The sequence below is a fragment of the Ochotona princeps genome, chromosome 16 (assembly GCF_030435755.1).
Source record: "Ochotona princeps isolate mOchPri1 chromosome 16, mOchPri1.hap1, whole genome shotgun sequence".
Taxonomy (NCBI): Eukaryota; Metazoa; Chordata; class Mammalia; order Lagomorpha; family Ochotonidae; genus Ochotona; species Ochotona princeps.
This window is the reverse complement of record NC_080847.1, coordinates 28,907,764-28,979,852: the sequence shown is the minus strand read 5'-3', so window position 1 is coordinate 28,979,852 and position 72,089 is coordinate 28,907,764. Positions and strand designations below refer to the sequence as shown.

Below are 72,089 nucleotides of genomic sequence, written 5' to 3'. Positions count from 1 at the left end.
TTAAATTTTTATTTATTGAAAAACAGGAACATAGATGAACAGAGAGATCGGCATCATGTCTCATTCTTTTGGCTGAGATCAAGTGCAAAGAGAGATCTTCCATCTGTTGGGTCATTCCTCAAAAGCCTGAAACAGCCAAAGATAGGGCAGGTCACAACCTTGAACCAGAACGCAACCCAGTTCTTCTATGTAAGTGGCAGGGACCCACATGATTGTTTTGTCACCTGTTGCTTCCCATGGTGAGCATGAACAGGAAACTAGAGTCTGAATAAAAGCTAGGACTCAAACTTGGGCACTGTAATAGGGCAGCACTTTCCTTTACAAAAGATTTATTTAGTCATTTGAAAGAGTTTCAGAAAGAAAGCGTGGCATGTGCACACAAAGAAAGAGAGAGAGAAAATCTTCCATCTGTTGCTTCACTATCAAATGGCTGCAACAGTCATGGAGGGCCCAGGCTGAAACCAGGAGCAAGGAGCTTCCTGCGGGTCTCTCAAGGGGATTCAGGAGCCCAAGCACTTGTACCATCCTCTGTCGCCTTCCAGATGCCTAAACAGACAGCTGGAGCCAGCACTCACGTGGGTGCTGGAATTACAGATGAGGTTTCATCTACTATTACACAACATCATTTCCAAGAATGTTGACATGTTAAGTGGTGGCTTAACTGCTGTATCAACTGTCCGCCCCCAAATTTTCTTAATCCCCTACCATAGTAGCTACTTTGTGCCATGCTTTGAGCTGGATTCTGGTGATGGAATGAGGTGCAAAACAGAGACTTCTTTGATGCTCAGGCCCAGACACTTCCTGCAGAGGATAGCGCCTACTTGTTAGGACACTCCTTGTCAACCCAGTCCTTACTGTTGATGGGGAAAGTTTGCCTTCCTGTGACGTCATTCAATGTGCCTGATTGGTGGCCCACACGGGTGAGATGGAGATGACTCTTCTGAGGGCTGGAATACTTGTCCCTTGCATCTTCGTTCGACCCAGTCTTCTTCCTTCTCTCTGGGCTCTGTTCAGTTGACTTTTCCTTAGAGAGACTTTGTATCGAATCTCTGTTTTATTTTCTTCATAGAATTTGTTAATATTTGGGGTAGTGCTATGGCATAACAGACTAATCCTGTACTGCCAGTGCCAGCCCCCCATATGGGTGTTGGTTTACTTCCTGGCTGCTCCATTTCTGATCCAGATCTCTGCTTATGGCCTGGGAAAGCAATAGAGGATGACTCAGGTCCTTGGGCCTCTACACCCTCATGGGAGACCTGGATGAAGCTCCTGCTTCCTGGCTTTGGATCATCTCAGCTCCAGCTGTTGTGGCTATTTGGAGAGTGAACCACCAAATGGAATACTTCTCTCTCTCTCTCTCTCTCTCTCTCTCTCTCGGCTCTCTATGAAAAATCTGCCTTTCAAATAAAAAATAAAATATTTTTTTTTAAAAATGAATTTTTTAGTATTCAGTGATTTTATTCATTTAATTCTTTATGTGTTTATTGTTCATCCACTTTTCTAAAATATGGAAGGACCATAGTCCTTCTTGAGATCAGGGACCATAGGTTTATCTATCTGTCTATCTATCTATCTATCTATCTATCTATCTATCTATCTATCTATCTATCATTCATTCATCAATCTTTATATATTTACCTATATCTATACTGATCATTTGTTTATATTAATGTATCATTTTTTTCATATCTACCCCTTATCTCTTTATCTCTCTCCATCCGGCATCTAGGTATAGATGCCATTTTCATAGCTACCACCCTTCATGCCCAGAACACCACTGGCAATATTGTGGTCAGTCCATATTTGCTTATGGTTGAAAGTCTTTGTAATCTGCTTCTGGACTTGCAGATACTGCTTCAGGCATCACACAGAATTTCCAGGAGGTGGGCTTTTCTGTTACAGGTTGATAAGGTATTCATCTGATGATGGTCAAAGAAATCAACCATAACCAAGGAACTGACAGTGTCCTTTTAAGAGCTGGCATGAAACATTTGATAAAAATACAGTGAGAGATCAGAGCACAATGAATCATATTTGGGAGAAAATCTCTTTTGAAAAGCCCAGGGTAGGTCATGTTTTTTTCATGCTTGTCAACTTGCCTGAATAATTTGCTTAAAATAAATGGACGAGAATGGTAAGTTGCTATGTAAGGGGAGTGAAACAGACTTCCGGCTCCGGGTGCGACATGTCTCAGCCACTTCAGGGTCTGGCTTGGGTGCTGGTGAGTTTTGTGGGTGGGGGAATGGTTGATGCATTTCAATAGGTTCAGTGACTTCCTAGCTTCCACACAAGATTTCTGGGGCATCAGCACATTAGCTAATTTCCAATGCAAACAGATTTGATCCATCGCTAACACTGACAAAAACCCCTGAATCTAAGATGTGTCAGGTTCTCAAACACAAGCCAAATGAGTTAATATCTTCTCATTGCCGTCTTTATTAAGCCTTTGTTAAGCCAATCTTGGATAATGATGTGTCTCTGTCAGAGGTCTTTTAATAAAGTGAGAGTTCCTTTACACAGCCTCTCTGGGGAGAACTCGATCGCTGTGGAAGTGCAGGGAATAACAACGTCCAAAATCTGAGTGATGAGGTTAATCCCCACAGGACTGGGCCCAGGGACTACTTGATACCTGTGGGGTAGGCTTTACTCAGGCAACCCTAGTTGGATGTCCTTGAGGTTACAGAGGGAGAGTATGTTTTGGTGACTGGGACAAGGCAGGTTAGTGCCAAATCGCCACCATGAGGGGATTCAGTTCTCTGCCTAGTGCCAACACCATGGCACAACAGCAAATGGAGAAAAAAACATTTGGACCAGCCACATTCCCTCAGCTTCCACATGTTCACAAATAGGGATAGGAGACTCAGGGAAAGCCATGTTTAGTTTATTGGCAATTCAGGCCTACCCCTACCCCAAAGCAGACCTCAATTCCAAAATTCTACCTCCTTTCTGCTGTTGCTAAAATTCCTGCTACTGTCCTGTTACAGAAAAACTAACTTGCATTAATGTATCAACGGTAGTTCTTAAGGTGGTCTGCATTGATGCCTGCCTCTTGGTTTTCATAACTTTATGTAGTTTTATGCTCTGGAGTAACTTGGTTTTAGACAATAAAATATCTCTATGTCTATCCATGAAAGGTTATAAAACATGACTTCTTTAAATGCTGTCTCACTAGCTGTGCACGCTTTGAATGAAACAAGAGTTTATGACAGAGAAGCCAACTTTACAAGGAGCTGAATTTGGCCTCCATGTAACATGGCTATAAGCAAAAAGTTTCTATCCAGTAACCCACAAGGAACTAAACTAGACTAGCAACCATGAATTTGGAAGTTCACCATTCCCAGATGAGTTTCAGATGAGATCCCAGCTCTGACTGATACCCAAATTACCGCCTTGTGACCTTGAGGAGTTAAGCTGTACCCCAGACTCCAATGCACAAGAACCATGAGACACTGAGTGGTCATTGTCTTAAGCCATCAAAGAAATGATAATCTCTTGCACAGTGATAGATAACTTTTCTACCTGGCAGAGGTTTAGTGGGTCACTTATTTCAGGCATAGACAGTTCATGCCAACAAGTGTCAGCACCTTGACCAAAGAGTGCCTCTCTGGTGCTAAGACATAGCGGAAAGTAGGTTGGGAAACAGATATGTGCAATATCATTGGGAGAGATTGTGATTTTAAAAAGTTTATTCATGAGATTTGTCCAAAGGATACTATTAGCCTTGCCTGTATAGATTTTTGTTTCTTGGTTGCTCCCCTCTGAAGGTCTCCCAGAATGAAATTGACTTGTCACCTTAGGTCTACCATCTTGTCCTGCCTTTTGGCATTTCTCGCTGGCTGCATGAACAGCATCTCTTCTGTTGGTTTGGCAGTTGCTAAACTATGAGATCTTTCTATCTTCCTTGTAAAACTATATTCCTCCTTTAAAATGGGAAGGCACAGCCTGACCAAACCTCCTGCCATGGACATCTAGAGCTTCGTCCCTTGATGTCATCTCTCTGTGTCAGTAATGTCTTTCTCTTCACAGCAGTGTGAGAAACTCTCTGTGTCTCAGTTTCCTACTGCAAAATAAGGTTGAAATCGTATAATTTTCCATGTGATTATTATAAAGATAAAATGTAAATCTTTTAGAATCCAGGTTTGAGTACTCAGTAAACACTGAGTAATGAGTAAGGATTCAGTAATTAGGGGTTAAAGTGGCACTAATTCTCTCCTGAAATGCTTGGCAGTCCTAGAGAGTCTGATAACGGAATTCAGTTCCCCCCTGCACATTGTCTAAAGGACATGTCTTTTCCACATAGATGAGTCTGTCCCTGTGTTCCAAGGTTGATGTCAGAGCCTTTTAGAGCTTTGCAAAGCACCCCATTTTCCTTATTCTCAGAAGGAATTGGGACCTTGTTACAGCTCCACCTCTCACCTTTGCAACTGAAGTGCATCTTTGCTGCTTTGCAGACTTCAGTTTTCTGTGAGATGGGATCAAAGGAAACCCACTAGTTTTGATGGGGCTGTGGTAGTTAAAGCATGGAGAACTTGCCTTGGGAAAGGAAGCCAGAGGTCAGGGAAGCCTCATGGATGAGATGGAAGGAAGCATAAAAGAAAGTCCACAAGCCTTGGTCTTCTTTCACTGGACCCAAAAGATTAGTGATGGCTGCCATGGGTGTTTGATACAGAGCTGGGTACTGTTCATTTCCAGGCCCAGGACACAGAAGTGTTTGGTATATTCTCATGGAATGAGTGTCTGAATCAGAGGGTTCATAAATGAGGGCCCGTGGCAAATGCATGACAGGGTCCCTGTCAACATAACCCTGCCAGTGAGTTTCAGTTCTAGCCTGGGCTCAATCCAGCTTCCTGTTGTACCGAGGTCATGCTGTGATTTTCATTCCAGCTTCAGCTTGTGACTGTCAGGCACCTGAGCCGCTAAAGCAATTGGTGAGTTGGGAAGATTTCCCAGGTTTTCTCCTGAAGTCCCTAGGCCAATCAGCAGGCTTTGGGGTAGGTTCACAAGTGGACATCTTGATGATGACCTTGGTTTGTACTGATCATTCAGCATCCAGGGTATAAAATCTTGGCATTTCCAGGAGTAAGCCAAGCTCAGAAGGAAGTGCGCCTTGGAAAGCCGTGGATTAGGTTCTGAAAGGGTGTATCCTTGGTGCCTGTGGGGATTCCAGTCAGACATAGCTTATGTCACTGTGAATGGCATTGTGTGACTTCTCAGACACTGATCAGGGGTCCTGAGAAGGTAGAGACCTTGACTACTACAATTGTATCCTTGGTGCTTAGGCTGAATGGGCAAACTGGTGAATGAACAAATGCATGACAGGATGTATACAAAGGCATCACAATTTTTCTGGAAAGATCCTAGTCCCATAACTAGAGGTTCTATCTTCTATGTGAACCTGAACCAAATAACCTCCTCCATGAATCCTTGATTTCATTCCCTGTAAGGAAGCCAATTTGCCTGGGTCTTACGCTGGAAGCCCATGCATTGTATCAGATCTTAAATGTGCTGTTTGGCCAACACTAAGTATTTGCAACACAAAATAAGAATGTACTTTGGCAAAGCATGCATACCATCCATTTGTCCACAGTAGCAGCTCTAGCTAGGACTGAATGCCCTGTTCACTTCTCATGCTTACATGACCATCTTGGCCTCCTGGGGTAACAGGGTTTACTGGCATCAGAAGCCTTTATGTATTTATTTGACTCTGAAATGCTAGAATTGTATAAACAGAAGGGTATATCATGCAACAGATCAAGAAATAATGCAAAGGGATAGAAGGGCAAGGAGAAAGTGGAGATGAAGGAAAGAAGTGTGGGACAATGTCAGGATGAAGCCAAGTTTCGTCCCAAAAGCTTACCTAATTTTCCCTTGGCTGAAAAGAAAACCCATGGACTCCAGAGAAGGAAGCAACATGAAAGAGAGAGCGAGAAAGGCAGAATAAGTAAGCAGGGGCAGGAATACAGCACAGAGTTCAAGACGTTGTTTGAGAAACATCCACATCCCATATCTTAACTCTCCAGTTTGAGTCTATACTCTGTTCTGGATAGTCGGCTTTCTGCTATTGTACACCATGGTAGTTAGCAAGTGATAACTCAGTCTGGGTTCCTAGCACCCACACTGGAGACCCAGATGGAGCTCTAAGCCCCTAGCTTCAGTGTGACCCAGCCCCAGCTATTGTGAACATTAGAAGAATGAACCAGAGGATGGAAGGAAGGTTTGTCTCATATTCTCTCTCTCTCCCTCTCTCTCTCTCTCTCTCTCTCTCTCTCTCTCTCTCTCTCTCTCTCTCTCTCTCTCTCTCTCCCTGTCTCCCTTTCTCCTTCTCTTTCTCTCTCTGCTTCTCAGGTGAAGTAAACCATGGTCTGGGAGGGACCCTCATTCCCTGAATTCAAACAAGCTTGACCATGGCTGGGTCAAATAATGGACCTATCATTGTTTTACCAGGACTTGACCATCTTTGGGAGCAAACCTTTCAGATGCCTACCACTTTGGGGAATGGCACAAATCTTTCCTGTTAGGAAGATTCTTCATGGTCCCAGGGGACCAGGCTGTTTCCACCTCCGTATCAAGGAGGAACCCAAGGTTAAGCTGGGCAGGACCCAGCGGTTCTGCAGTGCTGGCCATGGTGGTGAATTATTAATGTGCATTTCGGTTATCCTTTGGTTCAGCAGAAATATGACAAAGCAATCTCAGATAATGAAATCACCCACACTTTCTGCTGTTCACAGCAGCTTTTCAGGGGCGGATTTTGCCCCCACCTCTACAGCACTGATTAAGTTACATGTTTATGGGCAGAGGTGTGACTTGCAGTGTTATTGATCTCTATGTAGTACATAGATTAGAGTGACCTGAAGACCTGTCTTCCAGGGGGTCACTGACTGTTCATGGCAACCTCAAGGGAGAGGAGCCTTTGCAGAACAAACAGCAGTCATTTCTAAGAGGATCTCTGGGGTGTCAGGAGGCCACACAGCCCTGGTCTTGTTTGACAAATCTTCCTTTCTCTCCTTGCTTCCCTATCTAAGTCTACCCATAACTGAACCTTCCTACTTTGGGTGACATTTAAGAAATCATCTAAGTACTTTGTGAAAGGGATTGTTATGGTTAGGTTGTTTACTTTTCAAACCTCCCATTTCCTCTCTGTAATCATTTAACTTTAAAATAATCATAATCTAAGCAACCAGGAGACTAAAACTGTCAATTAGCAAACCACTCCTCTGAAGCTAAAGCAGATAGAGTAGACTCACCAATGGCCTGAATCCCACACCATCATGCTGTCTTTACTCATGGTAATCAAGTAATCTCCATGGTGATTTAAAACATTGACTTTGGTTGCCTACACTTAAAAATTGAAGACATCACATTAAAATACAGAGATATGGCTTTCCTGAAACATCGAATGCTCTGGTTAACCTGAGTTCACAAAGTAACAATTGTCTGATGGTGAAATATGGGTGTCAATATATTTGTTTTTAATTTTTTCCTAACCCTCCGAATATCGGTAGTGAAGGCAACTTTATGAAAAGTGAAAATTTGGTTAACTAGTGCATACCATTTCTGGTTCCAAAAGGAAAGCAGAAGAGGAACTGTGATGGATTTTGCCGTAAATACAAGTAGAACTCACATGACAATGTTTCTTAAGTTATTATCTCATTTTGAAATTTGATATCTGGTTAACCATTGTTCTTTAATATTCAGTTACTTTGGTCTAAAATGCCCTTTATAGGAGATGAAGACATTCCTACTCTAGGAATAAAAATTCTTTTCCAGGTCACAATAGAAAGGCCAGTGCTGCCCTAGGGTGGGGGTGAATACATTCTATGTGACAGTTGTGACATGAAGCAGCCAAGTGTCCTCCACAGAGCTTTTGCAGGCCAGTGTGTGCCTTGGCTCTCATGGTGACACTGGGTAACATTGGAAATTGTCAGTATTGGGTAAAGCTGTTGGATGTTACCTGGAGATTGTGTGTCATGCCATTTGTATGGAGTTTGGGGACATTCTCAATGCTCCCCCCTTAGCTAATCCTGATGACTTAGTCGTGGGACTCTTTCATCCCTAGGCTGTATGGGGCCCCCTGTGCTGCTGCTATTTCTCTGTACTTTATTTGAACTCCATTATGTCTTGAGTTGGAGTTAGAGCTGTGCAATTGCTTATATTGAGACCAGCTTAGGGTTTACTATGTCTTCCCCTATCTCGCAGGATGTGAAGATCAAATACCAATGAACGCATGAGAAACATATAAAATCCAGACTGCATCCTGGGCTCCCCAACATTTAATGACCTAAAAATTACTCTAGCAAGCAATCGGACATACACAAAAGGAAAGAGACAACCATACCAAAAAATTAATAGGCAAATCAGCACTTTCCTGGGGTGACCCCATTAGAGGTCATCTTGTCTAGCCCTCTGCCTCCAGGCAAACTGATGCTGGCTCCAACTTGGAATGATGGAAACCTGCTTTCGTTGCCAGGCCTTGTCCCCTGTCTCCTTCATTGGTGCCCCCACAGGCATGGCAGAGGCTAACAGGTAGTCCTGACAGCACAGCCCTTTGGTTTGCCTTTGGCTTGTGTGCTTCCAGCTGATCCCTCAGAAGCCCCTTGTTTCACACTTCCCTCCCTGACAAATGTCTCTTTAGCACATGTCCACCATGATCGGCTTCCTAGAGTACCCAGGGCTTTTATTTTCTCCCCATGCACATTACCTATTTGTCCAATTCATCCCGAAATAGCCAGGCCCAGCCATCCCATAATACCCAGGTCCTGTGTCACTCAACACTGGCCCAGCAGGAGCTCTGAGCTTTTCTTCCTGTCCCTTTCTCTTCTTTAATAAGCGCACCCAGGCTTCCGTCAATGCCTTTCCTCCGGATTCATGAGTTTGCCGCTTCTGCAGCAGCGGCAGATCCTGGCTGATAAATCTCCCCTGGCGCTGTCAGCACCGACAGAAGGGAGCGACTAAACCATCCTGGGAGAGGTGACTGTGGAGAAGCCAGATTTATCACCACCTAGTCCCACAGGGTGTACACTCCTTGACCTTCAGGGTGGCCCAGAGTCCAGAGAATGGTTTGGCTGGGAGGGATCCAGATGCCAAAGGTGCCGCTTGGCAAGCTCCCCTCCTCCACCCCTTTTCTTGTTGACAAATGAAGTGCCCCAGCCCGGAGCATGGGTGGGATGAGGGCACTTTGGCTTCTCAAGGAAGAGGTGACTGTGCTGCTGGCCCTGCAGATGCCACACCACCATGGAGGAAAGCACACTGATTTCCAGCTGCCCTCCAGGGTCACTCTAGGTTAATTTTAGCTGCTTCCATGGCCCTTCATGGGACACACATTTTTCCTTCTTAGCCACATCCAAGGCTCTTCTCCCGAGCAGCCTCAGCACCTCCCCTAGCGCAATTGAGACATGTGCATATGACAGTGTTTCCATGAAGACAGATCGCTCTCCCTCCAAGGTCAAAGCTCCCGCTGGCCTGCCTCTTTGGCAAACAATTCGTCAACCGGGGCAGCAGGCAGCAAGCAGGCAGCTCTCAGGCCCCTGGCCGGTGGCTGAGTCAAAACCCTTCAGAGGATTTTTGTGCCCCGTAGAACTCTTCCCCTTTCACTGCTTGTTGGAGCATCCTCCGCCACCCCCTTCTATCCTCCCAGCACAGGGATTTGAGTTGGCACCATCTCAGAAATGAGGACAGGGTCCCAGAAGGCAAAACAAATCTTCCTACGGAAATTGGGAAATTTCTCCGTCAGTGTACATGGCAAGAATCACGATCCCTCGTGAGGTTTAAAATCTGGAGGCGTGCACAGCACCTGCTATGCCTGTCCTTTTGTCTGTCCATCTCATCGTGTACCAGCAAGAAGGGCCTGGACCCTGGCACAGTGGCTGGCACACAATGGCATATCTTTAATGCCTCTATCAATTTGTTAGTTGACTGCTTACTAAGGTTTTATTATTACTCTGGCATATGGGCCCTACCCTGCTGAAGCCTATGGTTTCAAGGAATGTGGCAGGCTACAGGAAGTAAAAGAAGTGAAGGGAAGATAACGGATTCAAGGAACTGTTACCGAGGTTACTCCAGTGAGTCTGCTTTCTTGTAGCTAGTCATGCCTGTCTGAAATGTTCTACCTATAGTGCGGAATGGGGTCAGTGATCATTTCTACTAAGGCACAGGACAGGTAAAATAAGCCAGACACAATAGAACAAATATCATGTTTGCTTTCATGTACGGAAATCATAGGTATGGCTGCAAGACAATGACTACTGGAGCCTGGGAAGGATTGGGGGAGGTGGGGCTGGGGAGATCTGCCAATGAACTCCAAATGCAGGTGAGTGATGGTATTGGGTTTGGGGTTCCACAGAACAATAGGACAACTGTAGTCTGCGATGAAGAAAATTCAAGGGCTAGTAGACTGCTGCTATTGGCTTAAGTCTGTTGAAATTTGACACTTCACCCCTTACAGTGTCCAAGTATTTCATGTTGATCCAAGCATTGATTTAAAAACCAGTAAGACAATGAAAATAAAGAACAGGATGTGCCTAAAGTGGTGGGATACCATTTCCAAAGGAGAGGATGAAAAGTGTGACTTCTCTCTGACTTGTCTCCAACGTCTCCTGTCTGTCTCTCTCCCCCTCACTCTGTGGAAACTATGCTGTGTGCACGAGCCCTACCAGAAACCCACGTGGTGAAGAACCAGCTGATGCCTGTGAGGACCTGGGGTCTGACAGCAACCTCGTGGATGAGCTTGAAGGTGAGTCCTCCCCCAACTCGAGCTTAAAACTGACCCCAGCCTTAGTAAACACTCTGAGAGCCCCTGAGCAGAGGACTAGGCTAAGCGAATGCAGATCCCTGATCCCAGGGAGACTGCAAAATAATGAATGCTGGTTTTCAAGCAACTCAATTTGGGGATTCTTTTTTTTAAGTGCATGGATTAGGTAATTGGCAGGAGTTTCAAATGTAAGTTTCTGATCAGAGATTTCCAGAGGAGACTACTTAATTAAGTGTGGTAGGCAGGAAGGGCCTCCCTGAGTGTCTAATATTTATGATAAGTATTGAAGTGTAAGGAACACCTTTACCCATAAAGCTGGAAGATCAGCATTCCAGGCACATGGAACAGAATGTGTGAGCACCTTCCCCTGGAAAAGAGCTCAGGTTATTTTAAGAATTGTGGCTAAGGGTCAATGCCCTGGTTAAACCTCTGACTCTAGCGTTGACACCCCACGTGGGCATTGGTTCTAGTCCTGGCTTCCAATCTAGCTCCCTGGGAAAGCAGCAGAGGATGGCTCAAGTCCTTGGGCCCATGCACCCACACGGGGCAACCAGAAGAGGCTCCTAGCTCCTGGCTTTGGATTGGCTCACCTCCAGCCACTGTGGCCATCTGGGGAGTGAATTAGCAGATTGAAGATTCTTTGTCTCTCTTTCTTTCTATAACTCTATCTTTCAAATAAGAATAGGTCCTTAGGAAAAAAAAAAAGAGTTTTGAATGCAGAGTTATACCTGGGCCCCATGCTGGCCCTTTCGTTTTTACTGTCCTTCGTCTTCAGGGCTTCATGGTAAAGCATTATCGTCATCCTCTTGTCACTGGAGGTACTGAAGTACAGAGATGTCAGTCACCAACCTGGAACGGCAAAGCTGGAAAGGGCTGGGACTTGCATTCAAGTCTGTGTTTTTCTGATTCTGGAACATGCGTGACTGTTTGACCATTTAGTATTCCCAGACTCCATTCCGCCATTTCCAGACATGTCTGCTCTCCTGTTGTGGTCCCCGTGTGGAAGGTCCCTGCGCTGAACCTGGCAACTCATGCTGCTCCCTGGTCCTGGGGCTTCACTTCTACATTCCTCATTAACCCTCTGTGAGGCAGATTTGCCACTGCACCCGTTCAAAGACAGCAAAGTGAAGGCCAGAGAGTTCAAGGGTGCAAGGGATAAAGTGATATCTGTACCTCAGGACCTCCAACGCTGAGTTTCACTTGAAAACTTTGTTTTTATTGAAAACACAGATTTACAGAGAGAAGGGGAGACAGAGAGAAAGATCTTCCATCTGCTGGTTCACTCCCCAAATGACTGTAATGGCCAGAGCTGAGTCAATCCAAAGGCAAGAGTCAGGAGCTTCTTCTGTGTCTTTCACGTCGGTACACAGTCCCAAGGCTTTGGGCTGTCCTCTGCTGCTCTCCCAGGCCATACGTAGTGAGCTGCATGAGATGTGGAGCAGCTGGGACATGAACTGATGGTTATATGGGATCCTGGCTCTGACGGAGGATTAGCCAGTTGAGCCATTACACCTGGCCCCTGAGTCTTACATTTGATCCGATCTGCTACAGAGCCCTGTGGCCCTAAGTACACAGAGTACTGCTGAGGAAAGCTGGACATCTTTCTGCATCCAAGAGAACCCCCTATGTGACAGGGCTCTTGTAGGAAGCTGTGTTTTATGGGAGCTGGCACTGGTGCAGAGGCTAACTCTCTACCTGAGATGCCTACACCCCCTACTGAAATACTCGATTCAAGTTCTCATTACTCTTTTGTCATTCACGGATCCTGCTGCTGTGCATCCTGTGTGGTAGCGGATGGTGGCTCAGGATTTGGGTCCCCAACATCCACCTGGGAGACATGGATGGAGTTCCTGATTCCTGGCATTCGCCTGGCCCTCTTCTGATTGCTGTGAACATTTGGGGAAATCCCCCAGTGCACAGGAGAAAGGCAAGTTCTCTGCCTGCCCAATAGAATGAAAATAAAGAAATAATTGCTGTTGATGTTATATTGGGACTCTTATTTGACTGTGATGATATTATACCAGCTCTGACTTCGGACCAGAAATGGTCTCCCCAAGAAACTGTTCAACCCATCTGGACAACAAGTAGCTGGACTCCATGCTTAATATATGTTTGCAAGGAAAGAATCTTGATTGAATTTGAACTGTAATGCTGCATCAAGGTGGAGGAATCCACCAGGGGGGAGGGGAGAGGGAGGCCTATGAAACTGTCATATAATGCTAAATATTAATTAAAAATAAAATTTAAAAAAAATTACATGTAAAAAAAAAAAAAAAAAAAAAAAACTAAATTTTTAGGATCACTATTGCTCTCACTAGTGAGAAACATCTGAATCTGGGCTCCTTGTTGGTGCTGAGTCTGTAACTCCAGGACTTTTACCACTGGTTTCATTTCAGGGAATAGATACTCTGTTTCATTCCTCTGAAGAACTTGAGAAATACTGTAGCAATGCAGCTTACATCTCTCAATTTGAACAATTTACCTTTTGTCAGCTACCTAACTCACCACTCTTTTGTTTTTTATTTGAATGTATCTTCCAAAGGCTCACCTTAACTGACTTCTTAATCTTGGTTGGATTTTGCCTGTATGGTTTCACACGGCACCCCGTTAGCTCTTTGTAAAAAGATTAAAATACAATTTTTTAAATTAATTTATTTTTTCTTTTTAAAAAGATTTATTTAGAGGCTGGCACAATGACTCAATTGACTAATCCTCAGCTTGCAAATGCTCGCATCACATTTGGGCCCCAGTTCATGACCTGGCCGCTCCACTTCCCATCCAACTCCCTGCTTGTGACCTGAAACCAGTGGAGGATGGCCCACAGCCTTGGGATCTTGCATCTGCATGGGAGTCATAAAAGAGACCCTGGCTTCTGGCTCCTGGCTTCAAATGGGCTCAGCTCTAGTCAGGGTGGAAATTTGGGGAGTGAACCAGCAGATGGAAGCTTTTCTGTCTCTTCTTCTCTTTGTAAATCTGTACTTTAAAAGATGTATTTGTTTATGTGAATGGAAGAGTTATAGAAAGAAAGAGGAAGAGACACACAGAGAAAGATCTACCTGCTGGTTCATTGCTCAGATGGTCTGAAGCTAGATACCAGGAGTTTCATCTAGCTTACCCATGTAGGGCAGGGGACCAAGTACTTGGAACACCTTCACTGCTTTCCCAGGTGTATTAGCAGGGAGATAGGTCACAAGCAGAGCAGCCAGGACGTGGAACAGCTGCTACTCTTATCGCATGTTAACATTGTCCCCCTTTATCTAAGAAGGGGATGGATTTCAGGATTCCTGTACATACCAGTAGCTATGCATGTAGAGTAGCATTTCTTGTAACCTATACACAAACCACCCATATACTTATATCATTTCTACATGACTTGTAATACTCAGTACACTGTGAATGCCATAGTAATAGTTGCACTGTTTTTTAGGGCACATGTTCAGTACAGACACAATTTATAGAAATATTTTAAAAATCACATTTGTCAGGTCCGGCACAGTGGCCTAGCAGCTAAAGTTCTCACCTTGAAAGTGCTGGGATACCATATGGGCACCGGTTCTAATCCAGGCAGCCCTGCTTCCCATCCAGTTCCCTGCTTGTGGCCAGGGAATGAAGTCAAGGACGGCCCAAAGCCTTGAGATCCTACACTCTTGTGGGAGATCAAGAGAAAGCATTGGGCTCCTGGCTTTGGATAGGTTGCAGCACGAGTCATTGCGCTCACCTGGGGAGTGAATCGTCGAACGGAAGATGCTTCTCTCTGTCTCACCTCCTCTCTATGTATCTGACTTTGCAATAAAAATAAATAAATCTTTTTTTAAAAAATCATATTTGTCTGATTCTGAATGTGAGACTCACAGATAGAGAAGGGCAAGTGTGTCAGCTTGGAGTGCTTCTTATTAGCAACCATCTTCCATACTAAACCGCAAACCCTCTGTAGGAAAGCAAGTTTGCTTGGACTTGACTGTTAAATCTCTGTCTACTACAGTTCTTAGGAACCACAGGGACCCTCTGTTGTATGAAAGGAGAGAAGGTTAGGAACCACAGGGACCCAGCAGATGCTGTTAGATGAAAATCAAGCAATGTGACCCAGCACAAAAGTCTGTGGGGAACACCTGCTAGACTAGGGACCTGGGGTGGCTAGGAGGGGTGGGAGTGGCATCCATCGGAACAACAAAACAACAATCACAAGGGTAGTTAATCTATACGGGACACTTTGTTCTCAAGTTTTAAGGATGTCACCTGTTAATTAGTTTCAAGCAATGGTTTAGAGGCACTTATTTTCTTTTCTTTTTTTTTTTTTTTTTCACATGTGGGTGATGAGGTAACTTGTCCTAGTTTGCTTAAAATTTTCTACTTTTTTTGGCAGGGGGAGACAGAGGGAACCAGAGAGTGAGAGACAGAGAGAGATCTCCTGCTAGTTCATTTCCCCCAATGCCTGCAATAGTCAGGTCTGAGCCAGACTGAACCGCCCAGCATGTAACTCCATCTGCATCTCTCACATTGAGGAACAGGGACTCGAGTACTTGAGCCATCAGTTACTGCCTCCCAGAGAGTACTTTAGCAGAAAACTGCAATTGGAATTGGATCCGGGACTTGAATCAGATATTCTGGTGGGATGTGGATGTCCCAATAGTATCCTAACCATTGCTCTGAATACCTACCTTGGGAATGTCTATTTTTTTGTTTAATTTTTTAATGATTTGTTTTATTTTTATTTGAAAGGAAGAGTTACAGTGAGAAAGAAAGAGGAGAAAGAAAGAGATCTTTCCTCTTATTCTCTCCCCACATGGGGGCAACAGCTAGAGCAGAGTCAATTCAAAGCCAGAAGCCAGCAGCTTCTTTCAGGTCTCCCATGTGGGTGCAGGGGCCCAAGGACCAGAGTCATCCTCCTATGCTTTCCCAGACTGTGCAGAGAACTGGATCAGAGGTAGAGCAGCCAAGACATGAAAAGGCAGCCATATGAGATGTTGGCACCTTAGACAGAGGCTTAGTGTGCTATACCACAGACCTGGCCCTGGTCCTGAAATGTCTAGTTTTAAAATGGAAAATTTGGGCCCAGCATGGTGGCCTAGCTGCTAGAGTCCTCACCTTGAACACGCCAGGATCCCATGTGGTCACCGGTTCTGGTCCCAGCAGCCCTGCTTCCCATCCAGTTCCCTCCTTGTGGCCTGGGAAAGCACTCAAGGTCCGCCCAAGGCCCTGGGACCGTGTACCTGCATAAGAGTCCCGGAGAAGCTCCTGGCTCCCAACTTTGGATCAGCGCAGTGCCAGCCGTTGCACTCACTTGGGGGGTGAGTCATTGGATGGAAGATCTTCCTCTCTGTCTCTCTTTCTCTCTGTATGTCTGATTTTGCAATGGAAATGAATGAATCTTTAAAGAAAATGGAAAATTGAACCTTCTATTTTAACTCAGGGCTCCAGTCAACAGCATGGTAGGTCCTATTCGTGAGACAAAATAGTCTGGGCACTGTAGCAAAAAGATGGCATTTATAGGAGCAAGAGAGAACTAGAAATCAGCAGCAATCTGGGAACAGTGAATCTGCCAGCATCTGGCAAACGTTGGTGGGTTGAGGGCAGTGGGGGCCGCTAAACCAGTGAGTTAATAGCCAGCAGAGACCAGGACATGCACCACATTCTCCAGCAGGACAGTAGAGTTTGTAAAAGGAAGCCATTTTAATCTGTTATGGCATCTCGAGAAAGCCCTGGCTCTGGGTGTGCCCTGGATGTGTCGTGGGGGTTGGAACCTTGAGCCAACCTCTCCATCTTAGTGGACTGTGCTCAGTGCTGCATAATTTGGGAACAGTGGTAGGGTGACTTCAGTTTCAAGGGAGGAGAGAGGACTTGTCAGCTGGGGAAGGGAGTTGATTTTCCCTGGGTACCTGGAAAAAAGTTTCAGTCCACATCTGCCCCCAGATAAATATCACTTTGGGTCATGAAGTGCCAGTGAAGGCACTTAATAATTGTTTCTGGAACCTGTCATCCCTTGAGGACATTTTGTTCAACCCAACAGTGCTGATGTAAGAGGCCTGCATGGTTCTGAAAGATTCTAGACACAGGAACCCTTGCTATAAAAACATTGTGTTTTCAGAAGTGTGCAAACTGATGTCTCAATGGCTGGAAAAATACATTCTGTGCCTTAAGGACAAGAGATTATCCTGGTTGTCACATCACAGTCTCCTTTGCTGCTTCCCAAAGTTCTGGCTTTTCTAAGAATATTCTTTTGGGAGCAAGGAGGCATCAGGAAGGCTAGGTTCTTCATTCTCAGTTGCGATCATTTGAATCCATACCTTTTTTGATGACAATACACTATTGTAACAAAAGGGGAAAAATCTGATGGGGGTGGGAATTTGGGGGGGGGGAAATCCCAGCCTATAAAAAATTGTACCACATAATTCAAAATTCAAAATAAAAATATATTTAAAAAATTAAGTTGTACATTTTTATGGATACAAGTGGTATTATAATCGTTTGAATGCAAAGCAAAATGATTAAGCCAAGCTAAGCATGTTTATCTCCCCCAATACTTAACTTTGTTAAGTATTGTTAAGTGGTCATGATCAGAACACTTGAAATATATCCTCTTAGAAAAGCTTAAATATACAACATTCAATTGCTCACTGTATTCACCATGCCTGCCACTGACTTCAGAAAGAACAAAAGGAAAAGAGATAGAGAGAGAGAGTAAAGCAAAACTAAAACAACTCCTCCTGCTTGAGACTTTGCCCCACTCTACTCCATCCTCTGGGAATCACTGTTTCTCTGCTTCTATGAGATCGATTGTTTTAGATTTTGCATAAGAGCAAGCTGTGTTTCTCTTTCTGTGTTTGGCATATTGCACTTAGTATAAAGATTTATCCATGTTGTTGCAAAAGACAGAGTTTCTTCATTGTCAAGACTGCATGGTATTTCACTGCGTAAACGTTTGTATTACGCTTTCTTTATCCACCCATCTTGATGGACACTCAGGCTGGTGATGACTTGGCCATGGTGAACAGGGCTGCAGTGGACCTGGAAGGTCAGACATGCTTCCAGACACTGATTTCAGACCTTCGCTCCCTCACCCACTTTCTCTTCACTGTTTGCCCCAAAGTATGTATCAATTCCTCTATTCTCACATACTCAAAGGTTCAAGGATTCTTTTGCTCGTGTGCATTTCCCCTGTCCCCCATTTTTGTCAGTTGCTCTGAGTTGCACTGAATGCCCTGGACCAGAAGGGTCTCTATCTTGGGGAACCTCCCTTCCTCCTGGGGTGATGGATTCCCTCTTCCATAACCTGAATCCACAACAGCAGCAGCAGAGTTCTAGTGGTTAGTCTTGGGTGATGTCCAGTTTGGAATACTGACCACATGTTCCACAGGATGTGCTGAATGCACCTTAGAATCATCGGGAGTTCCAGTGGAGTGTCCCAATTAGGCTGTGCCTCTGAGAACTGGAACCCTGTGCAAGGCCCATAGGATGGTCTGGCCTCACAGTGGCGCTTCTCCTGAATAAGTCATGTGGGCAAGGGTAAATCTTCATTTCTCATTTTTTGTTGACTGTTTGAAAGGTAATGCAGAAGTAGCTAGGATCTTTATACACACACATATATGTGTGTATATATATGTATATATACACATACATACACTTTATATATACATAAAGTGGAGCACCTGGAACTTGAGCCAGCACCCATATGGAATGCCAACATTGCAGCCAAAGGCTTAACTCACTATGCACTATAACACTGCTTTCAGAAGCAGGTGGAATCTCTGTGGGAAGTCATTCACCTGCTCCCAAAACTCTAGAGACTCCATGGACTTTTTCACATCTCATGTTTTTTCCAAATTAGTTAGAGGAAATCAAATCAAAAGGGGGTTCAGAGACACATAGCAAAATTCCAAGGAGATGTACCCCATTTCCTATGATCTTCTGAGTACTTGTCTGGACTTCAGACCAGTCCTGAGCTAGGTTGTCATGGGAAACCAGAGGAAAGAAGTGACAGTTCCGTCCCTGTTCTGGAAAGGTGAGGGAAAAAAAAATCACGCGACACAAAAGCAACCAGTTCTCAGACCCCAGCCACAGGAGTCCTTGTGGTTCACTGGTGCTGTTACAATGCTATTCCCATTCTTACGTAGGCTGAAGGAGAAGAAAGCTGAGTCAGGATACAATCCGAGGATGCTACATTCTATAGTGCCAGGGTCAAGAACCTGCACTCCCCTGCAGGCTGGGCTCCTGCCCCTTTCAGTAGGGGGTATTTAGGGAACAAAAGGAAGTCAGCATGGCATGGAGTTGGGGCTCCTGGGATCTCCTAGGGTGGTGGAGCCAGGACTTGTAACAGATTGACCCTCTCCAAAGCAGGGTGTGTGTCCTACCTGCCAGCGTTCACCCCTGCCCAGGGAGAAAGAGAAACAGCTTTTATTCCTCTGTAATATGGAGACCCAGGCAGGAGACTTAAAAGGCTCCAAGAATTTAATCATTCAACAGGCAGCTTTGCCTAAGAGGAGAAATAAGAACTGACACGGAGTCCTCTCTATGAGTAAATATAATTAGCCTGGCTATTATGTGCCAAATCCTCCCTAAGCCCCTACGCTGGGGCAGCTAAAGGAACCTGCTGGCTTTGGGTGACTCGTGAAACGGAGAACCATTGCTGGAGCTATTGTAATTTGATTTATCTCAGATACAAACCAACATTACAAGGCTGGGTTTGCAATTACAATATGCAGAGATTAATTTACATGAGGAGTTAATTAGGCAACTGAAACACCCACTAATTGATTATTACATGATAAAGAACACATCAATTTGGAGAAATACACTCTATAAGGTTGTACAATATTTGCAAACTTAATTGCCAAGTGGAAATTCCTCTTCTAGTGGCTAACACATTTAACCAATTAACCTTTTGCTGGGAAGGTCTTCAGCACCCAGAGTCCAACAGCTCTGAGAAGGGAAACCCTGGACCTTGCCTTTTTGAACTAAGCTCGGAAAGACAACAGCTTAGCGCCTGTTCCGACACCTAGCACAGGTTTAGTTCAAGCTGGAGTGCACAACAAACACTTGCAAGCAAAATTTTCAAGAATCTACTCAGCTATTTTGCAGTTTTCCATTTATTTTGTGTGGTAAGGATTTTGATGGCTAACACATTGCTATCCTGCTATATGCCAAGTGTGAGCTGTTGGGAAAGTTGAGCACTCAGTTTCCTCATATGTAGACTGTGGAGCAAAGATTCTGGCACCTCTGGCTACACATGGGGCTTACATGGACCAGCAGGAAAAATCTCTCAGTGTGCTGCCAGGCTTTCCAGGGCCAGCCAGTATCTGTGGCTCTGTCTGCACTCTTCTGGGTAGCTTTGCCCCCAGTATTACATAGAGTCAGGAGGTCCACATCTCAGCCCAAGGTTAGCCGAAAACTCACTGAGACTTTCATCAGCTGCCTCCTCTTTGGCCTTCAGTCTTCTACTGTGCAAGAAGAAGGAGTAGGTCTAGGTGATTTCTAGAGGACTCTTTCTTCCTTTGGATATGGTTCCCCACTCCAGGGAGTAGAAACAAACATCATGGGTTACCCTGTCTCCAGGGAGAAGTATTTTTATTTTTTCAGTCACAATCCTAGATTCTCTGAGCAGATTCTGATTGGCTCACCTTGGGTCAATTGTCTACTCTAGAACAATCAGTTGAGCACACTGTTTTGCCTTCCGTAAGTGAAGTTGCTGTATCCATGTGGAGCAACACAGGAGGACAAGCTTCAGGAAATCAAGATGGGAACACCCAAGCCAAGTATTAGCTACTATGCAGGTGAACAAGATGGGAAGACATCTGATTAACTTTGGGGTTTGAAGTGACTTATCAAAGAAAAGACAGTGATGGAGCAAGCTGGAAGGTTATTCTGCAAATGGAATCTCAAGGCTTGAGTTTTGGTTTAATTCTACCACTATCTTTAGATGGGTCAACTACCCTTTTAAAATCTCTGTTTCTTCTTTGAAAAGTGGGGTAATAACATTATAGCTATTCTAAGTTTCAAATAAAGCAAGAATGAGAAGGGATTTCAAAAATCCCATAGTAAGATACAATATTTTATGCTCTCAGAGAAGGGTAACAGGAGGAAAGGGATCTCACTATAGAGAATTTGGCAGAATTTCTTTTCTGCACAGCTTCCTTGGCTTGGGGCATGGCATGGAGTGATTAGGAGACGTGGACCTCCCTTTCAGGTAGGAAGCCTTGGAGTATCTTCTCCAGGATTCTCTTGCCCTGTTAGCCAGAGCCCCAAGAGCTGGTCCTTACACACTTGTATTAAATGTGAGGATGGGTAGTTGGGGCAGCTGGAACTCTTACATTGTTGGTGAGACTGTGAAACCATATGGCTGTCCTGGGATAACATTAGAAAGAAATGGCTTCTATAGGAAAATAAACATCCATATGTTGTGGAGTACTTCACAGCTGCAATAAAGAGGACTAGCCCCTCATACAAGCTACTACTTGAATGAATCTTCAAGGTTTTACACTGATCACAAGAAGTAGATTCACTTGCTTTCCCATTTCTTCTTATCTTGGGATTGACTTTGGAAGCAATGCTACCTAACACAGCTTCTTTGCTGGGAAGGCCTAGGTAGGGGTAGATATGGAGTGACCTGCAAGAGAAATTGCTCTCTGTTCTCAAACTTAGGGGATCACAGCTCAGTCCCTGATTATTCTGGAGACTTTGAAAAATCCTGCCCCTGAGTCTTACTTCCCCCACTCAGGTTTGCCTGGATTGGTCACTTTGTAAGTGGGTTGCCTCTCAGCTCACAGAATCAGTCCTTGTCCCAGTTCCTTGTTGCAGATTGGGTTGATTATAGGATGGATTGGAGTCTGAGATATTCATCAGAGATCAATTCCCGTGAATACAAGGGGTAAAATGCTGGGCTGAGCAGGTGAAGAATTTGAATGACATTAAAAGGCTGAGAAGATATTTGTCAACCCAATGTAAGAGGCATATGTTGTTTCTTTTGTTTCTTATTCAGAAATGGCTGGGCATTTATGTTCCTGCCTCATTTAGCCCACATGAGCAGATAAAGCCTGTCCTCATGAGGACATGGTTCCAGGTGAGGCCACACTCACTGAGCAGATTCCAAAGGAGCAGCAGGTGAAAGCTGTCTGCGTTCACCTGCCCTGTGCCAGTTGAGCAGCGAGGTCTCTGTGCAGGTCTACCTCACTGGTGCATCTCAGATCAACCACAAGACCTGACCAAAACATCTTACAGCTCCAGGCAGATAATGTCAACAAGCAAGGAGTGCTGAGTGCAAAATGAAGTTGGGAAAAGGGAGCTGTGTTGGCTTGGAGTACTATACTCAACTCCAATGATGAAAGCTAGCAGGCATAGCGTTGCCCAAACTCGAATGCTGGGAATGTTACATTTCATTTGGCATATCTGGAATGTTGAATTTCAGTTAAACCACTGTGATGTAACCTTGATCTAGAAGGCAAGGCTCCATTGTGAGTAGTGGTGAGGACAGAATGGAAGCTTCCCTAGGAGAGTGCAGAGCTGGCGAGCTTTTGGGGGAATAGGCTCAGTGGGGTGGGCTTCTGGGTGGGGTCTAAGTTCCCCTTGACCCAGATATCCATCACCTCCTGACATTTCCCATGCAATGCACTAAATGAAAGTCTGGGCTTTGGGATCTTGGTTTAGAAGGGAACGCAGTCTTGGAAGGGAGCAGTCAGTTCTGTCAGAACCCCATTTCCAACCCCAATGCTTGGCTTCAAAGGCTTGGGGACCATTGGCCTGTGCAAAATGAGGCCACATCTGATCCTGTGTGCCTTAATTACACCTTCCCCAGTGTTGAGAAACCCAGGATTGCAGGTGTTTGAGGAAGCCTCACAGGTCCTGTCCAGTCACCCTTGCTAACATAGCAGGCCAGGTTTTTAATTCCATGGGGTCAGGATGCTATAAGATGATTTCCCCAGTGAGTGTTACCACACAGATTTCTGCATGGTGGGAGGGAGTCCCAGATGCCTGGGGGATGAAAGGAGAAAGTTACATGACATATCTCAAAAAAATCCTAGCAGTGACTAGCGGTGAGAGTTTCTAACTCTCACTGAGGGGACATGAGTTGGGGAGTCAGAGTACTCCAGCCACTGACTCATGCCATAAAATAGTCCTCCTTGCTTCTTTCACTCCCTCTTACTAAAGACTTTCAAATTTCCTGGCCAAGGGCTCCCAAGACAGTCCTAGAGAATTCCTCTGTCTCATTTCTGTGCATAGGCAGGAATGAGCACTCCAGCAGCCCAGGAAGATCAGCTTGGGCAATGCATGTGGTTTTGGGGAACTAATTTGCATCAGCCACCACAGAGACTGCTGCGATTGTGGAACATAAAGAAGCATGAGAATTTTGTGAATTCTTTAGACTCCCAAATTTGAACTACTGAGAAGAGGAGGGATGATGATTGAGAATCCACTATACAGGGTGTGTTGTGCCTGCAGAATGGAGAGAGACATGTCAGGTGCCGTACCAGTTATCCGTTACTGTATAACCAGCTACCTTGCAGCTCAGTGATTTGCAACAGTTGTCCATTTATTGGATGATATTTCCAGGGGTCAACAGTTTGCTTTGAGATCTGTGGTTTCAGTCATCTGGGGACTTGGCTGCAGCTGGAGGCCTAAAATGGCTTAGTCATCGTCTGGTGGTTGGTGCAGGCTATCAGCTGGGCCACTGTCCTTTTGAGCTCTAGCCTGGACTATTTAACATGGTGACTGCCATCTCAAAAGCATCAAGAAAAATGACATACCTCAATGCACAAACCTTTGAGGAGGCCATTCTTGCTAATATATCTGGGTCACTTGATTAACCCCAGGTTCCACGTAGTAGTAGCCTATAAGAAGTTGAGAACACAGGGAGTAGTGATTCAGTGGAGCCATTACTAAACTGATTAATCACAATGTGTTCAGAAAAGAAGTTGACTGCAATTCCTACTTCATTTATTGATCCATGTATTCATTCATATTCAATAAGTACTTACTGAGCTTAGGTAGGTGCTAGGCATCCATTTGCAAAGATTTCACAGTGAACCAGACAGGCAAACATCAAGCAGCACACAATCAGATGGTGCCTAGGACTATGGAGAAAAACAAAGTAGGAAGGGGAACATGGGATTCCTTGGCTCTGGGAATTGTAGAGCACAATGCCAGCAAAATAGGAAATTACAGAAAGGAAAGAACTCTGGGCCAAGTGATACAATCAATGCCTGAGCCAGAGAAGGGGTTGAGACTGGTCCCACCAGTTGGGTCAAAAGCAACTGCTTTTGAGAGAGCTCCTCAGTCATCCAGAAGCCAGGGTGAAGTTGGAGCTGGCTTTTTATACAAGATAGAATTATCCTGACCCAGAATCCTCCCCACCATCACCAGATCTGTAAGTAAAAATATATATCGGGTCCGGCATGATAGCCTAGAGGCTAAAGTCCTCACCTTGAACGTGCCAGGATCCCATATGGGCACCAGTTCTAGTCCCAGCAGCCCCACTTCCCATCCAGCTCCCTGTTTGTGGCCTGGGAAAGCAGTTGAGGATGGCCCAAAAGCCTTGAGACCCTGCACCTTGTATGGGAGACCCGGAAGAGCTCCTGGCTCCTGGCTTCGGATCAGCGCAGCACCGGCCATTGCCAGGAGTGAATCATCAGATGGAAGATCTTCCTCTCTGTCTCTCCTCCTCTTTGTATATCTGACTTTGCAATAAGAACAAATAAATCTTTAAAAAACTATCTCTACCTTAACCCTTCTTCCTTGTCTTCAAACTAGAATTATCATCCAGAAGAGGTTATGTCTCAGATTGTACCTGGTTCTCCTTTCTCTTCTCTGTGGAACTTAAGGCTGCTCATGGGAATGAGCAAGAGGAACTTGGAACCAAGTTTGAGGTTGGAAGAATTAGTGATTAATGGAAGTGAGCCTGCACTGTTAATTGATTCGCTAGAAGTAGGTAAAAAGAGAAAGAGAGAGAAAGAGAGACAGAGAGAGAGAGAGAGAGAGAGAGAGATTGGAGCAAGACATCCTTGGTGACTGAATTTAGAAAGGGAAAAAAAAATATCAATGCCTGTGTGCTCTGCCATTCTCTCAATTACCAGGAGAAATTGTGAGGGTTCTGGATGAAGCCAGTTTCTTCAATTGTGAACCAAGTCTTTGCTGCTTCATCATGGATGGCTCTCCACCTATTCTGCTCTTTCTTCTATTGCATCAAATTATTTTTCTTCCTCATCTTACCCTCAAGCATGCCACAACACTGCTCTTCTCCCCACAGAAGCTGATATGTTGAGTCTGCTCCCTGTATCAGCTACAGCATCCTTTCTCTGTTCGTTTCTGTGGCATAAGCCTTTGTGTGGAGTTGTTTGCATTTGCAACCTCCAGTTCCTTTCTTGCCCTTTTCTCAAGCCCAGCCCTGCTTCTGTCCCCACCAAGTCCACCACATGGTTATTGACCGGTAATCAGTGATTTCTATGTTGAGCAATCTATTTTAGTCTTTGTCTAGAACAGGCCACACTTATCCAACCCTTGTCTTTGGAACAAATGGAGGCCTTTGGTTCCCAGAAGACCACACTCTTTTGTCTTGCCTCCTCACCTGTGCCACTCCTCCTCAACTGCTTTGCTCACTCTATCTTCTTACTATTTTAGAATGTTGGAGACTTGAGATATCAGCCCTATTTTCTTCTGCCTCTCCTCTTCTTAGTTTTACCCAATGACTTTTAATACTATCTGTATGCCAATGACTTCCTAATTTGTATCTGCTGCTTGAACCCCTCTCAGACTCAAGACAGGCATGCTCAGCTGCCTACCTGGCATTCCCTCTAGGACACTGCACCAGACAGGAGAGCCTGGGTTCCGCTTGGCTAACGATAACTTCAAATCTCAGCAGCACATCACAGAAAGGTTCACTTCTCATTCATGCTGCGTGTCCCGTGTGCTATGCATGTTATCATCATTTCTCCAGGATTCAGCTGGAGAAGATTGCTGATCCCCATGCAAAGGAAAAAGAGAAACCAGGACAAACCGTAGGTGTTCTTAGAATTTCTACTTACTTTTCATTAGTCAAATAAACTCCCTTGGTCATTCTTGACATCCATTAAGTGGAAAGCAGTTGTGATTATTCCTTAATGGTACTGTCTATCAGAGACACCCAAGAGATGCTTTAAACACCCATATTTTCTTTTTTTATTAATTATTTTGCATTATGTGACAGTTTCATAGGCTCTGGGAATCCCCCTCCCCCTCCCCTCCCCCCTGGTGGATTCCTCCACCTTGATGCAGTATTACAGTTCAAATTCAATCAAGACTCTTTGCTTGCAAACATATACCAAGCATAAAGTCCAGCTACTTATTGTCCAGATGAAACACCCATATTTTCTAAAACCACACTCCTTTCCAAGCTCCACAGTCTTCTCTATTTCAGTTGATGTCAAGTCAACATTAATTATTCAATCCAAAAATTTTAGGTTCATCTTTTTTAAGTTGATTTACTTGAAATGCAGAGCAATAAAGAGAAGAGGGGAAAAGAGGGGAGATAGAGACAAACAGATCTCTTCCATCTTTTAGTTCACTTCCCAATGGCTGCAACAACCAGACCAAGGCCAGGCTGAAGTCAGGAACTTGGAATTCTACCCAGGTCTCCCACATGGGTGGCAGGAGCCTTCCTAGGTGCATTACAAATGACTCGATTGGGAGTGGAGCAGTCTGGATTAGAACCAATACTCAATATGGATTGTTGTTATTCCCAAACCTCATCTTAACTCACTATGACTTACCATTCACATTCTTGGCTTCTGCTTCATTTCTCATGTCCAGCTGTGGTTTCACACTGTCTTGTACCACTTTGCACTGTCTCCTTGACAACTGCTTTATGCACTGACCAACATCTCATGGCTAGACTGTTTCAAGTCTCTTAGTAACAGGTCTCCTTGCTTCACTTCTGAACTACCGGCCCCCAAGTCCAAGTAGTCTGCTATTAACATAGCAGCCACAGTGATTCTCTTAGATTTTAAGTTAGGTCAAGTCTTGCATCTGACGGAAACTCCAATGGCTCTCCATTTTGTGCCAAGTGAAGCATGAGTTCTCCCACTGACCTACAAAGTCCTCACAATCTGCTCACGACCACCCCTCTTGCCTCTTTCCCACAGTCACTCAGGTCTCCCACTGTAGGCTCCTTGCTCTTCTTTCCCTTGAAGCCTTTGCAAGTCTAACTCCCCTTGCCTGGGCTCCTCCTACCCCAGACAGCCACAAGGAACTTCCCCTGCTTCCTTCCCATTCTGCCTTCTCAGTGAGACCTGCTCTCACCCTCCATTTAAAGTTACAATCCTTTGTTCCTAACCTGACAATACTTATTATTATCTCATTCCCATAACACTTCTTTGCTACATTTATTGTCTATTTCCCCCTCAGAAATTAAGTTTAAAGAAGGCACAAGATTTTTGAATCATTTTACTCACTGTTGTATACATCAAATCTCTAAAGCAATGCCTAGAACATAGTAGGTGCTCAATATTTTTCCTGCACAATCAATGAATGTGCAGTTAATACTAGAGCATGACTCGATATTCACAGGGAAGCCCTTAATCCCAAAAGGATGTCAGATCTTGAAAATCATAATGTGGTGAATCCAGGGTTGATTTTCAACACCAACTCTCTGACTATGGTTGGGGATCGCAGTCAATGTACAAGATTTCAGATGGCACACAGAAGGAAGAGTTTTACAGTGAAAATCTTAGGCTTATGGGTGTTCATTATGACCCATGGCCTATTTTTTTCTTGGAGGGTAAACAGGAAAGTTTTCTAATGTATGTAAGTAAACGAAACAAGTCAAATGGAGGGGGAAATTTGTAAATCGTAAATACAGACAGTGGGCAGACATGGCAAAATTGAAATGACAGTGTGGACATGAATGGGAAACTGGGACCACCCAGAGTGAAGAGATAAGGTGTGGGGGAAGGAAATGATGTTGGAAACTGCAGAGTCAGCAGGTCTTGGGCCCATGGAGGAATTTGGATCCCCTTCCTGCGGGGTTACCTGCTTGCTGCCTGATTCTAGTCATCAGTGGACTGATGACCCATGGAGAAAGATCAGGCCTGGGTGCAGCACTGTTAAGGATGCATCAAAGGCAGAGATGCCTTCCATCAGTCACTGTCAAGTCATGATTGTCATCCTCCTGGAAGTGTGACTTGATGTACATCTTTATTTCAACTCTTGTGCTTAAGCTGTCTCTTCTGACTCCTTCTCTGCCTGTTCCCCAAAGATGTCTGCTATTTATTTATTATTATTATTTTTAGTTATAATAATTTCTTTTTTAAAAAAAGATTTATTTCATTTTTATTACAAAGTCAGATATACTGAGAGGAGGAGAGATAGAGAGGAAGTGGAGCTGCCAGGATTAGAACCAGCAGCCATATGGGATCAAGGCGAGGACCTTAGCCACTAGGCCACGCTGCCGAGCCCAGTTATAATATTTTCTATGATACAGTCATGTAGGTATAAGGATTCCCCCCCTCCACCTCTCTTTCCTCTCTCTTCATTCCCCCCACCAACTTTTTCACTCATATTATTACAATAGTTAGTCCTTCAGCAACAGTCAGAAGTCCAAAATTCTGCTATTTAAATGTATTATTACGCCTGAATTGTAGGTATAGACAATGGCATTTAACTTCAAGTCATATTGAAGTTTCATCGGGAATCCTCCTTCTATTTGGGAGTAGAGATGATACTTGCTGTTTGTATGGAGACTCAATTCAAAAGTCCATGCTAGAACAATGCTTGACTTAAACCCACAGTGGGTGGGGGGTGTCCACTGGAGAGGGAGAGATAGGAGGAGAAGGAGAATGAGTCATGATACTGCAGTCTCCACACCTCACCAAAGACTTTGGAAACCTTCACTATGCAGCAACCTTCTTACAGGAAACACGTTTTTGCTTTATTTTCACAATGGTGTACTCGTCCATCAAAGGCTCTACCCCATCAGTCCAGTGTCCCTTTCATGTGGGAACGGTGACATGAAGAAATGGTTCTCCAATCCAAGCTGTAGGCAACTGCCTAGATTGCCTTGTACCTAGGCCAAGTAATACACTATTGGGAAAAAAGCAGCCAGTAGTTGGCAGGCAATCTAGGCCTGGTTAATGCCAAATTTGTGTTAACCATACCAGTGTGCCAGCAAAACTGCCTATTCTATTTTTTTTTTCTGAAGTTATGTGGTAAGACAGAGAGCACTGAGCTGGAACACTCCAGCCCAGCCCCAAAGCAGAGGTGCTGCAGATTCCCCAGGGAAAAGGGTCAGGGGATATATTGGGGTGGGAGTTGCTAAGGGCATGTTTGACAGGGAAGGAATGACTTTGGGGATCTTCTATAAATGGGGCCACTGCACTTACACCTAGGCAAGGAAGCTGTGACAAAGTGGTTTAGAAAGGGAGAAACTGGCGTGTGTGTGTACATCAGGTCAAAGCACCACCCATATGGGAGACTTAGGCTGGGCTAAATAGCATCACCCTCTGCCTGCTAGTGCGCATGAAAGACGACGGTACTGGAGGGCATGCCCGGCTGAGCTAAGTGGCAGCACCTGTCCTTGAGTATTGGAGAAAGGAGTGGGCTATATTAGGCTGGGCCTCAGCACACACCAGAAGGCAAGAGAACCCAATCTGGGTAATACATTTTGTAGGGGATTTGTGGGATTACCTTTGTGGGACTGCAGCACCCACTGGTTTGTGTGGAGAGCTGGAGATGATGATGGAATAAGCCAGGCTGGACCAGGGAGCATCCTGACACATGTGAGAACTGGGGCTGGGAGGGGTCTGGTCTAAGTCAGAATGCAGCATCTACTGGAACCTGCAAAGGCCAGGACTAAGGGTAGACCATGCTAAGCAGGGCTGCTGCACCTGCCAGCATGGTTGAGACACAGGGCTATGAGCAGCTCTGGTAGGGGAACATAGGGAATTCTCTGCTAGGATGCACTGCTCACTAAGGAGCACAAAAATAAGGGTTTTGAGCTGGCCAAAGCAGGAAAGGCTATAGCAATTATCAGCATTTGTGTGAGTTGGTTCTGGGGTCAGGCCAAGCTGAGCTAGTCTGTCGCTCTTATTGGCACTCAAAAGAGCCAGAATGGATATAGGCCAGCTGTGCTAGGCTGTATCACTCACTGGCGCTGGGATGGGGTGCAAGTCATATCACACTGGACCACAGTACCCCCTGGCAGGCACAAGATCTAAAGCTAGGAGCACGCCTGGTAGGGAAATCGAGCACCCTTCTGCTGGGCTGCAGCTCTTGCTAGTGAACATGAGAACCAGGACTAGAGGCTGGCCAGGCTGGTCAAGTTTGCAGCACCCATTAGCATATGTGTGGCCAGATCTGGAGTCAGGTTGGGCTAAGCTAAGCTGTAGAACCCATAGGTGTGCACAAAAGTCAGACAGGATGTGGGAAGGACCAGACTAGTTTGCAGGATGTGTCAGCATAGACAAAAAAACTTATCTGGGGGCAGACCTGGTGGGGATTATTGGGGGATGCCCCAGCTAGGCCATGACACTCATTAATATGCATGAGAATTGGACCTATGGTGAGCTATGCATCCATCAGTTTACTTGAGAGATGAGACTGGGGTGGGACAGAATTGAACAGGCAGCTGCCTCCACCAGTATGTATACTGGCTTGTGCAGGTGACAAATCAGAGCCGCACTGATTGGAGCACACAAGATTCAAGTCTGAAGTTAACCCAGTCAAGGTCTCTTAGGAAACTCCTCAACTCAATGGCTAGACTCCAACCCCAGCCATTATGAAAGTCATAGTATATGTGGTCCAGTTTTGGAGTGGTGGAACTGAGTTTCCTCAGTTGCTGCTTCCTGTGCAGTGGACAGCATATCCAGATGTGAATGGCAGACATGACAGCCAGTTCATCCAGGCCAGGAGAGGATTCTGAGTACCTTGTCAGAGGATGGAAGACAGAACAGTTTGTACAACAGTCCTGGTCAAACTTTGCAACATGTTCCTGGACCTGTGGATGCACTAAGGTGGACTTTGTCAGTCAATAGATCTGGTACAATTTTTCTCAACCCTGGGGCAACAAAGCTGAGTAAATTTCAGAACTGTCAATACCACTCAAGTAATAAGCTGGAACACTTCTCCACACTGGGTTCTCTAAGAAGTCATCAAATGACTGTCCCCTATTCCTGAATACTGATGTAGCTCAACAGCAAAGAGAGGCCTCCTCCCTTCTCCCCAGAGAAAGAGAAAATGAGAGGAAGGAAGGAAGGGAAGAAGAAAGGAAGGAAGGAAGGAAGGAAGGAAGGAAGGAAGGAAGGAAGGAAGGAAGGAAGGAAGGAAGAGAAAGAAAGAAAGAAAGAAAGAAAGAAAGAAAGAAAGAAAGAAAGAAAGAAAGAAAGAAAGAAAGAAAGAAAGAAAGAAAGAAAAAGCAAGCAAGCAAAGATGGTCAGGCATGATGGTTCAGTGACTAAATCCTCACTTTGAAAGCGCCGGAATCCTATATGGGCACCTGCTTGTGTCCCAGTTTGTGTCCCATTCAGCTCCCTTCTTATGACCTGAGAAAGCAGTAGAGGTTGGTACAAATCTTTGGTTCACTGCACAGCATGGAAGATTCAAAAGCAGCTCCTGGGTCCTGGCTTCATATTGGCTCAGCATCAGCCATTGCGGTCATCTGGAGAGTGAACCAGCAGATGGAAGATCTTTCTCTCTGTCTCTCATCTCTGTAAATTTGATCTGCCTTTTCAATAAAAATAAACAATCCTTGAAAGAACTGAATCATGTGTTCCTCCCACTTCCTCCACACCTTAATCTGCCTCACCTTAATAAGAGACCCACATAGGTGTGCATCCCCCTCAACTCTGTAAATATTAAAAATAAATTAAAATAGCATGGCTCTCCAGCCTATGCCTAAGCTGGTCATCCTTGTGGCTTCTTGTCACTGTTAAGGCCCCTTGCCTTCCTCTTATGTGTCTTCAAGAAGCCACCCTGAGGCATTTTTGAAGTGATTGGAAATCATTTGATGAAAGAAAGTTAAAGCCCCTTTTCTCCTTCTAAATGCATAAAAAAGGAGGCCAAGGGAGGAGGAATACACGGCAAGGCCTCAAGGAAAGCGTAGGTTGGAGCACACTTAGGTCTCTAGTGCTCCACTCTCTGCTTCTGGATTGGTGGGTGTAGGCAGGGGAAAGGGTGGGAGCAGAGAGCTGGACTTCCCTTCCAGGAGACCCTTTGGTTTCCCTACCTTCCTGTTGCTCTTCCTCAGACTATATTGCAATGGCAATCCAATTCAGTGAGCTTTCACCATGGCTGATTACATGGCCACATCACCATGCATTTTTCATGTCTCTATAGTTCATTTGCTTCTAATGCCAACTGAAAATGTACAATTATAATTTTATCAACTAATTACTCTTTGTCAAAATTTCTTGCATAAGCATTACAAAATGTAAATAATAAAACACTTGAGTATTTTATCAATGCATTCTTTACTTTTACTTGGAAAAACTGATCTACAGAGAAAGAAGGCAAAACAGAAAGATCTTCCATCTACTGGTTCACTCCCCTGCTGCAATGGTTGGAGCTGAGCTGATCCAAAGCAAAGAGCCTGGAGCTAGGAGTTCCTTCCTGGTCACCTACATGGGTGTAAGGGCCATCTTCTACCCTGGGCCATCTTCTGCTGCTTTCCCAGGTCATAAGCAGGGAGCTGGGTCAAAAATGGAAACCCAGGATTTGAACCAGCAACCAAATGGGAGGCTGACGTTGAAGATGGAGGCTTACCATACTACACCACATCACTATCCCCTTGATGATGCATTTTAAGCCTCTTCGATTCTTATTTGTTAAAAGAGGGAGGTGGCTTTAATGCAGAACTTTGGAGTTACTCATGTATGATCTGAGAGTCATCTTTCTGGGTTTGATCCTACATAGGTGTGTCAGCCACTCTTGGAATTCACACCACGCATGATGGACACAAGGTCTGACTGTGAGCTTTGGCCAGGCCCCGCAGGTATCTCATTTTCTCTTCCTGCTCCTTGCTATGATGGAGCCAGAATCTCATCGAGTTGGATGATTAATGTGACTAATCAGCAAAGGCAAGGAGGCGCCTAAAAAGCTGTGTGCCTGTGTAGATAGGAGATGCTTTTGAGGTTTTCTGGCTTCATGGACAGAGGAATGAGGGGCATACACCTTATCAGAAGAGGCTCTTCCCTGCCTCCCAGTCCCTGCCACATCACTCGTTTGCATTGTCTTTGTAGCCTTACTTTTGCTGTGACATCCTTAGGTTGTGTTTTCTGACTTGTTAACACCTATCTCCTCACTAGAACGACAAGCCAGAATTTTTTCTCCCTTAGCTGGGTCTTCTACACTCTCTCTGACCTGGAGGTGTTCCACGTGTAGTCATGGAGACCCACCAGGAAGTGAGTTCATAAAAGGGTTGCTCAGGTCATCATCTGGGAGTTTGGTTGTGGCTGACTCTTTCAGGAATCAAAGGAACCCAGAGAACAGCAGCAGCAGCAGATGCCACTTAAGTGTCAAGTCAGCTCCGCACCCTGATTCCTCACCTGTAAGATGGTTTGAGAGTATTTATTGAACAGCATTGTTTATCTGTTCTGGAGAGACATGGGTGACTAAGACTAGTCGCCAGCAGACCTGAGACAGGTGTCCCTGCTCTGAGGCTCACCAATGAGCCTTCAAGACCACAGTTTGGGGCTGCTCCCTGGCAAGTGAGACCTGACAGGACACGGGAAGTGCTGGAGGTTGCCGGGAAGGGGTGCCAAGGAGCTAAGAGGAGCGAATCTTATGTGGGGAGGCCAGGTGCATCTATGCTGGAGCGTCTGTGACAGGGTGGGATGTGTGGAACATGCCAGGGCGCCAGAGCCAAGGGTTGGATATCTAAGGCTCATTCATGACTTTCACTGTTTCAATAACTATTTGTCAATGGCTTCTGATATATAAAGAATGACTCTCAGCACTGGAGACACAGTGACAAAAAAACCAGATGGATTCCCTGCCCCGGAGAAAATCTATCTAGATAGAAACATCAATGAGCAGAAAGGGTAGATTATTGTGTTGCAAATTGATGAAAAAAACTATGAAAATAGTTACCCACAGAATAGGATGAGGAGGTGTCTCACAGTGTATGTATTGTGGGGGCAACCAGGCCTCTATAAGACTTGAAAGAAAGGGAGGAGATTTGAGCATAGTGCTCATATACACTGAAGCCTTGATAGACCAATTAATCAACTAGTGGTGATGATGGTGGTGGTGGTAGTGATGTACTACTGCTGTTGATGCTGGTGGTGGTAGGGCGGCCATGGTAAGTTTGCAGTTGTGGTGATGATGGTGGTGATGAGGATGGTGATGGTGATGGTGTTGGTGATGAAGGTCGTAATGGAGGGCAGCTTTCTTCCCCTTTTCCCACCCATGCCTCCTCCAACCATTGGCCAGGCTGGATGAAACACAGCCATTTCTGGCTCCCCCAAAAAGGTGCACAAGCGGTGGCCAACTCTTTTGGAAATTCATCTTCCAAAAATTGCTTTCCATCCATTTTCCTCCAATTCTGTTTTATTTATTACCTCGCAGGGAGCAGATGGAGCCATTTTTCCTCAGAGCTGCTTGAAAGAGACGCATTGCAATTGTGCAGCCGGCTCAGGGGCTGATTTACGGGCTGTGTGCCACAGGAGCCAGGCCCAATGCCCTCACTCGTGGCTGCAGCTGGCAGAGTGTGAAACTGTCGGGGCTGTGTCTCTGTGGACTGCCTTTCTGGGATGGATGGCACGGGCGCTGACTTCTCACCTGGTCAAAAATGCCTCTTCCTCTCCCATCTGATATTGGTGTTAGTCTCTACCCCAAGGCCTCTTACTATGGGCTCACTCCAGGGAACTGGAGGAAGAGAAGATGTTTCTCAAGACAGAGGCAATTTCCTACTGCCAAAGGAAGCACTCAGCCACATCTTTAATCATCTGAGTATTGCAAGAGCTGCTCAGTTGGGTCATTTAGGAGTTATTACAGAAGCTAATTTGTTCTTTGACATTTTCTATTGAATTTTCCATTCTCTCATTCAAACTTGAAAAGATTATGACCCCATAATGTGGCCTACTAATTCACATTATAAGTACAAATTGGACCAAAATTCTTTATCTTTTCTGCTTGCTTACAGAGTGACTAGGGGCTGGTTTTTGAAATTCTTTTTGCTGTACTGTCCACATCTGTAAAAGGGGTGATTCATAGCGTCTGTCTCACAGGACCACAGTGAGGAATAAATGAAGCAAGGCATGTGGCATGCTTAGCTCTGTATTGAGTATATAGTGATTATTCAAGAAATACTGCATATTCATGGTCTTATTAAAGATATTTGTGGGGTGATCATTTAGCCTAGTGGTTAACAAACCAGTTCAGATGCCTGCTCCCCATATTGGAATAGTTGGGTTGGATTTTCAGTTCTGGCTCTAGACTCCAGCAGCAGTGATGACTCAAATAGTTGGGATTCTGCCTCTCACAGCTTGAGTCCCTAGTTTCTAGCTTTGGTCAACGTCGGGACCTTTGCAAGTATTCAGAGGAGTGAGTCAGCAGATAAGAGAATACTCATCTTTCTCTCTGTCTCTCCAACAAATAAATTTTTAAAATACGATGTGTGTCTTTCCTTTTCAAAGTGTTTTCCTTTGTTAATTTTGCTGTGATTTGAAATCTGAAGTCCAGCTGAGTTTCTACCCAGGAGACTTAGAGAAGTTATTTTGCACAGTTTGGATCTCATGCTTGCTAACTGCAGCATGTGGATAACCGCTACCTCCAAGGGCTCTTGAAAGAAATAAAACATTATCTATAGATATTTCTCATGGAAGTCAAAACTCTGCATAAAGAGGTTGGCCCTTGTCTTCTGTGTATAAACAAGACTTGTATTTTCTTGCTACTTGAATCTGTTGCAGAACAGAGACACATACTACCAACTTACAATTCTTTATCCTAAGTCTTAGAGGCCCAGGAGCTTTGGATGGCAGGGGCAGAGTTGAGCCTCCTGTCATGCCTAGACACCTCCCCAGAATAGGTTCTAAGGGAGTTCAGTCTGGGGCTCAACTAGGTTTAAATCATTTCCTTATATTTGGGGCACATACAGGGATTCAGCACTTAGAGTCCAAAATCTAGAGTCTTGGCTCCTCCAAGATTGAACATCTTTGCCTTCCTGGTTTATTTCCCTGGTAGAGCCTCCTGGATTCTCCTAGATTTCTCCCCACTTTATTCTCCAGAATTTTTTTTTTTCTTTTGGTATGTGCGAGCTGACTGATGCCAGACCCAAGAGAAACCTACAGAGGACTTAATTCTACATCTTCAATGATCTGGGCAAGGTGGAGAACAGTATTATGCCAAGAGAACACAATGCACTTGTTTGGGCATCCCCAATGCTGCTTCAATATTCCGTCTCTTCTGCTGTCTTCTCACAGTAATACTCTCATGGGGTTGGGGATGCAGGAGTTAGAATCTGGAGGTTTAGGAGGTTCCTTTCATGACATCTTTGTGAAAAAGCTTCACTGTGACTTTAGGCAACAACTAAGACACAGAAGACATTCTAGGTGAATATACTGTTGTGCAGTGATGGCCAAACTTTATTGCCTTCCCATGATACTTCAGGCAAATGATGATCTGGCTACAGTCTACGGTAGATCTGCCTTCTTCCTGACTTAACCATAAGTACTGAGAAAATATTGAGGACTGGTGGTTAGCTGGTTTCTGTGCTGGATGGCAGGTCTGGGTCCCTCTGTCCAAGTAGTTCCCTGAAGTCATATAGAGCCCCAATTCTCACCAGTAGCTATGTCTATACCCTATCCCCATCACCTTTGAGTTGGCTTCCTCCCTAAGCACACTTGGCTTGCTCCCATGGGTCTCAGAGTAAAATGTGGGAGGGTATACAGGTATTTGAGGATTGTTCTCTAACTGGTGCTGGAAGCAAATGGTTCCAAGGCGTATTTAATAAACACACATATAGGGCATTCTACATTGAAAGCACTATTCTTACACTTCTCAAAGAGAACCACACTGAGGAATCAGGACACTGTTTGATAGCTCTGTTGCTCACATCATTTTGGAGACTGAGGAAACCATGGTACAAGTGGAAGTGCAGGGAATTGTTCCTCTCTGCCTCTGCCTCCTACCCCCATGCCTGAAGCCTCTGACATGTTCAGTGGAGCAATTTTTTCATCCTGAATCCCAAGAGCTGGCCCTTGAGAGCCCCTTGCTTTTGACACCTGATGGGCAGTTTCTTTGGCGCTGAAACCACTCAGGGTTCTAGAGTGGGTGCCCACCAACAGTCATTGGAGAGGTCAGGCTTCAGCTGGACATAGGCAGCCATCCTACTACCCTTGACCTCAGTGGCATGAGGTACATCTGGCTTCTCCACCAGGATCCACTTGATTTTTCCTGGCTAGTTCCTCCTTAGGATTTCTGTTGACTTTTCTTTTAAACAATTTCTTGAATTTCATTCAAGGTCAAGGAGGATGCTGATATAAATACATCACTCGGGGAGGGGGAGTAGCCCCACCCTAATCAGATTTGAGCAGAGACAGGATCAAAATTAACCTTCATTTGAATATGTAAACAAACAGGGCACTGGGTAATTTCCAGCTGCCCTTGGCTTGAGTCGTCAAAGAGCAGCAGAAAGTGATTCATCTGCCAGGTCTTTTTACAGCCAGGAAAACTTTATTCTTAAAGGCTTTTTACACTTGAATAAGTGCTAAATAATCATAATGGACCCTGACTGAAAGCAACTATTGCAACGGTAAGGGTGTCAGCCCAGGCTGGATGAAGAACTGGGAAGTTCTTCAGGGAGTGAGGGGAAGACAAAATCTGGGTTGATGAATGCTGGCATTCTGAATAAAATCACTCCATGCCTTCACCTAGGTCAAGAAACGACATTGTTTTCCTGAGCTGCGGTGACAGCGAGGTGACAAAGATTAATAGCTTGGTATTGACTGAGCAACTTGGAGTTCCTTATCTCTGTCAAGTCAAGGCTGTGTCCAAGGGCTGAAAGTGTTATTAGACTTATAATTGCAAAGACATTTAAAGGGTTTCCCCTTAAGGGACTATGAAATCCAATAAACCTTTCACAGAACCTCAAGCGCTCGCCTGCCAAGCCCCGTCTGGGAGAGCCGCATGCTCCCAGCCCTTCGCCGGAAAACCTTGGAGCCGCCAACATTGAATAATGTTTGATTTATGAAGTTGGTTTTGAATTTGTATCAGTTGTTTTATTAAAAATATATGAAAGGAAGTTTTAAATATGAGCAAACCCTGTAGGTGCTTGTCTGCACCACACCACCCGCCTGCCTGCCCGTCCATCTGCCTGAGTCCAGCCATCTTCCTGGCTTTGGAGCTGGGACCTTGGTGGGGGTGGGCAGGGGAGGGAGGGAGGGAGGTGGAGAGAGGGCAGCTGCATGGCAAGTGGGTGGAGTTAATCTGCTTTGTCAGGCAGCATGAAGCCTCAACTTCTCACCTGGGATTTACCCAAGAAGGCAGAGGGCCATAGCAACCCGGGGACAAATGTGCAAGGAGTCAGTGGGTTAGCTTTGTCCTCTGTACAGTGGCCTGAGAACACTCATCAGCATGCAGGATTTACTTGTCAGTTAGCCACCTAACCAGTATGTCCCCCTCCAGAAAAGACACTCCTGCTTCCTTCCAGGAAGGTCCCAGCACTGGAGTGGGAGGCAGGGCTGGGGCTAATTAGTAAGAAGTCACTTTTGGGTTCTGGATAGGGGGCTAGAGGAGTACAGAACAGTGAATGGGTCTTGGTTTCTACTCTTGTTGGATGAAGGGTTGGGCTAGCTCCCCCTACAGTCATCTTTCATTTCTGAGACCTGTGGGAAGAACCTACCCACAGGGCAAGACCCCCAGGCCTGGAGATGGTTGCTCCCTGTGGGCAGAGAGAAGCACCCTCATGAGAAAGTCGGGGCCCAGAGAGTAGAATGGTGGGAGATAAACTGAAGCCAAGGCTTGCTGGTATGCTTGACAGAGGACAGAGACTTTGGACCTGGGGCACAACCGTGGGACAGTCCCAAACTAGGTATCCCAACATGTCAATCCTCCTCAAGGTGCAGAAGCACCTGCCCTCTGCTGCTCCACGCCCATGCTGTCATGAGGAGCCTGCAGATGTGCTCACTGCTTCTCCCTGAGACCTCCATGCAGTGAGGAGGGGCAGCATCTCAGGGGCACCCCTGTCCCTTTGTGCCTTGACTGCTTGTGTCCATCTCCCCACTGTCCTCACCAGCCACACAGTTAGTGCTTAGTAAATGGTCATTCAGTGAGTGCCTGACTGAATGCCACCCAGCCATCTTCACTTGCCTCCAGGGTGATCAGCCAGCCTGGGACTCTGTCAGAGGGCTGTGGTTGCTTGCCAACATTGATGGGGGCTTATTTCAAGTGTGGTCTGGAGCTTCCCTATGTGTAGAAGCTTTTGGAGATCCTAGAGTGATCTCCTATGTGCTGGAGAGCTTGGTGAGGAGGCTGGAGGGGGGTGGGGGATGACAGGCTGTGCTGGGGTAATCTTTCCCTTGATCTCTCTCTGTCCTTGCAGTGAGAACCTTTAGGACACCTTAGGGCTCCCATCACACTCTAGCTCCTGCTCCTGCACACCTTTGATACTTTCATGAAGAATGTTCTTACAGTGAATGAAAGCTATTTATCAACCGTACTCCCTCCCATCCTATTACCACCATCCATGGGATCTTGGGGGCACAGCCTTCCAGGAAGCTGCAAGCATTTTCAGCTAGTATCCTGCTTAGAACCACAGTGTGGTATTGTACCATCTTCCTCTTCTAGCTCTGTTCTCAAGTTATAAACCCATCACCACCAGTCTCCTGACACCGTGACCTCACATGACCTTGTGCTTACCCTCAAGACAGTTAAGCGACCTCCACTAGACTCTTTTTGTACAGTTACATAGCCTGGTAGACTTGGCATCACATTATAGCTCTGCCACTTAATAGCTTGATTAAGCTATCTCGATCTTCTTGTCTATAGAATGGGACTACATGGTAAGCTCTGCCATAGGGGGTTGTCTTGGGAATGCTGGGTGCTAAAATATCCAACATCAACTAAATGCTTGCAACATATCAATTAATGTGAAATCCTCTGAAGTCATGCTATTGTCATCCCCAGGATACTTTCAGAGTGAGAAGACTCCAAGCCACTGTGTGCTTGTGGCCATGGCCGTGGCAAGGCTTGGGCTAGGTCTGATGCAACCTTCGTCTTCTTTCAAAGTGCATGATGGCCACCTCTTGGTCCAAACCCAAATGCTCAACTCAGGGGGTTGGGTTGAGTGCTTGGCTTTGAGAGCAGTAAGTAAACCTTCCCAGTGTCCAGCAGGGATCTCTGACTTAGTTGACATGTACTTCCTAAGGCTTCTCACCTGGGAGGCCCCTCTGCAGGGTTGAGGCTCAGAGTTTAATCCAGACAGTGGCATAGAAGGAAACACAGCTGCTCCTACCTTTGGGGGACTGACCTGGTGGACGAGTGTCTCAGACAGTGGAGGGCTGTCCTGGGTGGCTGGTATGGGATTTCACAGCGTGAAGGACTGCTCCAGATAGCAGAGTAGCACCCTGGAGGTGGAGGCCTTTCTGAGCGGTAGACCAGAGCTGAGTGTCATGGCAGAGGGTACAGAATGCTAAGCCAGTTAACACCCAGGTTTGGAACTCAAGGTTTGAGTGTTTCTTCCAAGAATGCCCCTATGGAATCTACCTCTGGGTCTCTATGCCTTTCCCAACATAGGGAGAAGAATGTGTCTTCCTAGAAGCAAAACCAGGCCAAAGCTATAGACACAATGCATCCGAGCAGGGCCACACAGCAGGCAGCTGTGTGCAGGGAAGGGACTGCACATACACCTGAATTCTGAGGCGAAGACAGAACCCTTGAGCTGAACAGACCTCCAGGAGACAGGAGGATGAACAAGAGTTGCCCCCTAGCCCCTCCTCTCAGTGTGGACTTTGTATCCTCCACCTTGGCTGGCAAAGGTGGGCAGCCATGTTCATCATAAAATGAAAAGCATGACAAGTATGTGACAAGGACCTCCCTCCTCTGAATGAGTCTCTGTCCTCACTCCACAAAACCTGTCTGTTTCTAAAACAGTTCTCAAGGCATCCTCCAATTCACCCTTCCCAATCTTTCAGCCCTTCCTGTACACACCACTGATCTGGGCACCCAGCTTCCTGGCCTCCTCATTAACTCCTCTGCATGTACAGGATCAAAGTGTTCCTTCCTGTACCACACACGCCCTGGCACACATCAGGTGCTCATGCTCTTGGCAGGAATTAGCTGGGCATGGCATTTCATCTCAGCACCAGGATCCTGCCAATCTTCATCCCACCTGCCTAAATACACATTAATTTAAGGCAGGCCCTGAGTGTCCATGGGTGTCTGGTTACTGTAAGTTGCTATCTTGCTCTTGCTTGCCCACTAGCTGTTTCACACTGACTCAGTCTTTTGTAGAGTTGAGCAAGGGTGGCACAGAATTCATGGGACATAGGCTGTTGGCAAGTTTGTTTTGAAGGCAGGTTTTTAACTGGCTCTAACCACACCTACTGAAATGCTGTCTCTACACTTGAGTGGAAGTTTTCATTCTGGTGCCGGCACAGTGGCTCAACAGTGGCATCCCATATGGGTTCCAATTCATGTCCCAACTACTTCACATCTAGCTCCTTGATTATGGCCTGGGAAAGTAGCGAAGAATGGCTCAAGTCCTTGGGACCCTGCACCCATGTGGGATATCCAGAAGAACCTCTTGACTCCTGGTTTTGGATCAGCTCAGCTCCAGCCAATGTAGCCATTTGCAGAGTGAACCCTAAGATGGAAGATCTTTCTCTCTTTCTCTCTTTCCCTCTGTAAATTTGTCTTTCCAATAAAAAAAAAATCTGTCTTTTTAAGGGAAAAAAGAATGACATTTCAATTCTGCTGGAGAGAGCTGTACCTGGAGAGGGTAAAGGACAGAGAGATAGATCACCCAGCTCCACCAAGTGACTCACAAGTTGGTGGCATGTTCAGGTCACCTAGCCTCCTTTGTCTCAAGTAAACTCAAAGCAGGTGTCAACAAGATACACAGCACTCACACTCCACCAGGCCAAGTAGAGAATGAAGCATGCCTTGTGGAGGTTTCACTGTCCTCTGTGTGTTTCCCTGGTGATTTTCTAGACATCGATAAACTTCTCTGCTCAACTAGCCCAAGATGCTATACCAGTGGTGAAGTTAACTGTAACTGGAGTGAAATGATTGGGAGTTGCTGAAGCAATTGATAGGAACCCAAACCAAACAGATCTGAGCCAACAGGCAGACTGAGTGACCCATGAAACACCTAACTTCTAACCTAGGAGGTGTGTTAGACACAACAAAATGTGAAGCTTCAAACAACTTCAGAGCCTCATGTCCCCTCACCTCTCCCAATTCCCTTGCCTCTGGGTCCACTCTTTCCAAGCAAGCGGATTCCAAGGAGTACCACTGGCAACCCCTGCTTTGCTTAGTTGTTCTGGTAAAATTCCGATGGTTGAGTTTCACTGGACTCATTCAGGCCACATGACCAGCCCTGGACCAATTAACAAGCATGGCAGGACAAGCATACTGATTGGTCAAAATTTGCTCATGTGGCCAACCCTGCAGCTGAGTGAATGCCCAGTAACTTAGCATTAGACCCAGGCAGGTAGCAAAGTTAATGTCCTAAACAAGTGTATACTTGTAATCTCATGAAAAAAAGATGTAATGGAGACCAGAGTACCAGGGATCAGGGAAAAAGCTGCAGTGTGCATCTCTACTCCCAAATGAAAGTAGACCCCCAATGAAACTGTTAACATACCGTGACAACAACATACTGGACACTCTACAATTGCTTACAGCCATAATATCATGACACATGTAGAAAGAAGAATGCTAGGGTCGAAACTACACCTGAAGGAATATATTACTGTAAAATACAGAGCTTAATAGGAAGGGGAGTAAGGGGATAGGGAAAAGGGAGGGAAAGGGGGTAAGCCTTACACCTACAAAGCTATAAAATGGAAAATATATGTGTACATATATTTACTTATATAATACATTTACATAAATACATAATACATATATTATATGTAATACATATTATATGTGTGTTTATATGTATGTATTCATGTATACATTTATATATACACACATACATACATATATATATACATATGTGTATATATGCGTATATATATAAGAGCAGACATAGGAACTTTTTACCTGCCCTTGGTTTTATCATTTTTTTTGCTACTTGGAGACCTTGTGTCTCTTCTCTGCTTTCCTTCCCTTCACTCCTTACCTCCTCAGGCCTACTTTTAAAGTTGTTGTCTGTGGGTCTTAAAGTTTCTATTAAAGTTATTGTCTGTGGGTCTTAAAGTTTCTATTAAAGTTGTTGTCTGTGGGTCTTAAAGTTTCTATTAAAGTTGTTGTCTGTGGGTCTTAAGGTTTCTATTATGTCAGCAGCTCCCCTCCTCTCCCTGGTTTTTTTTTAAGATTTTGTTTCTATTTGAAAGACATAATGCATATGAAAAGACAAAAGGAGAGACACGGGGGGGGGGGATCGTCTATCTGCTGGCTCACTTCCCAAATGACCACAACTACAGAGTTAAGCTGAACTAAAACCAGGAGCCAGGAGCTTCTTCCAGGTCTCCCATGTGCTTGCAGCATCCCAAGGACTTGAACCATCCTCTGCTTCTTTCCCAGGCCATAAACAGAAAGCTGGATTGGACGTGGAGCAGCCAGGACATAAACTGGCACCCATATGGGATGCTGACACTTGCAGATGGAGGATTAGCTTGTTGAACCACTGTACCATGCAACCTCTTCCTCTTTTTGTGCCTGGGTGTGCACTACAGAAGGGGTTAGAAGTGATGGGCCCCATGGTTCCTTTCAGATCCTGATTGCTACATTTAGTTTTCCTCTCGGTGAATACTCAGTCAAAGCACTGTCTCTCTAGGATCTGCCCAAGTTCTGAGTCTGGCTGTTCATACCTGTGTTGGTCTCTCTCTCACTGCAGGGGATCTGCATGTGCAGGATTCATCCTGGTTCTCTGGGAACATTTTACCAACAGTAGATACATAACAGGCTCCCGTGTGAATGAAGAGAGACCTAAATTAACCTTCCTGTGTCAAAGGATAAAGAAATGCCCAAACACAATAATCAAATTGCAGGCTACTATAATTTTTTTTTCTCTGAACACAGGGATACCTTAATCATAGGCTGCCTGACAACGGAGTGTCAGCACAGCAATGGCCAAACCATGAGCCGTCACAAATTTGACTAAATCCGTGTTGCACCAATTACAATTTGAACACTAGCTACTTGTATCTCCTGGCTTCATTCTGCTGCCAGCATTCCACCACAGGTGGCAAAGTCCTATGAGGCAATTTGCTCATCACAGAGTGATTACAAAATTTATGTTTCAACCTTTAACTCACCACACGTGGCCTGCCATGGGTAAGATGAGGGTCTCCTTTCGGGTCTCTGGCATATTGCTGTGGCTTCATGTACGGCCTCAGAAAATAGCAGGGTTAATTTGGATGGTTGAGACCTTCTGCGCTTGCACTTCTGGCCAAGGCACTCCTCCGGCCCACCCCCTTCTCCCGCCCACACCAACCCTGATGCGGCCTTGCGTGGGCCTGCGGAATCTGTATGAGTGCCCATGCACTCAGAGTCCTGACAGTGGTGATCTAGGGACTGACAGGGAGGGAGGGCACTACTGAGGCTGGCTGACATGGGCACATTTGGCGACAGGCTGTGATCACACTGCAGGTGGCCGGACAGCCTTCTTGGCTCATGCATATGCATTATGCCAGCTCTGGGGAGAAGGGAGCTGGCTGGCTTCCAGGAAGGACACCATATGGAAGGTGTGTGGGGGTTTTAATTTTTGTCCTAGACTTTACCAAAACAAAAGAAGTAAAAAAAGTTAAAAAAAAAAAAAAGGGAGAAAGGAAATGAAGAAAACTTAGAGACAGGATTAGATAAGGTTAACAATGAAAGGAGGCAGGAAGCTCGGTGTATGGCCCCAGCCTTTGCATCGATACAGAAACCAAGACACAAGACGCCAAGGAGGACAGCACAAGTCTCAAAGGGGAAGGGGCAGTCAAGGATCCCACCCTCACCCCACTCTTAAAGAACCTCAGTCTTTCATATGGGTGGCAAGGACCCACATACTTGAGCCATCATGGCTAGTTTTCGGGGTGGGCATCAGCAATAAGTTGGAGTTGGACATGGAGCCAGAACTTGAGCCCAAGACTCTGATACAGGTTATGGTCATCCATGTGCCCTCCTATCCACTGTGCCAAACCCACAGCTGTGTTTAGCTTCTTGAGGAGCTGTCTTCATGTTTTGCAATGTGATCGGGCCGTTTCACATACTCCCCAATAGTGTGCCATGGTTCCAATTTTCCCACATCCTTTGGCCATGTTTAAGTGGACAGTTCAATGGTGGCAGGTACAGTAGCATTACTGTCCAACCATTCTCTGACACTGTTACATCTTCCAAAGTCTTCAGCCACTTGGTTTGAATTTCTATTGTGACACTCCCAGTAATGTGCAGCCCAGGTTCCTGGAGACAGAAAAAGTATGATGACTTAGGGCTCTCTCAGTGACGTAGCAATGCAGAATTTTCATAGTTGACATTAGCCAGATGAAACTGGGCTGGGGAGGAAAATTCATGACCTCAGGTTCATGATAACAGTTGCTAATGCTCTGGAGTAGTCAGAGAAAACGTCCGAAAGTTGTGTGTGGGGAGAGGACGATAATCCAGGGTGTTCAAGAGGGTGAAAGAGACACACACAGTCTTATTGACATGTTGAACTGTTGCTTGAGTCTTGAAAAGATAAATGCCCATTCTCTTAGCCAAGTGATTCCAAACCTAGCACCCTATGGAACACTTATTAAATACAAAGATGCCCCGTGGATAACTTTGCCATTAGACATGCCTCGGGTCCCTAAATACTGATTCTGAGGCAACTGCTTTCCTTTTAGGAGCCTTAGCACCTGCCACAGGCTTCCTGAGCCAGAGGAGGCCCGCGCTAGAGAACACTGATGTACTCTTTCTGTTGCATTTTCTTGCTTTCTTTTTTTGTTCCTTTAGCGGACCTGATGAAGGTCATGTCATAAAGTGGATGTGTGTCATAATTGATAGAATCCTTCCCAGATGGAGGAGGCAATTGGGGAAACAAGTGCTTGGTTTAGTAATTTCAAAAGTCCTGATTTGTCAAAGCCAAGAACAACCTTGTAATAATAAAGGAGAAAAATTGCTTGAAATTCCAAAGGGAGCCATGATTTAGTGATCGTCCCAAAGGAAAATTAGGGTCTGTGTATGATGGCTTCTCTTCTTCCTGCTGCCTCCTGAGAGACGATTATTCATTTGTAATTTATTAGCTAATTATGCATCGGTAAAGGATCATGAATCACTTCATTTAGATGATAACAATTAGCAAGGGCTTTTCTTGCTGTTGGGTTTCTGGGTGTGTTTAGATAACATAGATACTACCAGGGCCAGCATTCCTCAAGGAGGAGTTAGGCCTTTTGCCCTGCCCCTGCCCAGCTAGCATTTTCTGATCTTGGTTCTCTCCTTCCAGGCTCTGAAAATCTTACATTCCTGGACCCCACCTACTTGCATGCAGGTAGAGAAATTTCAGACCATGAACTTGGAGCCACCGGCTGCTTTGTTTGCTCTTGACTCCCCAGAGGACTGGGGAAATGCCAACCAGCCTTTAGAGCCTGGCGACTTGACTGCTCCCAGTTTAAGCACTGAATGCATGCACATAGATACAGGCTCCAGGATTCTCTATGCACCATAGTATTTCCTAGCAAAGAACAGAAGACAGCCTTCATGTCCAAGAAGAGGAGAACAGATAAATAAAATGTGATTTATTCCCCAGTTGAAAGAGATGCAAATGACCTAGATCTCTGTATGTCAACATGGATAGTAGCAGGTGATGGAGTAATATATAGAGTAAGATTCCACTTACACCATCACATTAATATAAAGTAGTGGAATGTATTGCATGTGAAACTCTGATTCTGGTACAACATGAAAGAGGTCCAGGGTCATGCAAGAAATTTTTGGCTCACAAACATCAGAGCAGTGTAAAAATCCTTTGGTCTCTTACTTTGCAATACTGACTTCTTAACAGAGTGGGAGATGGAGTTAGGAGGATGACCAAGGAGATTGCATCTGTGTCTAGATGTTCTAATGTTAAGAAATGCTTTTGAGGGTCTGCATGGCACCTAGTGGCTAAAGTCCTCACCTTGCATGTGCCAGGATCCCATATGGGCACCAACTTGTATCCTGGCTGCTTCACTTCCCTTCCAGCTCCCTTTTTGTGGCCTGGGAAAGCAGTCAAGGAGAGCCCGAAGCCTTGGGACCCTGCACCCACATGGGAGACCTAGAAGAAGCTTTTGGCTCCTGGCTTCAAATCACCATTGTGAGCCCTGTGTCTCTCTGTCTCTCCTTCTCTCTGTAAATCTGACCTTTGGACCTGGCACAATGGCTCAATTTGCTAATCCTCCCCATCAAGTATGGGGATCCCATATAGACACTGGTTCATGTCCCAGCTACTCTACTTTAGATCTAGCTTTCCACTTAGGACCTGAGAAAGCAGTGAAAGATGACTCAAAGCCTTGGGAATGTGCACCTGCAAGGAAGACCTGGAAGACTGGCTCAACTCCAGCTATTGCAGACATTCGGGGAGTGAACCAGCAGGTGGAAGACCTTTCTCTGTCTCTCCTCTCTGTAAAAAACATCAACATTTCCAACAAAAAATAAGTGATTTGAAAAAAAAGAGTTGATATAAAAAAAATTAGTGTTTTGGGAGGCAATTGTTAACACTGATGCCCTTACCTGTATCCGGTGCTCCGTTCTATACCCTGGAACCTCCTCCAGTCCACTGCTCCCTCTGCCTCTCCCCTTTGCCCCCTCACCTCTGCTCCTTCCTGTATTCTGAGACAGATTTTAATAAAGTTGCTGCATGTGGAAGAGGATTACAGATTCATCTGATTTCTGCTATTTGAAGTCCTGGGGGAACAAAAGCCTTGTTTAACTCAATTCATAACACTATTAATCCAACCATAAACCTTTCGATGACTTGAAAGGACGAAGGAGAATTCATTACAACCCTTCTCTAAGCGGAAAGTCCTGCCTCTCACATGCCAGCAGGTGAGACTCTCCAGGGCCCAGCTGTCTCTTCGAAGGTCGTTCTCAGATGCCAAGAGTTGCAATGCTGAGCAGCCTTAAAGATCTCGTGGTGGATCTCTCGCTCCTCTCCTCTTCCAGTTCACTCCTGCCAGGCGAGGCAACTGGGACCCAAGCAGCTTGTGTGAGTTGTTTGAGATCACCAAGCAAAGCAACAGGAACCTGAACTGACCCGGCTCTCCTGGCTCTATGTCAAGGGATCTATCTTTTGTCACAGCCATTTTAAGTGTTCTAGATTTATATTTAGTCATTCTACATCTGGAGGTCTAGTCCAAGGAAATAGTTATACATATGCAAAGAGCTATATGTTTGTCACAGCATAATTTACAATTTACTGCCTTGAAACATTCCAGATATGTACTATTGGGAAGAAAGCACTAATAATCACACAATGCATTGTTATGCAACTATTGAAAATATTTCAAAAGACTCAAAATCTACAACAACTGTAAATGTAACAGCAAATGTAACAACAACTGTAAATGTAACAGCAATGGGATAGAAATGGTAAATACCTGCATACAGCTATTCGACTACAACTTTATGAAAAACATATATACACAGGAAAAAAGACCAAGGGGGTTAAGTACGTTCTGCTGTAAGGCTTCATATTTAACAACATTTGGTCAAATATGCTGTGCATGATGATAATGGAATTAAGGTATATGGCTGTTTTCTGTTTCTGTCTTCCTAAATTTTATAATGCGCTGATATTTTTTAATGAACAGTTTTTGTTTTTTTCAAGAGTGGTTTCAGCTGTCAGTATGTATTCCGTCTGAATCAAACTCCCAGAGAGATTCACCTGGAAAGTGCTGGGAGGAGCCTTCTGGCTCCACAGCTGTAAGGAAAGGGACCCAGGCTTGGGTAGAGGGAGATGCTGGGCTGCAAGGGAGCCTTCAAGGCATCCAGGTGGGGGCTGAGGTTTAACAGAGTGTTTTATGAAGACCATACATCATCCAGTTGCTGGACTGCACAGTCAAGCTTGAGGGTCACAGAGCCTGGGGTTAGATCCTGTTTCCCTCACTTCAGCAAGCTGTGAGGACCGGGTTGTAGCTCTCTCCGACCCTGTCATATTTGCCTTATCTGTAACAATGTGATGATTCCTTTTCAATCTGCCAGGTGAACAGGTCAGGACTGGATTCCCTGTGCAGATCTTTATGGTGATGAACCCCAACATGAGGTCACGCTAACTCCAGCGCTTGCCAACCACCATCTCACTGAACCCAGATCTTCTTCAGCCAGTGTTTCCTTAATCTTTGCCTGGGGAAGAGCCATTCAGCCTCACCACTCAACTGAAGTCCAGGGCTTTGGGAAAAGACAGGCTCCTGAGTTCCTACCCATAGGCAGTATGCGCCTCATCCCTGGGCTTAGCTTCCCCAGGGTGAAGCCAGCCGTGGGTCGCCCCATTCCCTGACTGCAGCAAAAGTTCCTAAACTCTACAAAGAGATTCAGTACCACTCCAGCAGGCTGCAGTAGTCACCATTTCTTAAATTTTAGAGCTTCTAGCAGCCAGTCTACCTATGTATATGTATAGATTCTTTACATGTAGCTAAATGAGTTCTAGCATACGTACAACTGTGCCCTGTGCATCTGCTAGATACCCACCTGTTAATAGTGCATATAGAGATACTTGGTTTATTGGAGACACTGTAAATTTAAATTCTTTTAGATGCTACCATTAGTTCTTCCATCTCCTGGAGTTTTCTGTTCCGCTCTAATTCTTCATGTATTCATCATGCCTTGCATAGCCTCATAGCTCTTGATTAGCCTTCCCAGCTTCTTGCTGATGTATCAGTGCTATGAGGAACATCAGAAAATGCATCCTAGAGAAGATATCATCAGGATTAACCCCTAGAAAGAATCTTATGTGAAATCTCCAAATGCAATGTTTGCAGTCACTTGTGCCAGCGAGTTACAGGTGTGAGTTTTTATATTAGATTTCCACCATGGTCTCCATAGCCCCCGCTCCTGGCTCACCAGTCTCCACCTGCTGTGATACCATGCTAAGGCTGCACCATTGTCTGTACAACCTTTCTTCCACTTCTGGGTGGAGCAGGTTCTAGGATTAGGGAGACACCAGGTGTGCCATATAGCTAGGTTGTTGGTTGTGTGCTGATCTTGCTGGAACCTGCTGGCTGTTAGGTCTGAGGGTCACTCAGACCTATTTTTACCCGTACAATGCTGTAGTCAGTATTATTTTCCTGTGGGATCAATGCAATGCCATGAGTTCGGTCAGTCCCCACCAAGCTCAGCGCATGTGCAGCTCACTGTGGCACTTGGGAAAGTGGTGGATTTCACAACCCAGTCTGCCTCCTAGGGCCAAATTAGGCGCCAATTTGTTTAAACAGGCAAGGGCTATGGACAGGACTGTGCATGCACTGAACTGGGAGTGAACTCATTTCTGGCTCAGTGAACTGCAGCAATGTGGCATCCTGTAGGCTCCATCCAAGACAGGTCCAGGTAGCCCTCAGACCTGATGGCCAGCAGATTAAGAACTCTAGTAATGGCTCATTAGCAGAGAGCTGGATCAGAAGTGGAACAATGAAGACACAAAGCAGCACCTATATGAGAGGACAGGATTGTAGGCAGCTGCTTAATGTGCTACACCATGACCCTGGCCTCCATCACCCAAACATCTTCCTCCTATCTCACTTAATTCAGTAACCATTTATCAATCTTTCCCCCATGAAGTTAAGTGCAATGGTACTGATGCACACCTACCCCATTGTTATAATCAAGGCATGACTGGTCTTGTGTCTGGGAGTCAGATGTGACGTGATATATCCACTCCCCAGTGTGCTGGCGGGCAGGTTCCTGGACAGCAGCAGGGCCAGCCTCCTGTCACACATAGTGTGTGAGTGAAAGATGTGAGACCCTGGGTGGGAATCAGGACATATGGTGGTAACTAGAGTTCACATATTCTAGGTGCCTGCTGCGTACCAGACTTTGATTCCAGGACTTTGGGTGAATTAATTCTTTTCATTCTCATAGCAACCCTAGATTGTAGATACAACCATTAGACACATGTACCACAGAATGATGTGCTGAGAAACTGTTTATACAGTGGAGATTCCATGAGATTCTCTTGCCTGTTAACAGTGTAGCCATCTCGGTTTGTGTATGCACCTTCCAAGATATTCACACGGTGATGCTTGCCTCTGTTACAAAGTAGTCATGAGTACATGACAAGTGGGAACTGGGGAATGGGGTGGTTCTATTCAGCAGCCTGCCTCTTCTGATCTTACTTTCAAACTTACAGTGGGCTTACAGTTCCTTGCCCAGTTTGAACTTAGGTATGACCATGTGACTTGTTTCAACCAATGTCATGTGAGCACAGAGATTGGCAAAGCTCTGTGGGTCAGAAATTCCATCAATCAGGATCCAAAATTGAGGGTGATGAACCAAAAAGAATCCCCAGATCACCCATAATGGAAGTGGAGTGTGTGTGGGCAATGTATTTTATTATTTTATATCATTAGTACCACATAGCCATGACACTGGAAGTGAAATCAGAGAGGTGAAGTTAATGTTCAAGATCACATTGCTAATGAGCAGAGAAAACAGGATTTTAACACAGATATGCTGACCTACAATGCATTTAGTTAATGGTTGCCAAATGGGACTTAAAGGGAAGAATCAAAAGCTCTTCCAAAAATTCTGTCTTTGGGAGTGTGATCTGATAAAACTAGATTGTCAGGGACTTCATTATCTGGACTTCCTAAGTTGAAAATGACATAAACTTGATGCAGTATATATATATATATATATATATATATATATATATATATATATATACATATATATATATATATATATATATATATATATATATGAGTGATGAATATATTCAAGTGCATGCATGCTTGGACTTTGTATGTCTGAGGAATCTGCAGGTAGAGGAGCCAGGGACACACTCCCCAGGACACTGTCTGCCCATCACATTACTCTGCTTTCACTTCTGCTGGCTTCAATCTCAGGCAGCTCTCCACTGTGGGGAACCAAAATTCCATCCTTCAGCTTTAGCATCCCAGTGGGGATACATTTTTGCCTGCTTGGTTCACAGGGGGGTTTAAAGGCTGGCTGAAATGATGATTGTGAATGTGACTGTGAGGGAAATGGAAGCATAAACACCCAGTGTTTAGCTGATCAGAGCTGGTGGTGAGAGTCTCAACGATTCACATTCTCTTTCATCAGAGATGGGGCGATCAAAGCTACTGAGCAGAGAACCAGATGCTCAGTAGCTTTGAGGTCACAGTTGAGGTTCCAAGACACAGGGCCCAAAGAAACCACTACATTCCAGCTGAAAGGCAGGAACCAGTACCTGTGCAACGAGGCAGGTGCCAAGAATGGACCGCACCTGTGACTCTGGCCACACTTCCGTGTATTCTGAACATCAGTTTAGAGACTGTTGTAGTAGACTCTTCTTTCTTTTCTTCTCTCTCTCTTTAAAGGTTCATATATTTATTTGAACGACAATGTGTGTATGAGAAAGAGACAGAGAAAGACTTTTTTTCTGCTTGTTTACTCCCCAAATGACCACAACAGCTAGAGCTGCACCAGGCAGAGACCACAAGCTTCATCAGAGTCTCCCATGTAGGTTCAGGTGCCCAAGCACTTGAGGTATATACTGCTGCTTTTCCAAGAGTGTTAGCAGAGAACTTGATTAGAAGCAGAGATTTTGGGTCTTGAGTTGGTGCTCACATGTTAGCGTTGTCAAGGGGCGGCTCAACGCACTGTACCACAGTGCCTGCCCCTAAGCTCTTCTTTCTTAGTAATTGGTACTAGTTCGCCTTGAGACCTTCTAGAAATGTCTATGACTATCCTAAGTCTTCCAACAAAGTAGATGTGCGATGAGCTGAACCAATCAGATTGCCCTTGGAAGAGAGACTCAGAAGGTAGGTCTTGATCATTCTCTTATTCATTACATTTTCTTAAGCATTTACTATATGTTTGATCTACTTTCTAGATGCTAGGGAGCCACATCAACCTACACCACACCTATGTTACAATGAACAAGTACATGCAAGAATATAAAGGTAACCTCATATGATAGCTGCTGTAAAGGAAACCCAAGAAAACAAGTAAACGGACCAAGAATAGCTAGGTGATTGGAGAAGACTTCTTGAGAAAGGGCCGTTAAAGCAGAGTCAGCCGCAGGGACTTAGCCCTGGGAGAAGTGAATGCATGAATTCCTGGACAAAAGAACAGAAAGTCTCTTGAGGTGGAAAAACTTGGCATTGGGTAGAGTTAGAAAGAAAGTGGGTTTGAATGGGCAAAAATGGGCAAGAAGAGAGTAACGTAAAATAAATCTGAGGAGATAGGAAAGAGCTTGATGCTGCAGACCCTCATCAGCCATAAGAGAATATTTGGCTTTAATTCTACATGGTCCTACAGTTGGAGCTGAGTCCTTTGAAGCCCAGAAGCCTATGAAGAGGGTTGTTCAGTGCTGCTGAGAGCCCTAGAACTGATCCGGGATGTCCCCATCCAGGGGTTTGGCTCCTCAATAGTGTCAGATCCCCTTTCAACACCCTCTATGACCAGATTGGCTTCTTCGGGGTCGGCTTATTCTTCCTGCAGCTCAAGATATGTTGGCAGATGTGCAGAATATATTTGACCGAGCCTGAGATGGATATGCTCACGCACATGATGAAGGAAATGTGCCCCAAACAGACTTAAAAGGCAGACAAGAGAGGACAGGGGAGAAGTAAAGATACTGTTCTAACCAATGCCTAACTTCATCTTTATCTTTCACAAGGGGCCAGCACATGTGTGGTCTGAGAGTTTTCTTCAGGCAAGGTTACCAAGCTTTTCACACCCTTTTGGCAGTCATTGCCTGTAAGCCACCTGCACATGAGTACAGATGAATCTTACCCTTCAGTGTTCTCCAAGCAAGCCAGCTCCCATTAGTCAGGGGCTGTCTTCAAAATAAGGATACCACTGTGATTCATCCCTTAGTGGTCCAGACGCACAGTGTGTATGCTGTACAGCCCAGTGAAAGAGCAGTGGTCTGGCACCAATAACATCTTATATGTGGGTCTTGCTCTATTTCCTGGGAGGGAAGCTTAAGGCTGGGCTATGTAGCCAGGGAAATACAGAGGAGATGCCCAGGTCTGACTTCCTGCAGAGGCCATCTGAACCCTGGGTCCTGCCTGCTGAAGAACTGTGGGTAATATTGGGCTTTCTGGACCAGTGAGGTTTGAGGGAAGGCAGTAGAAGGTGTAGAGAATCCAATGGCAGCCATAACCCAGATTAGGGGCCTTCCAAATGACTAATCAATGCTGCTACTTAGCCTACTGTGACCAGGGATCCCTCTACCCATATTACATGGCTGGCATAAAGTCATACTGTTCACTACTTGGTGGGAGAACCGGAGTATGAGTGTAACTGGCTCTGGAAGGGACTGTGTCTTTAGGAGCAATGCTGTAGGAAGGTGGGAGAGAAGAACAGCCTCATTCCACCGGGTTCTCCAGGGCCAACCTTGCATTGGAACATATTTCCCGCTCCAATCTTCTTCATCTTCACTTTGGGCTGAAATTCCCAAATTGGAGTAGTTATCCCTAATCTATAGCGTCAATTACTTGATGTCACCTGGAGTTCAAAAATGCTAAGGGGAAAGTTTCAGAAATAAATAATTCCTGCATTTTCAAACGCATGCCACTCTGAGTAACCTTCTGCCTAGCAGGCAAGCCATTCTTTCCTTTGCCCAGTGCAGCCTCTGCCTATACTCCCTACCATGGTCGTGTAGCAATAGTTTCAAATGTTTAGATCAACTTCCATGATACTGCAGTGTTGGTGTTGAAGCACCCCTATCTTACCCCAAACTCAGGAATAGTAATGCTGAAAACCAAATGTGCCAAAGAGAAACTTGATGTGTTCCCTTCTAATGATAGATCAAAGTTCTTGACTTCATAGGGAAAAACACAGTATATGGGTAGTTTGGTATTACCATGGGTCACAGGTACCGACTAGACTAAGGGAGACTTGGGCAACTTTCTTCTCCGTTCATGTAGATGCCACATTTCCCTTTCTCATCTGTTGCTTCTCCTCCTCCTCTCTCCAGCAACTGTGGAGCCAATAGCAGGTAAAGGTAAAGTATGCTTAATGGGTATAGTGACTTGTTACTCATTTCTTCTGGGGTTTTTGAGGCCTTAACTGTGACTTTACAGCTTGGACTGGTGGATGGAGGGGGTAAGTCAAGGTTGCTATTAGTATTAGTATGTCACAATTTCCTAAATTGTGGAATTTAGGAATTCCTTGTACAATTGCCACATTTCCCAAAGCTTGGTGATGTCTTTTTTTTTGTTTTTGTTTCTGAAAAACAAAATGCCTCATAGGTAGACTCTGAAGACACTTGAGAAAAACTCGATGACCACTATTATAAATAGAAAATGGCCTTGCCTGAGAGTGTATTTTCGAAGCCACTATAATGCCTAACAATTAAAATGATTTTGTGAATTCACTGTGGCACGTGTGTAGCATCTTAGGAACCACTGACATAGTCGAGGAGATCCGGTTAGATGTCTGGCAGTTTTGCACTGCTTCAAGCTCTTCTAGCAACACAAAACTAATTCTTACTCCTTGAGTGTCTGTTAATGAATCAAGCACAGGCTTAAGTACTTTCTGTGAGTCCTTTCTTTTTTTAAAATTTATTTGATTTTTATTTGAATGTCAGATATACAGAGAGGAGGAGGAGGGGAGAGAGAGAGAGAGAGAGAGAGAGATCTTTGGTCCTTTGATTCACTCCCTAAGCGGCTGCAATGGCTGGAGCTGAGCTAATCTGAAACCAGGAGCTTGGAGCCTCTTCCAGGTATCCCACATGGGTACAGGGTCCCAAGGCCTTGGACCACCCTTGACTGCTTTCCCAGGCCACAAGCAGGGAGCTGGATGGGAAGCAGGGCCACCGAGATTAGAACTGGAGCCCATATGGGATCCCGGCACATTCAAGGCAAGGACTTTAGCTGCTAGGCTATAGCACTGGGCCCAGTCTTTTCTTTCAGCTTTTTTTTTTTTTTTTTTCATTTGGAAATGTAAGAAGCAGGTCAACCCTGAGACAAGGATTGAGGCACGAGGGTAGTTCTCCAGGAAAAAAGGTAGGGTGTGATTTGGTTTGGGGGATCTAGTAGAGAAGGTATTCATGCTCCTCAAGTTACAGTAAAAAGGCATCTTTCCGATCCAGTCATCTTTTGATTGTGACAGAGACCCAAGGCAGAATGTCTTCTTCTAATGGAAGGTTTCGTTTCAGTCAAAAGATTCTTAAGAGTAGCTTCAGGCATGACTGCATCCCGGCATTAGTCATTTCTGCTGTGGTTCCACTGATTTTCCACAGTGCGCTGCCAGCCTCCACCCACGTGGTGGCTGCAGTTTTACGTCACACACAAGCACTTACTGTGGGAGTGAAGCTCTTTCCTCTACCCCCTTCAGGAGCCCTGGGAATGCTTTCCTTGGCCTGGTTTAAGTCACATGCCTGTCACTGCTGCTATTGTTGTAGTGCTGATTGGCTTCATGTGGCCCCTTGTGCACATCCCTGGGTGCTGATCAACCAGGAGGAGCCTGCTTCGTTTGGACCTGGTGGACCGGGCTTGGGAGATGGAGACGTATCTAGGAGAGATGCTGGACAGTAGACCACATGTGCCCAGTGCTACCTGTGTGTAAACCAGGCTTGCTCTGCAGGTCAGGGGAGAAATGCCAAAGACAGCAAGGACTGCACACTTCCAAATGTGCTGACGCTGTTCAGGAGGAGTTTCCCGCGGGTAGCCCAGAATGCAATCAACTGGCTGCTTTTGCCAACTCCAGCACCTGTCATATTTCATCCTCCTCTAAATAACTTCAAGGATATGAAAGTCATAAAACGAAGCCCAGGTAGGGTCGGAAGTTACCAGTTGTCACTTTTAGGCACCTTACCCTACTGGCCTTTGTGGAGCTGAGCCCCAGGAGATAGTATGCAAATAAGACCCAATTATCTGACTGGAGATAAATCACTACTGCCTGCTTGCCCTTAAGACATGATCAAAAAAATATATATATGGGGTGAGACTGCCTTCCTCATCATTGATAAGCATGTCTTTGACCCCATGGCAGTTGAATCTGGAATTCAGAGTAAACAGATGCCATTGCTGGGCAGTGAGGAATGTTTTCATCAACATCAAAGTACTCCCTGAGTGCAGAAGAGGATCCACAGGGGCCACAGGGGCACCTTTAGAAAATGGCCAGATGTTGGATGGGTGGAAGGTGACAGAGCTGCACACTGGTCTGCAGACCGGAAAACTGATGCATCTCAGAGCACCGCGTGACGCCCCTTTGTCCGTGCCTCCCCGAGTGGAGATGGACACGCACAACAGCAGGAGTCATTCCACAGTAACATCTCCATGCATCTTCCTGCCACTGGTGTAGGAAGGTTCCTGGGTGGGGAAGGTTCTATTCTTACCAGGATATGCATTCTATGATATATGTGTGTGTGTGTGTGTGTGAGAGAGAGAGAGAGAGAGAGAGAGAGAGAGAGAGAGAGTGTGTGTGTGTGTGTGTACCAGTGCTCCACACACAAACTGGCCCACAGTTCAAATCAGGGTTAAGGAATGATTTTACCATCAGATATCACTGGTCCCACATTCCTGCCATCAATTGGAAGCCTTCGAATGTAAACAACAACTTAATGGAGGTAGTTTGTTTGCTTCTGGAATTGGAAATTCTCTCCAGGTTGGCATATGAAAATTAAGAGCAGGGAAAAGAGTAATCTATTAGCCACATATAATAGATGACACAAAATATGCTTCAGTTTTATTTTAGTACTGAAAAGGTGACAAGGACAGATAGAAAAAGATGTACATGGATGTGCACTTAAAATAAGTGAAGAATTGCAAGGACAGGTGTGCAGGCAGGAACGTTACCAGGCACTGAGTGCTGTGAAGGACAACGAGCTTTGCATTAATCAGTTAAGTGAGACATCTCTGACCTGGGAAAGGCACTGCACATGTCTCCTGATGCAGGTGAGGACTCTGAATCCTGGAGCGATGAGATACTCAAGACCACACTGTTGACTGTGAGCTGACCCCAGGTAGTTCAATCCCAAGACCTCTATTCTTTACCTGTTCTGGGCCATTTTTCAGTTTTGCATATTGTTATCTAAAGGATTGTGTCTGTAAGAATACATCACTGCCTTATGTATGTATGAGAGAGAGAGAGAGAGAGAGAGAGAGAGAGGGCGACCCCCAGCCTCCTGGTTCATTCCCCCACAAGCTATTAGCAGGGTCCAAGCCAGGCTGAACAAAAGAGTCAGGAGCTTGACTCAGGTTTCCCACGTGCACGGCAGGGATCCAGCTACTGGAGCCATCACCAGTTATCTCCCACATCACTCAGTAGCAGGAAGCTGGAATCAAGGGCAGAGCCAAAATTCGAAACTCAGGCATCTGATAGATGTGGGAGAACTGACAGCTTGCCTGCTGGGTCACATGCGCACCCCCATCACTCATTTTGGATGAACACTAAACTGACATGCAAGGGAACTTTTAAAAGTTCATGGAACAAACATATGAACAAACAAACTAGAATAGACAGACAGAGAACAACTAGGAAGGCTTGGAAACAAACAGGAAGCGGCCAGCCGGGATGCACTTATAACTCACTGGGTGGGACACAAAGATCAGTTACTCCTCTCTGGGGTGTTGAAGGTTTCTCTGCACACCCCTCCCAAAAACGTTCACCTAAACTGTTGACATTGGTCCTGTTAAAGTTATAGAGTTAGACTACCCGAAAAACAAGCACGTTTAGCAAAATCATGCTTCAATGCTATAAAATGCTAAATACTAACATTGAAATAGACAAGAGACAGCTGAATAGCAATCTATAGCCATTTTAAGGTATATGGAACATGGTTGAATATTAACCAAAATTGAAATGTCTATGAGGAAGTCACAGGTTTCGGTCGAGAACCTGCATTTCCCTAGTAACATATTGGTTAATCAATACCATGTCAATTAATGCCATAATGTTGTAAATGGGTGTAAATATTATGTTGGGTTTTTTACTTGACTGGGATGATACTCTGCTGGTTCTACCTTCAGACCAGAGATGGTCTCACCAAGAAGCCATTGAACTTACCAGGACAATAAGATGCTGGACTTTATGATTGGTCAAAACCTCCAATGAAAGAATGTCAACTGAATTTGAACTATGGAAATGCAACAAGGTGGAGCAATCCGCCGTGGGGAGAGGGTGTGGGGAGGGGCGGGGGAATTCCAGTGCATAAAAAAAAAATGTGTCACATAACGCAATTAAATCAATCAATAAATAAATTATTAATAAAAAAAAGTTCATGGAAAATAGCTGAAATAGCTGTTGCGAAGAACTGTAGGGAGGTCATTAGGCTTCGTGAAATAAGCCAGTCCCCAAAAGACAAATATTGTATTTCCCTGATTTGTGGTAACTAAAATAGACTACAAACAAAATGTAATATATATGAGTGAAATTGATATTTTCAAATCTGATTATTGTTGGCAGCCCTTGACTATACTCCCGAGAGACTATTTTACTTACTGAATTCTCTATTTAGTAAAGGGCTAAGCTTGTGATTATAAAGCAAATTGAAAGTATCTCATTGCAGAACATCAAGTGAAAATTGAACAAGGAAGGAGGCTGAGTGGGAGTCAGGGAGGAGAGTAGGTGGAAAGCATCTATATACTCTCACAACTGTGTATGCCAAATACCTGAAATGTGTTCTCTTTTCATAAATAATGTTAAAAGAGGAAAAACTATGAATTTTAAAATATTTTGCATCACTATAGACTCATCCTGTAATTCTGATTTTTCATACACTCTTTGAAGTCTCATTTTGGCACAGAAACAAAAACTGTAACATTACAATGAGAAATCTTTAGGCTCAGTGTGACGGCTCAATTGGCTAATCCACCCCTTTCAAGTGTTGGCATCCCATATAGGAGCCAGTTTGGGTTCTAGCTGTTCCACTTCCCATCCAGCTCCCTACTTGTGGCCTGGAAAAGCAGTAGAGGATGGCCCAAAACCTTGGGACCCTGCACCCATGTGGGAGACCTAGAAGAAGCTCTTGGCTCCTGGCTTCAAACATATCAGCTCCAGCTGTTGTGGCCATGTGGGAAGTGAAACACTGAATGGAAAGCCTTTCTCTGTCTCTCCTCTCTGACAAATCTACCTTTCTAATAAAAACAAATATTTTTAAAAGAAAAAAATAGAAATGACAAATTACTGTCCACCTGACCTACATATCATGTGCCTCTGTTCCTAGACACAACTGTGCCAGTGGTGCCACTTGCTTCTCTTTTAAAAAGGTGAAGTGAGAGAGAAAGAGTGAGAGAGATTTTCATGTGCTACTTCACTCACCAAATGACTGCAACAGCTGGGGTTAGGCCAGGCTGGAGCCAGGAACTAGGAGCTTCATCTAGGTCTCACACATAGGTGCAGGGGCCCAGCTACTTGGACTATCTCCCACTGCTATCCCAGGTACATTAATAGGGAGCTGGATTGGAAGTGGAACAAGCAGAACTCAAATTGATGCTCACATGGGATGATGGCATTGCAAGTATTGGCTTAACCAGCTAACCAGGGCATCAGCCCCTGCTACCTGTTTCTCTAGCTCTACAGTCCCCACTCCCTATAATGTCAGGGCCTGTGACCCTCCTGTGTTCATCACTCTCTCCCCCCAGAACTGGAAGTCCTGGAAGCTCATCCCTACTTTTGTCTGCCCCTGAGGTACTGCATAGCACCATGCTATCCTACTGGAGTCCTTGGCAGGGAAGACTGCCAGCAGAGTTCTGGGGGTGGGTGACAGGTTGGTGAGTCTTTCAGACCTTTAAACATGTTGTTGATCCTTGCATAACAAAGAGGAACCAGCTTCTGATTGCAGAGTTTGCCACAACTAACATCTAACTGGAACTGAATGATGTTGGAATACAGAAACCTCTATTTTTATGATTGCTTCTTTTGTTTGTGCAAGCACTATTCCCTATATCAGTGCAACAAATTTATCTTTGAAACATATTTTTTGGAAAAAGAATTTAAAAGAAGAATCTTAAGTAAATGGCCACAGAGGTGGTCCAAAGAGATGTCAGAACGGAAGAGTTGGGAGGCCAACAGTGCAGGTAGGGAAGCAATGTCTTCAGCTTCAAGGTCTAGAGCCGGGCTCAACAGCTCCTGGTTGGTGAGACCATCCTGGGTTCCTTTCCTTGCAGCATTTGCCTCCGCTTCTGCGAGCTTTGGGAGCACTCAGCCCACGCTGGGACTCTAATCACCTACTCCACATATCCTTGGCTAAGTCTGGATCTTCATCCCTGTTGGCAGGACTTTCGTTGTTTAAATCCCCAATCAAATGATATGGTTTTGGATCTTTCCTTTTAGTCACTTTCTTATGCGTTAAAACATTTTGTCACCGTTCTGAAATCTGGATGTTCAATTGTGGTTACTGTGGTCTGTTTTTTCACTGTTATCAATGAACCCCAAGACTGTTTGTGTGTGTATGAGAGAGAGATTTTCATTACTCAGTATAAATGAGCTTTGCCATGCCTTGGGTTTCACTTTAGATACTGAGTGTTCCTCAGAGGCCCTAATATTAAAGGTTTGGTCCCCAAGAGAGTAGAACTTAAGAGCTATTGTGCTTAGAGGTGGGGCTTTTGAAAAGTGTTTGGATTGTGTTGGGCTGTTAGGATGGAACCCTATGATTAAATTCTGGAGTTGTTAGTAAGATTATGTGGATGTAGAAGCTTGGTTACTCTTGCCTTGTAATGCCCAGCACCACCTTTGGACTTGATCAACAAGAATTCCACTGTCAGACACCCAGCAAGTGGGGTCTGATATTCCACTTTGAACTTCTAGAACTGGGAGCCAAAAATCCACTTCTCTTCCCATAGGACAAGTGTTTCAAATGTAGCATTATAGTGGCTTCCTAATTCACTCTTCCTCCAGTGAACCAGTTATAAATTTTTTAAGGCAGATTTTATAGAAAGAAGGAGAAAAAGAAAGATCTTTCATCTACTGATTCACTCCCCAAACAGCTTTAAAGACTGGAATCTGAAATCAAGAGCCAGGAGCTTCTTCTAGATCTCCCACACAGGTGCAGAGACCCAAGGCTTTGGGCCATCCTCTACTGCTTTCCCATGAGCAGGGAGCTGATTGAAGTGGAGCAGCCAGGACACGAACGGGCACCTATATAGGATGCCAGCCCTTGAAGACAGAGCATTAGCTCATTGAGCCACAGCACCAACTGCCATAAACATCTTTTGAAAGAAATAAATGTATATTTTTCATACTTTTGCTAGCAGCTGCTTAATAAGTCTATTGGAGGGCCTGACACAGTAGCTTAGTGTCTACATCCTCACTTTGCAACCACTAGGGTGCTATGAATGCTGCTTTTTGTTTTTTTGTTTTTTGTTTGGAGTGATTTTTTGTTTGCTTGTTTTTTGTTTTGCAGGGGCATGTAGAATCTGGTTTAGGACTGAACTGAGAGCAGACCAAGCTTCTGGTCAACTCAGATCACCCAATAAATGCAGGCCCTGGGTCACAATTTTGCACAGAAGATCATGCCACCTCCCTGCTCCCTGAACCTTGTGACTCTGACCTTGCAGTGGTCAGGGGCCTCAGGGGAAAGCTGAAGTCTGGGAAGTGTGGAGGAAATTACTGAGCCTTTGTCACAGCAAAGCAGGGCAGACGGAAGCAGCCTTCTTCGGCTCCTCCCAACTCCAAGCCTGATGACCCCATGAACCCTCCCCCCACATCCATGGGACCAGCTTGGGCTGTCTAGGATGACCGACAGGCCATTGATTACTCCTGGCTGTCCCTGCCTGGCCCTTCACAGGCTTTTGTTAGCCTCTTATGTGAAAACGGGTCTTGGAAAACACCTCTCTTCCAGGCAGTCTCACTTCCACACCTGAAATCAATGGCACACTTAACTGTGAAAGAAAGAAAATGCTCATAATCGACATAAAAGCAGAACTTGCCTCTGGCTTGGCCAGAGTGCATTTTCTCTGCCAGGTGGGAAACAATTCCACCACATTGAGGAATGTGTGTCTGACTTAGAGCCTGGATGTGCCTCGATGACTCATTGCTGGAGGACTCTCTCTCCACATCAGTGACTGTTTGTTACGTGCTGCCCACCTAGTACTCATGGAAAATGTACCTGCAAATTGAAACCTCATTGGACTGAAAGCTCTTGAAATCCTGGAACACCCTCGCAAGCTCATGCTGCTCCTAATGCAATGATACTCGCCTAGAAAAAGCAGCAGCCACGAGCCCCAGCCTCGTTGAGGAGAGAGTAGGATGGAGGTGGTTTTCAGCAAATTGACAAAGTGAACTAAACTTTATCTAATTTCATTTCAAAAAGGATGGATCTGGAAATAGCATTGCTGATTTCACGTGCTGGAAAATCGATGCTGTGATTTTTTTTTAAACTTCTTCATTTCAACTCCCTTGCCGGAGGCTGGTAAATAAGTCATTTGGACTGGTCAAGCCAACAGCCAGCCCCAGCTGCCACAGGGCTAGTCGGAGAGGCAGGCCTGAGGACTCCAACTCGTCCCTAAGCCAGTAGCTCCCATGCACTCCGAGTAAGGTGTTTCCCTCCAAAAAAATTTGAAGAGAGGGCCAGAGTTATGGCACAGCAAGTTAATATGCTGCCTAAGATACTGGTATCCCATACTGGAGCTCTTGTTTGAGTTATGGCTTCCCCACTTCCATCTGAGCTCCCTGCTAATACAGTTGGGACAGCAGCAGAAGGTGGCCCAGGTGCAAGGCCCCATATAAGAAACCTAGGTAGATTTCCGGGATCCAGGTTTTGACTCGGCTTGACCTAGCCTGGATTGTGGCAGTCTGGGCCACATGACCTAGTGAGTGGAAGATGCCTCTGTCTCTTCCCCTTTCTCTGTCACACTGTCTTTCAAGTAAAGAAAGAAATCTTCCAAAAAAAAAAAAAAAGGAACTATTAAGAGCTTTGTGTTTACTGTTTGTCTGGGCCAGCTGTTGTTCCAAGTGTTGTCTACGCATGATTTCAATGAGCACTCACCATTCTGAGAATTAGGTACTTTACAGAAATTGCTATTTCACAGGTGAGGGAATGGAAGATTGTGGGGAGTGACACATGGAGCCCTTGAAGAGTCTGACTTTGTATCCAAGTGGTTCCATTCCAGAAGGAGAGTCCTGCAGTACCCTTGCTGCTTGCTTCTCTTGGTGGTGGAGTGGGGACGGGGCGCATGTGGAGAAGGGTAAGGAAAGGGTGGCACAGATGTCCTTACGTATCAAGCTTCCCGAGATGCATTTCTTCTGCAATGCCCCTCTTCACATGAGGAAGCAAGTTTTTGTTCAGAGATGGGGGGGGTCTGCAGTTGACAGACCTCTCCCTTTGTCCTTGGGGAGCCTGGAAGTCCTAGAGCTCTTAGTCTCCAAGACAACCACCAGGCTGAGAGGAGTAGAGCCTCAGTCCCCCTGGGGACCAAGTCCAAGTGCAAATCCCCCAGGGAGGCTCCTGTGTAGGCTGACTGGACACGCCCAGGGACTGCAGCTTCACAGTGAGGGGTTGGGGAAGGGTCTGACCTTACTCTCCACCTGCCGTGTCACACAGAGGATCCTGAGAGAGGAGGAGTGGTCCAAAGTCCAAGCTCAGACATGAGAAGCCTGCACGAGTCTATTCATCATAAATCTATCTGTCAAGCAGAACACCACACCCATTCTTCCATTGATGAAATAACAGGCAGCATTCAAGTTCACTCCAGCCTGTGTCCCTATGGCCACCTTGTCACACTTTTACCAGGGTCTATGGCTGTTTTTCCACCTAAAGTCCCAAGGTGTGCACCATCTGCAGCCATAAAGAAGCAGGATGCTTGGGAAAATCCAGCTCCATGAGAAATAAAAGCAGGATTAGATGCTACACACAGTGCCCCTCAACAGAACCACAGTGAATCCACTGACTTGAATACTTCATGAGTCAAGTAAAAACCACCTTGTTCTATAGGGCCAGCGGGTGCAGGCGGTCTAAGTCCTCATGCTGGCCACTGTCTTCCTACCTGAACCCATGTTGTCGGGACATGGGGAATGGTTTCACCATGCAGAGCGTGATCCCTGAGGCAGCAACCGTGAGGGAGGCGGTGTAGTGATGCTTTCTCAAGACTCCAGTTTGCTCTCCCTTTAAAATAAGGGGGTTTGTGAGTGAAGATCTCTGGATACCCTATGATTGCAACTTCTTTTTATTCCAATTCTGTGCTTCCAAATTCCTTCTACAGCGTGAAAATAGGAAAACAAAGCTGCTTCAAAAAGTTTGTGCAAACTCAGAATGAAAGATATGCTTATTGTGCTGCAAAAGTTTTCAAGCAATCCGTAGTTCTTTAGAATATGTGTGCTCCACAAATTTCAGAAGATGGCTCATTTGGGAGTCAAAAGTGCTGGATAAAGCTGCGATCTTTGCTTGTGTCATGGCATACAGTAGAAATTCACTCACTTCCTCTAGAAAGGGCCAGAGAAGTGAATACACTCTGGGCTCTGTGGGCCTCAGGGTCTCTTTTGCAGCTGCTCAAGCTTGCTACTCCTGCAAGGGCATGCAACTCTCACTGTGTTCCAATCAAGCTTTATATAAGGACACGAACATTTAAATTTCATGCCATATCAATATATCCTGGTGTGTTTGAGTCTCCCTTTGATATTTTTTTGGCCATATAAGAATTTAAAACTTGTTTTCATCTACAGTCTGCACAGCAACAGGCAGTGGCTGAGCGCCAGCCCCAAGTCAGGGTTGGGGTGGTGGGGTACAGGTTGCTGATCCCTGTGGGGCAGCCTCAGACAGAGCAGCAGATCCCCTGAGTTCCAAGGATTGGAAGTCTGAGATCATTGGCCATGAGCATGCCCCAGTGCACATTAATTGCTGAAGCCGAGATGAGCAGTCAGCAGAGAATGAAGTAGCCATGCTTGCTTGGTCCAGCTGGTATGTCTGCGTTCCTGTGGTCACTCACTGGCTGCTCACCTGCAGCTTCAGTCCACAGGAAAGGCCTCCTTTGACATTCCTCCTTCCAATCCTAAATCTGTTCCTAGATCTAAGAGGCTTTCGTTGCAATTCTTGACCTTTTCTGGACCAAAGATGCTTAAAGGAGAAAACAAAGGTTGGAGCTGGCATTGTGACACAACAGGTTAAAGTGCCACCTGTGACACCAGTTCTAGTCCAGTCTGCTTCTGATTCAGCTCCCTGATAATGCACCTGGAACAGCAGCAAGGGATGGTAGCCCACCACCCATATGGGAGATCCAAGTGGAGTTCCGGCTCCTGGTTTTAGCCTGACCCAATCCTGACTGTTAATAGCCATTTGGGGAGTGCATCAAGAGATGAAAGATTCTCTCTCTCTCTCACTCTCTCTCTCTCCAATAAATCAATACATATTATTTAAAGGCAAATACCTTAAACCAATGTGTCTGCAGCCCCCAAAACTGCCTATGTACAAAGCCTCTTCCTAAATTTCATAACAAAAATTTTTCCAACGACAATGAACTCTCTATCTAAATGGTTGGAGGTGCTGAAGTTTAGGAAGTAAGTTTTGCCAAATCACCTAATATTCATCTTCCTGGAGTACCAACACTTTACTCAGTTTTGCCTTCAGGTCCATTGAGCCTTTTATGTGTGAGAAGTCACCCAAGGGTCCAGTACAAAGCAGCATGAAAATAATTAATTTTCATCCAAGTAATACATGCATGGGGCTAAAAATAATAAGCCATTCTCCAGGCTGATTGTGAAAACAACAATGTCCCATCCATCCCTTTGTCTCCCCCGAGCCTGCTCCCCAAGAAGCAGGCACTTTAATTTAAGGGAACTTTTAATTGAAACACAAGCAGAGGAATGTACACAAAACATAAGTATGTACTTGGTGGTTTTCCTAACTGTTTTATAAGCAGCACCAGGGAGACCTCAAATGCTGCTGCACACCCCAGAGTTAGCCGTCATCTCTACCTCAATGCCAGGGAAGAAGTTGAAGCCACCTGTTCCAGTGTTCCCACCTCTAATTCTGGCCTGAATCAGCGGCTGGCCCTGTTGTTGGAGACGGATCCATGTCTTCTGGCATACTCCTGTGATAAGCAGTGTGGCTTCCTACAGCAGCCCCAAATGCAATCAGGTCCCTTCAACTGTCAGCCACACAGCTGACACGGCATTCAGAAACATCTACTTCTCCTTTTACTCATCGTAGACAATAGCACGTGCCTCCTTACTCCCACGCATTCAGGTCTGTGTAGCTTGAATTTTATGTTGCTAAGTTGGATACCAGCTAAACGCTATTCTTTAGCCACCATTAATCTTATGTGATCTGTCCAAGGGTTGGACTAAAGTTTAAAAATCAGGCCCAGCATTGTGGTATAGTGACTTCAGCTGCTGTCTGTGACACTGGCACCCCAAATGTATGCTGATTCATTTTCCATTTGCTTCACTGCTGCTCCAGACCCATGCTAACAGCCTGAAAAAGAAGATGGTCAAAATCCTTGGGAACCTGCATCCACATGGGAGACCCAGAAAAAGATCTTGGCTCCTGGCTTTGGTTTGGTCCAGGCCTTACCATTGTGAACCAGTGGATAAAAGATTCTCTCTCTTTCTCTCTCTCTCTTTCTTCACCCACGCCCTATCCCCCGACAACTGCCCTCTCTCTGCCACTTCCTCTCTCTCTCCTTCTGGAATTCTGCCTTATAAATAAATAAGTTTTAAAAATACAAATACCCCAAAACAGCATGCAGAACATTTTTCATAATATTGTTCATTACTGAACTAAGCAGTTTCCAGATTGTAGGTCCTTTTCCATGGGTTAAGCATCATCCTCCTGTGTCTCTTAGGAAAAATACCCCAAAACTTAGCAACACCATTTCCCCGATGTTCACATTTATGGCATAGAGAATGGAAGAGAGAGGCATCCTTGAGTGTTGCCTTTGATCTTAGAGGTTTTGATCTTTAGGAGTCTAAGACAAAGTCCATCTGTGTTGTCCAGATGGGTGCAGGCTTGTGTTTTGCTGTGATTAGAACCCAGCCTGTCCCAAGGGTGGCTCGGAGAATCCTAGAGCAGGGTACACCCAACAAGGAGCAGCATCTAACTTGAAGATGATTTAAATACTAGGGAGGGCGCTGCCGGTGTATTGTTAAATGATGGTGATCATAAAATGAGTGGTTAATTGATTTATGTTGGCAATGCTCAGCTTCAGGAGGAGGGTGGGTCTGAGTGACAAATACTCTGCGTGAAACGGTTTCATTTTTTTTGGATTACCCTTTACCAGGTAGCGTGTAATTGCATTAGTAATCGGACTCCTTCGAGCAGAATCTCAAACAAAGGATTAGCGGGAAGGAAGATGGAAGAATGCTGACTTCACAATAACTCACCGCCTTCCTAACATGATTATATAAATAAATTCAAGCAATATTTTTTCAAGACGCTGAAGCCTGATCGTAAAGGCATGAGGGGGCCCGGGGCCTCGGCACAGCCCCCTGGTTGGCGGGCAGTAACAGATCGCCGTGGGAGGGAAGGGCAGTCCCCAGGTGGGGAAATATCCAATATCTCTGAATTATCTGTCAGCACTCAGAAATTATTGAAGCCAGGCTTCTGTCTCCAGCGGGAAGCAAGAACATCTTGGCTTCATTTGGCTAAACAATGGGGTTACAAAGAAAACAGCCCCGCTGTGACCTCTCCCAGCCCACTGGGGTCACTCACTGGCCATCAGCTAGCAGAAGCTGGTGAGCTGACTCTGATAATGCTAACTTCTGCCCTTTTCCCTGGAGCACAGGAGCCTGAGCAGCTGAATCTCAGGCTCCCATCTCAGCATCTATGGGGGACTTGCTAATCCCTCCTGCTTTTTTCTTCCTGCCCACATCATTCTCCTGGACAAAGGCGGCAGGGAGTGTCCCCCTTCTGGGATGATGCCTGGCTGTCCACATCATTTGCATCGCTGTAGCCAAAGCAGTGCCTAGGAGGTCTCAGTTATTCCAGTTCTGCTTTCCCGGGGTAAGCGAGAAGCCGGAGGGGCAGAATAAGCCACTTCCCTCTTGGTGCCCCCAGCCCTCTGTTCACTGGCTCCATAAAATAATCAAACCCGGAAGCTTGACAGTCACTTTCAAAAAAGAGACTGGGAGCCTATAGGAACCTCTGGTCCCTGAGACACAGCATGCGCTGCTGGACAAAAGGCATAGGGACATGGGCAATTCTGCCCCCAAGCAAGCTGCCTTTGTTTTTTAAGATTTATTTAAAAGGCAAAGACAAAGAGAGAAAGAGCAAGAGAGAGAGGGAAAACCCAACATCTTAAATCTGCTAGGTCACTTGATTCCTAAACCTGTTTTCTCATCAATAAAATAACAACCATTAAATCCTTTATTGTGAGGCAACCAGTGAAGCAAAGTCTGGGTGGGCACTTGCAGACTTTTGGAAAAGCTGAGAGTCTGGGAATGTCTGGCTTGCAGGCTGAGCTCCTATCAAAACAGGTTTCTGGGTCCTGCCTTTGTCCATTCTGGTTTTGTTCATTCTATTCTCTGCATCCACTGCTCCCAAATCTCCCTGCCTGCTTTCAATCCAGTTCCATGGACAATCCTTGGGCTTCCCAACACATAGTCTTGCTCAGCCTCTGACCTCCTGGTATCTTTCTCTCCTGACTTGGCATGGCAGCTCTGAGTCCATCACAGCCACTACCTTGGTGAATCTACACTTTGCATTTGCAGTTGAAGAATAAACCGCAAAAGGACCTATAGGAAGCTGGCCCTTGTGGCTCTGTCAGTCCTGGGCTGAGATGTACAACTACAAACCAACAATGGGGCCATCTGCTAATATTTTGAACTAGATAGATATAGACAGACATAGAGAGATCTTTCGTCCACTGTCTCACTTCACAAATGCCTGTTACAGCCATGGCTGGACCAAATGGATGCCAGGAGACTGGAACCCTGTCTGGGTCTCGCACACAGGTGGCAGGGATCCAACTTCTTGAGCCATCACCAACTGCCTCCCAGGGTGTGCACTGGCAGGGAGCTGGAATCAGGAATGAAACTGGAGCTTGAACCCAAAGCAGTCTGAAATGCGAGGCAAGTGTTCCAAACAATGCCTTCACTCTGGCACCAAATTCTTCTTCCAACACATTAATTCCCATTGTATCTCATGAGCAAAGGCACTTCCGTGTGCTGCTCATTCTTACGCAGATAGAGTATCATGACTCCTCCATGTTCCGCACTTTCATACGTCACTTCCCTCCACCAAATCCCAGCTCTACGCCTTTAAAAAATTTTTTATTTATCCATTTCTATTGTATGTGTAAAGCAACAGGACAAAGACACAGTGACAGATAAACAGAGAGAGATCTTGAATTTGCTGGGCATTCTCCAACAGCCAGATATAGGACCAAGTTAAGCTCTGTCTGGATCTCTCATGGAAGTAACAAGGGCCCAGGCACCCACTGCCTCCCAGGATGCACATTAGCAGGAAGCCAGATCACCAGAAACAGTGTGGCCAAGACTTGAACCAAGCACTCTGACACATGATGCTGGTGTCCTGCATAGCAATTTAATTCACTTTGCTGAACACCTGTCTCCTACCTCTGCTTCTGTGCACCAGGTGTGGTGGAAAATTCAGAAGCAAACAAAAGATGTGCTTGTTGCCTTCAGAAGATTTGCCATCTGTCATGAGAGACTAGGTAAGAACATAAATATAAATAAAAGGAAGTTTCCACTTAGTTATTTGTAGAGTAAATATTTTACTGATCTTCATTCTGTGTACCCTGTTAGACACTGCATCTGGATGGAACAGGTTCCTTGACATTGCTGGATAAATCCATGGCAATTACATCATTGATTGTGGTGAGGACAGCGAGGTACAGGGCAAAATGGAGAAGTCTGGAAGGCTTCTCAGAGGAAGCACCATCCAATTGAGATCTGATCAATGAGAGGAGCTGGCGAACCAAGAGCAGAGAGCCTACCAGCCAGAGGGAGCAGAAATATACAGTCTCACTTGAACAAGGTGACTGATGATCAACCTATAAACTCGGGATTGCTGTCCTTATATGCACATGACAGCCTAGGAAATGAGGATCCTAGAGCTTGAGTTGCTGGTCCAACACAGAACTGATGAGGTCTAGGATGGAGATTTTTATCTAACTCAGACTGGTTTGCAAATCCTTGCCCTGGAGCAGTTGGGCAGAGCAAGGTGGTACAGAGCAATCACCACTGGTCAGCTGTGCAAGGTGGGAAGCGCTGGGTCAGTGAATCAACTGCTCCATGTGTCAGAGGCCTCATCAAAAACAGCATGATGATAGCAGGTACTTCATGGAGCTGAGCTTTCCGAGGATTAAATAGGTTATAACATGAAAAGGGCAGTCATCCCTTGGTACGTGTGAGGGATTGGTTCCAGGACCCAAATCCATGTATGTTTAAGTCTCTTACTATGCCTTCTGTACAATTGCATAGTATTTACATAAAACCCAAGCATGGCCTCTTTTATACTTTGGATTGTCTCAAGATGACTTACAATACTAAACACAATGTAAATGCTATGTCAGTAGCTATACTGTTTCTTTTAGGCAAAAGGGGCAGAAAAGGTATTCCCATGTTCCACACAGACACATTTTCTGCCACCTGAATCATTTTTCCATCTTATGTGGGTTGGATCCACAGGTGGAATATGAGATTGCAGGGGCCAGGCAGTGGGGGAGCAACTTGCATTCTGCATTCAATCTACTCTGTAAACCAGAGCACAGGAACCTGCGCTGTGATTACCAGGCTGGATTACTTAGGCAAGAAACCAAAGAAAATTTTCCACTTGGTTCAGAGTCAGCTGCAGTTGTGGGGTTCTGAGGTGTTGGCAGTAGGGATGAGGGGGGTGTTAGGCAGGCAGCTGAAACCCCACAGGTTCTGCAGGTATTAGTCTGCGGACTGAAGCTTAGCCACCCTGGTTCTTGTTTTCTTTGTCCCTTTAAGCTGCCCCCAGAGGAGACAGACACGTGCCGCCTTGAACAGGGTTGGTAGCTCCTGAGAACAATATAGATTTCTTCTGCAAGCTTCAGGAACCTGCGTCCCAGAGCGCAGCTATATTGACTTGACCTGCAGGGACGTGTGGTTGCCAGGGGCAATGCAATCAGCTCCGAGCAGTCCTTCTCCCTGTGGCTCCCAGGACTCTGCGAGAAGTTTGGTTTAGTGCCTGTCACTTTCAGGACTTTCTGTTTGCTTGTCCTGGAGCCAGGCCTTAGGGTCTGATTAAAGGTAA

The 72,089-nt window shown here is 45.3% G+C and overlaps 1 long non-coding RNA gene across 1 annotated transcript; it reads left to right on the top strand.

Moving 5' to 3' along the window:
• The first annotated feature begins 33,112 nt into the window (after positions 1–33,112).
• LOC131482218 (uncharacterized) lies at positions 33,113–68,278 on the top strand. The gene is made up of 3 exons (XR_009246813.1): positions 33,113–33,245; positions 60,562–60,675; positions 68,131–68,278. It is a non-coding gene; the product is annotated as an uncharacterized LOC131482218 (long non-coding RNA).
• Positions 68,279–72,089: the final 3,811 nt, after the last annotated feature.